This window comes from Salvia hispanica, chromosome 5 (genome assembly GCF_023119035.1).
Source record: "Salvia hispanica cultivar TCC Black 2014 chromosome 5, UniMelb_Shisp_WGS_1.0, whole genome shotgun sequence".
Lineage (NCBI taxonomy): Eukaryota > Viridiplantae > Streptophyta > Magnoliopsida > Lamiales > Lamiaceae > Salvia > Salvia hispanica.
The window spans coordinates 29,511,520-29,579,612 of NC_062969.1; the positions used below are offsets into that span (position 1 = coordinate 29,511,520).

At 37.6% G+C, this 68,093-nt stretch overlaps 6 protein-coding genes across 8 annotated transcripts; 2 read left to right on the forward strand and 4 right to left on the reverse strand.

Annotated features, from left to right (window-relative positions):
* Nucleotides 1-3,113: 3,113 nt before the first annotated feature.
* LOC125186649 (mavicyanin-like) lies at nucleotides 3,114-4,040 on the reverse strand. The gene is made up of 2 exons (XM_048083062.1): nucleotides 3,793-4,040; nucleotides 3,114-3,526 (listed from the first exon to the last, which is right to left on the reverse strand). The coding sequence occupies exons 1-2, from the start codon at nucleotides 3,986-3,988 to the stop codon at nucleotides 3,234-3,236; spliced, it is 489 nt and encodes a 162-aa protein (XP_047939019.1). The 5' UTR covers nucleotides 3,989-4,040; the 3' UTR covers nucleotides 3,114-3,233.
* An 812-nt stretch (nucleotides 4,041-4,852) lies between these two features.
* LOC125188634 (probable LRR receptor-like serine/threonine-protein kinase At1g56140) lies at nucleotides 4,853-11,580 on the reverse strand. 2 transcript variants are annotated; one of them, XM_048085601.1, is made up of 23 exons: nucleotides 11,398-11,580; nucleotides 9,977-10,160; nucleotides 9,814-9,885; nucleotides 9,634-9,705; nucleotides 9,468-9,539; nucleotides 9,313-9,384; nucleotides 9,153-9,224; nucleotides 8,963-9,034; nucleotides 8,800-8,871; nucleotides 8,592-8,669; nucleotides 8,439-8,510; nucleotides 8,289-8,360; nucleotides 8,104-8,169; nucleotides 7,961-8,026; nucleotides 7,831-7,878; nucleotides 7,681-7,745; nucleotides 7,121-7,497; nucleotides 6,838-7,036; nucleotides 6,586-6,750; nucleotides 6,371-6,489; nucleotides 5,842-6,293; nucleotides 5,619-5,769; nucleotides 4,853-5,405 (listed from the first exon to the last, which is right to left on the reverse strand). In XM_048085601.1, exons 1-23 carry the CDS (start codon nucleotides 11,510-11,512, stop codon nucleotides 5,019-5,021), a joined length of 3,120 nt encoding a protein of 1,039 aa, XP_047941558.1. In that variant the 5' UTR covers nucleotides 11,513-11,580; the 3' UTR covers nucleotides 4,853-5,018. The 2 variants fall into 2 exon arrangements, with proteins under 2 accessions (XP_047941558.1, XP_047941559.1); XM_048085602.1 differs by having other exon boundaries at nucleotides 9,634-9,679; nucleotides 11,398-11,536.
* A 13,468-nt stretch (nucleotides 11,581-25,048) lies between these two features.
* LOC125186746 (pentatricopeptide repeat-containing protein At3g56030, mitochondrial) lies at nucleotides 25,049-26,236 on the forward strand. Its single transcript, XM_048083192.1, has one exon. The coding sequence runs from the start codon at nucleotides 25,115-25,117 to the stop codon at nucleotides 26,099-26,101; it is 987 nt and encodes a 328-aa protein (XP_047939149.1). The 5' UTR covers nucleotides 25,049-25,114; the 3' UTR covers nucleotides 26,102-26,236.
* Nucleotides 26,237-27,724: 1,488 nt separating this feature from the next.
* On the forward strand, nucleotides 27,725-29,959 carry LOC125187680 (U-box domain-containing protein 1-like). Of its 2 annotated transcripts, XM_048084305.1 has the most exons (2): nucleotides 27,725-29,414; nucleotides 29,473-29,620. In XM_048084305.1, exons 1-2 carry the CDS (start codon nucleotides 27,750-27,752, stop codon nucleotides 29,491-29,493), a joined length of 1,686 nt encoding a protein of 561 aa, XP_047940262.1. In that variant the 5' UTR covers nucleotides 27,725-27,749; the 3' UTR covers nucleotides 29,494-29,620. The 2 variants fall into 2 exon arrangements, with proteins under 2 accessions (XP_047940262.1, XP_047940261.1); XM_048084304.1 differs by having other exon boundaries at nucleotides 27,725-29,959.
* A 621-nt stretch (nucleotides 29,960-30,580) lies between these two features.
* LOC125189095 (UTP--glucose-1-phosphate uridylyltransferase 3, chloroplastic) lies at nucleotides 30,581-38,770 on the reverse strand. Its single transcript, XM_048086288.1, has 17 exons — nucleotides 37,944-38,770; nucleotides 37,463-37,643; nucleotides 37,229-37,378; nucleotides 36,956-37,117; nucleotides 36,688-36,860; nucleotides 36,559-36,625; nucleotides 35,914-36,080; nucleotides 35,116-35,274; nucleotides 34,229-34,320; nucleotides 33,804-33,898; nucleotides 33,374-33,451; nucleotides 33,153-33,248; nucleotides 32,862-32,936; nucleotides 32,700-32,791; nucleotides 32,453-32,615; nucleotides 31,635-31,695; nucleotides 30,581-30,992 (listed from the first exon to the last, which is right to left on the reverse strand). Exons 1-17 carry the CDS (start codon nucleotides 38,591-38,593, stop codon nucleotides 30,880-30,882), a joined length of 2,574 nt encoding a protein of 857 aa, XP_047942245.1. The 5' UTR covers nucleotides 38,594-38,770; the 3' UTR covers nucleotides 30,581-30,879.
* Nucleotides 38,771-42,330: 3,560 nt separating this feature from the next.
* Nucleotides 42,331-45,771, reverse strand: LOC125190128 (SAM50-like protein SPAC17C9.06). The gene is made up of 4 exons (XM_048087331.1): nucleotides 45,195-45,771; nucleotides 44,313-44,807; nucleotides 43,423-43,935; nucleotides 42,331-42,714 (listed from the first exon to the last, which is right to left on the reverse strand). Exons 1-4 carry the CDS (start codon nucleotides 45,675-45,677, stop codon nucleotides 42,631-42,633), a joined length of 1,575 nt encoding a protein of 524 aa, XP_047943288.1. The 5' UTR covers nucleotides 45,678-45,771; the 3' UTR covers nucleotides 42,331-42,630.
* Between the last annotated feature and the right edge of the window lie 22,322 nt (nucleotides 45,772-68,093).

A 68,093-nucleotide genomic window follows, 5' to 3' on the forward strand; every position in this document is an offset into this window, starting at 1 on the left:
TGGTTATATGAAAGTATAATATTGCATTGACTGATAAAATAAAGTGATAGGCATAGAGACAAGATGAGTGTTATATTATGCTATATGTGATTCAAAGATGTGTCTAAAATTATTCAAAGTACGGCGATTATCTCCAAATCTATATCTTGTGTTGATTGATATATAAAGTGATAGGTTGTCAGAATAATATGTTACATTTGTACTATTGTAACATGTATTATTTTGGTTAACAGATGGCCTGTCATTATATGAAATGGTTGGTGATTTAAAAATAAAATATATTGTGGGTTGTTTGATTTTGACGAAATTATTTAAGGGTTAAACGTGCTATCTATTTGAGAATGATATATGTGCTTAAATAGTTATGATACCTCAATCTTTATACTGTGTTGGTTGATGAAATAAAATGCGAGAGTTGATAGAATAAAATGTTATACATGTGGATTGTGTTGAGTAGTTTGTGTAAATCATTGTGTGAGGTAATTATGCTCGTGTAGTAGTTGGGAAAAGGCGAAGGCGCATGACTAAGGTGAGGCATTCTACATTGTAATTATATTTTAATGTTAATGCTTTATGGGGTAGGCATTCTACATTGTATCGAGACATTTCAGGCTTATGGGGTAGGCATTCTACATTGTAATTATATTTTAATGTTAATGCTTTAAGAAAATTTCATGATTATTAACGATATTATGATTATGTGCTAATATTATTATTTGTATTATTTGGATATGGTTGTGACATGAACATATGTTAAGGTATGAGGATCAAAAGTATATGTGGTCATGAAAAAAAGTGTTATCTTTGTACTTATACGTTTATGAGAGAAAATGAAAGATGATTTACGATACATGGCGTGATGGGAGGAACTGATATACGGTACATGGTGTGACGGGAGGAACTGAGGAACTGATATATGATATATGGTGTGATGGGAAGAACTGATATACGATACATGGTGTGATGGGAAGACCTAAAATATGCTACGTGGTGTGATGGGAGGTTCTGTCAACAAATTGTTGCGTATGTTTGAAACTAGAATGGAATTGTAGTATAACTTGGATACTGGCAACGGGAATATGATGGAGATTTGTTTTCAGGCGGTGGAGGGGGATTTGGCCGCTTCTAGGAAAGACGCGTGGAGTGGGAGCTGGGATATATATTGGGCTGCAATACGCAATCAAGAAAAGATGAGTTGAGCTTCTCCATGGACTCCAAAATTTTCGAAGTGGGCTGGGATTTAACTTATAGGCCCACAAAGTACACCATTTTATTTCTTGTATTCCATTTTATAGTTTTTAGAGATGTCTACCAGTAGTTAGACTTGTAAAATAAAAAGTTCGGTTCCATTAGTGTGATCATGTGCTCACTTATGTATGACATTTCATTTATTAGAATTATAATAATTTATATTATTCTTTAGTTCTTTTGAAATTTTCCATTAAACATTCGATGTCATTTCGAGAAAAACAATGAAAAGAGTCGGGATGTTACATTCTACCCACCTTAACAAGACGATAAAAGTCGGGATGTTACATATCCACTCCGCAGAGTGTCGCTTCGTCCGCGACTCCGATGCGGTGGGGCGGGGGAGGCCGCGCGCCGGAGGTAGTTGGCGTGGGGGATGAGTGAGAATTGTAGAGAGAGAGAAAAATGAGTTGGGTTTGGGAAGATATGAGGAGATGCATACACAGTGACTGCATAATATTTGATCTACCAAAATTACCCTTTTAAAAAATAAGATATTTTGTAATTATTAATAACCATTAGATCTAATTAATGGATGGATGAGATTTGTTCTCTAGTTCGGTCTTTAAAATTAGATCGACACTGATCACAACTCCCTATTATCAAACTAAATATGATCAAATATAACAAATAATTGTTAAACATTAATAATTAAAACGATACATAATATTGAATTTTTATAATAGAAACATATAATACATAATATAAAATAGAAGACTAATAATTAAATTACAACAACTAACAAAAATTTATCTAATAATAATTCTGTAAATTTTATTATATATTTAATTTAATTTAATTTAAGTTATTGACAATGTGTCATGGTGTTAGTATGTAATTAGATAAAATATATAGGTATGATTGAAAAGTATAAAAAATTAGTGAATGGAGAATAATTTTTTGGATTTGAGTTTAGTGTAAATGGTTGGAGTAAAATCAATATTTAGTGTGATATTTACACTAAAATGAGTTTGAGTTTAGTGTAATGGTTGAAGATACTCTAACCAACCCATATAAAATATCACAAAATATATTGCTAGCTTGTATGGCTCTACAATAGTTTTTTCCATGCATGATCTTTTCTATTAATCTCGTTTATTTCCTTCTTCACGTATCATAATTAATTTAGAAAAATTTATTAATTGTCAATTTGTAAGATTCTGCTCCAAAATTTAGTAAAAGAAACTAGTTTTCTTATATTATTGAATATATTTTTATACTAAAGAGCACATTACTGAAACTGACTTTATTAATAATATATATTTATGGAATTGAATAAATATTTTCTTCTATTCTAGATTTTTTAATAACAAAAAACATATAATTGAGATTGATTCTAAATAATATTATATGAAATATTTATATATTTATGAAACTAAAATAGTAATTTAATTTTTAAATAATAAAAATAATTCTTTGTGATTACATAATAAAATTATCTATACAAAATTAATATCTATAATATAATATATAAAATAACTAGAGAAATTAACATGAAAAATTCTTTGTCATTATAAAATTAAATTATTAGCTATAAGAATAAACAATAAAATTACTAGAGAAACGAAAATTTAAAGAGGCATAAAAATTAACATGAAAAATTCTTTGTCATTATAAAATAGAATTATTAGCTATAGATTATATAAATTTACTAGAGAAATTAAAATCGAAAAAGGCATATCTGGGTGCTAGCAATTATTATGTTAAATGTTGTATACATAAACAATTATAGGTAAAATACAAATTGAACATAATGATTTGTATTTTTTTTTATTCAAGAAGTCTGACCTTCCTCTAATTTTCTTTTTTCATTTTCTTCTAGAGTACGAAGAGAAAAGAATTAACGAAAATATTCACTGATTAATAGGAATAACAAATTATAATCCAATCCCAAGAAGCAAACCATAATCAATGTGAGAAATAATCTAGAAAAAGAAGACTTGCCCTACGCCTACAGCTCTAATAAGGTGATCATTGAAGTCATACTAAAACAACAAAGACATGAAAAGTCCAAGAAGCAAAGCCGCAGGAAGGAGGGCGGCGGCGGCGCTTTCCATAGGCGGAGGCGGCGGAGAGTCCGGCTCCAAGACCTTGACTATCATCTTGAGACCCCTCTGGCAGTGGGTCGAGACGCCGCTCATGAAATAGTACAGGCCAGGCCGCTCTAGAGCGAAAGCAGTGTCACCGTTGTTGGCGAAGAAGAAGGGGTGCGACGACCGGCATTTCTCATATTCCTCCTCTGTCACCACCATCACCGAGTCCTTCTTGTAAACAAACTCTATAGTTCCGTTTCACAAAACGTCTATCAGTTTCTTAGATAAAAGGTATAATCCAAGATTAAATTATGAGATTATTTTAATAGGAAGAAATTGACTATTACTAATTATTACATGATTATCTATCAACGATGAATTGTGAAGTTCAATACCCCAATACCATGGACCTAATATAATAGGTATTGTATTTAATAATGAGATATAATTTTGCGAACCAAACAACCTAGGAGTACTAAAACATAGGAGTAGTAATTCTTATTGTACTTACTTAGGGTGTCGTTGACGTTGAACCTATTTTTGGAAGCCCAATCATTGTACAAGAGTTGATTCTTGGATGAAGGAGTGACCCATCCATCATCTCCTCCAACATTCAACTCCACACACTCAACTTTGTGCATGCACACCACCACCACCATTGAGATCACCACAACGCTCAAAGGGAATGATAAACTCATCGGAGCCATTTTAGTAGATTTTTGCTTATGCTTTTGCTTCTGCTTCTGATTTACTCATTCATCATCATATATAGAGCTGACTGCTGAGAGAGAGTGGAGAAAGTGGTCGCGCCAGTTTAGGGGCTCATACTAGACCTTCCTTTGACCAAGTCTAACTGTTTTCCGCATTTATATATCAAAATCTAACTATTTTTCAAATTTCAATAATTTTGCGAAACAGATTTTAGAACTGACTTTTGATTTTATATAATCAAATTAACAAAATTATGCCCGATTAACCTTAACTAGTGATAATTTATCTTTAACGACACAATCATTTTCTGGTGCAAAATTCTCCCTCATTTCACAATTTAAAGAAATAATAGTATATGATTAATTTTAACTTGACGCGAGTTTTAGGAAATTGTTTGAAAAAGATTAAGTAGAAAAAAGTTAGTTGGATAGATTTCATTTAGTAGGGAATATTAAATTATACATATCCTAAAATGGAAAAAATAAATCTTAAAATAGTAGACGAAGTGAGTATTAAAGAATATTGGGATTTGAAAATAAGGCCAGATGTGGATTTTAACACTACTTTTTTAATTATGTTAAGCACTTAATTTTGAAGCTGTTTGATCTATAACATATAAGTATATAGTTAAAAAAAAGAAAAAAACCATATACTATATCTTTTCATACAAAAGCACACTACCTAGTTAGCACGTAAAAAATAAGAACTATTTTCATTTCAGTTTGTTCCTTTAAATATGCACTATCTATTGTGAAACTTTTGTCAATATAATGAGATGCGATTAATTGTGTATTAAACTCATATCCCTTTAAAATATTTTATTTTTAAGGGGAGGAGAGAGTAATAATTGATCATAAAAAGAAGCAAATTGGTGTGACACTATTATTGAGCATTAGTAGAAGGTGTAGAGACTGTTTTGAATATACAGAAAAAAAGTCAGTCCAAGATCACGCAACAATTATATCCGCTCCGGCACACATGTACAAATGGAATATATAAATACAAGCAAAAATGGAGAAGCAATTACTATCTACCCTCACCAATGATCTCATTCAGCATCGGTTTACTAGGATCAACAGGTGAATAGGCTGCTACATCTGTAGTCGTAGTCGTAGCCGTCGAACCTAGATGAGCATCGACATCCGACGTCGAGCTAGCAGTGTTGGTCATGAAAGTGGTCGCATCGCTAAACGTCCAGTCAGTGAGATAGCCCGGTCGTGTAGTCACAGACGGCACCTCAATGTCCCCGGCAAGCATTGCCACCACACGCGACATCATCGGCCTTAGCCCCGGGGACGCCTGCGTGCATAGGAGGGCGATGTCGATGATTCTTTTCACTTCATCAACCTCGTATTCTTGCAACGTTGGGTCCACCAGCTCGATTTCCTTGCCGTTTTCATGAAGGTTCCAAGCCTGGAATGCAACAACTAACGGTTATTAGAAAATGTGCAAACAATATATAAGTGGAGCCGTATTTCATTAGTACGAGGCCTTTTGAGAAGTGTTAGAAAACAAAATTGTTGGGCTTAGCCCAAAGCAGACAAAATATCATACTAATGAGGAGTTCGGTGTTTTATAAACTACTCCATAATAAGAAGTTGGTGTTAAGTAGAGAAATAGCCATACCCATTCAAGAAGATACATCCTCTCATTTTCCAAACTTGTGTCGGAATTGAGCCTCCCGCTGACGATTTCAAGAGCGACGACGCCAAAGCTGAAGACGTCAGCCTTCTCGGTGAGATGGCCGCGCATGGCATATTCCGGCGCTAGATAACCACTGCATCAACACAAAATTAATCCATCATCTTACACTAACTAGGAAGTAAATAACGCAGTGAATCGAACGTACATTGTGCCTGCGACTCTAGTGCTGATATGAGTCTGTTTGTCATCGTACAATTTGGCCAATCCGAAGTCAGAGAGTTTAGGCACGAGATCAGAATCGAGCAGAATGTTGCTAGCCTTGACATCTCTGTGAACAATCCGAAGTCGAGATTCCTCGTGTAGGTAGGCCAGGCCCCTTGCTACCCCCATGCATATGTCCGAACGTGTTTTCCAGTCAAGAAACAGAGACGTACCGCTGCTTGGTCCAAATAGTATCTGGTCGAGGCTCTTGTTCTCCAGATATTCATAGACGAGGAGGCGCTTCACTCCCTCAATGCAGCATCCGTACAATTTCACAAGGTTGCGATGCTGCACGGCTGATATAGTTGCAATCTCCGCTACAAACTGACTCTTGCCTTGGTGTGATGCCACTGAGAGCTGTTTCACCGCGACTAGTCTTCCATCTGCGAGTGTTCCCTGTTTGCACATACGAAAACAATATCGATACATATCTTGTCTTGCTATTCTTGCATCTTAAGAATGATTGTGGATACCTTGTAGACAGGTCCAAATCCTCCCTCTCCGAGCTTGTTAGAAGGGTCGAAGTCGCCAGTAGCAGCTCTAAGTTCCGCGTAACTGAACGTGTAAGTTTGAGCATCGATCCCTAGAAACTCTGTAAATCACCCCACCCCAATTAACATAGATAATGTTAGTCTGATCATTAAGATTCGGAGATGTATTAAGAAAACGATGAACTTTTCATCGTTACCTTCATCATCGATGCTCGTTTGCTTTTCTCTTTTTTGAGATAAGTAACAAAATGCAAATATAAAAAGCAAAGCTGCAACTGAAACTGGAACAACAATGCCAACAATCAGACCGGTCCGGTTCTTTTTACCACCAGGAGGAGTATCCGAAACGGTTGGAACGAAATCTGATCAAGAAAATGAAAAACAATCAAGTGATGAGAAAGTAAAAGAAAATACTAGTAATAAATTTGCATGAGCAGAGAACAACATACTTGGTGTAGCACTTATTGCAGAAATTAAGGGTCCATACACAGCTTGAGCAGGTACACAGCAGGTCCCTTTTCCGCCCCAAAAGAGATGGATTTCCATATAGTTTTCGACTACCTCTGCAGTGAATTCCCGTGTCACAGCTCTTAGAGGGACCCTTCCACTCTCTCTCTGCAAATCGAAATCCTTCTCCGCCAAACTCCCCTGCGTATCATCATAATAAACTTTCCTTTTCTAGTAATGAGCATGAACGAATGCAGTTGGAGAAAGTAAATGCGAAACGCAAACCTGGACGTATATGTCAAAAACACGCCTTTGAACAGCCTGCCAAGTTCTAGCAGCGGGGTTGATCGTCTCTGCAAACTGGAGCCTTACAGTGTAGTTACCGTTTTGAAGGCCTAAGCCGTAATATCTGAGGTCACCAGCAGAGAGACGGACATTTTGGAAGAGCTCCGAATCTAGAGTATTGGTGAACTGAGATGCTGTAGAGCTTATGTATTCCGGTGCATTGTTGTCAACAGCCAAACCGGCATTGCTAACTGCCCATCTACGTGTAGAGCTTGTATAATACGTTGCTGGACCGAGAGCCTCACTGTCTGCTTCATACTCTATCCCATCATTAGATGTAATACTTCTACCACCACAGTTCACTGCAAACCTTGAATCTGCACATTCAAAACATCTCTCGTTTGTTTCATCTTCTGCTTTAAAAAAACCATCCACAACTTCATATATCAAAATATCCATTTTGCTATTGCAAAGATAAGAAATTGCCATAAAGATAATTACAAAAAGGCATATGTTATTAGTTCCTTCATTAATAACTTAACACTTATTATACTACTTACATATAGGCTGTCCTCGACTGCACGGAAAATTCCTCTGGAGACATTCTAAACCAGAAGGTAGAGCGCTGCAAGGATGAAGTAGATGAATTACGATAAACAAATGAGTTAAACACAAGAACCTGTGTAAGGACTTGAATGCCTTATAAGCACCTGGTAGTGTTAGAATCTCCAAAGGTGAAGTTGTTGGAAACCACATTACTGCACAAAATAAAAAAATTGTTGTAGAGCCAATCAAGAATCTTACAAGACATATGTATGTATGTTTGTCTTATGGACTTACAGTTGTAAGTTCTCTTCACTGATCCAAGACGGAAAACTTCCGGACAATTCGTTGTATGATAAATCTCTAGAAGCAAATAAAAATATTAGTACAGCATCAATTTTGTTTCTATTAACATAAATACTGAATTAATAGAAGCATACATGTTCCTGAGTGACGAAATCTTTTGCAACGGTAGTCCACCAGTTAACTTGTTACTACCAAGAAATCTGGAAATATGAGAACATGAGATTAATTAGTACTATTATCTTTTAACTTTCTGGAGAAAAAAGAAACTAGTTGTGTGAGATTAATAATTAATGTGTGTAATTTATAGATAGAGAGTTACATGTTAGTGAGAGAAGACTGATTGAAAAGGAACTCTGGAATTGTGCCATTCAAATTGTTGAAGCTCAAATCCCTGAAACATGGAGTGATTAGAACATTTGTTGCTGTATGCAAATCAAATCAGAGTAAGTATATATAAATATATACTTACAGAAGTGTCAAACTCCCAAATCCCTCCAGAAATGAAGGTATGCTACCAGAAATATTGTTGTTCCTCAACACTCTACCAAATAGAGCAACAACTCATCACTAACAACTCACATTACTTTTATTTGGATAATGAGAAGCTACAACGACTTCTTACAAGGTCGATAGAGAGGTCATGTTTCGGAGGAAGTTGAGGGACGAGCTACCATTGGCGTTGGATACATCACTAATCCTCCTAAAGACGTCGCATATGGCCAAGAAAGTTAGCTTCCACATAATCAAGAAAGTGAAAAAATTTACAGTTTTACACAACAAAAAAAAAATCAGATGACAGTAAAAAAAATATTGTTGTGGATAGTACTTACAAGTCATTCAACAAGCTTAAATTTGAGAAAGATGCTGGTATTGAACCTACAAATGAATTTCCTTGAAACCTCCTATAAAAAGAGAACAAATGATCATGAAGCTTGGAATAATTGTTTCAAAATAGTAGTAGGATAAATATACACAAAAAAGATTGTGACTCACAGTTGAACAAGATTTGACCAGCTTCCGATAAAGTCAGGTATTGGCCCTGTGAATTCATTGTCCGATGCCCATCTGAAACCCAAAAAATCCACATTAATCATCATTGACAATTTGTTTGTTTAGATTGATCTAAAAAACATACTACTCCACATTTTTTTCTTTTATGCATAGTACAGTATAGTGGTCTTACACTCTCTCCATGTTGCGTAGATTTGCGAATGATGGAGGTATTGGACCACTAACTCCAGCGCTATTCATGTATCTGGAAAGAAATACCAGTGCAGTGTTATGGAAAGAGAAAATTGAAGGAGTGATGAAATAAAAAATAAAAAAAAGACTGAGAAAATTACATTTGTGATAACCGTGTTAAGCTCCCGAGCTCAGATGGTAAAGGGCCAGAGAAATTGTTTGTGCCAAATGACCTACAAACGATGAAACATAACTTAACTGATAAAACGTATTTCCTTCAATCAAAATGTTTGGCGATTCTGGTAAGGAAACTCACAAGGATCTGAGGTCGGTGAGCAGCCCAAGCTCACTCGGAATCGTCCCTGATAATGCATTTATGCCAAGGGTCCTAATAGTATAGATAAATCAAGGCATTAGGCATATGCAAATATTTTTATAAAATGAGAAAATCAAACAAGAATGGAAAACAAAAGGAGGCGTACAAGTACTGCATGCGATTGAGATTTCCGATGGAAGCTGGAATCGGACCTGTCAAATAGTTTTGAGCCAAGTTTCTGAAACACACCATGCATTTGTGTGACATTTAGTATTTTTCAACGTAAAGCTCGTAAATATGGTACTAGTAAATGATAAAGAAGGAGGTAGGAATGAAAGATATATACAGATTAGTGAGATAAGTGAAGTTCCAGAGTTCATCAGGTAACGGGCCATCAACATCCAAGGCATAAACGCGCCTGCATAAAAATAATGAATTAATTAAAGTGAGCAAATATGAATATATAGCATTAGATAGGAAGGGAAAAAGACTACTAGTAGTAAAATTACAAGAGAATGATATGGCAAGTGGAATTGTTGTCGTAGGAGCAGTCACACTTGATAGAGGGATTAATGTTATTGGTTTCAACATCAGTGGCATTAGTGGCAACACCGCTGCAAACCTCTCCGCTAATGTTCCAACCATCTGTAGCCGAGATTCCCCATCGCGCAAACATGCGGTTCAGACCACTTGCTGTTACATCCAAACCATCAACAACTTTATCATGCTACATAATCACATTTAATATTTTACGCCGAAAAGAAATGTTTCACTTTATGTGGGACGGAGGAAGTATAACGACTCAACTAGTACTATCAAATTTATGTTTGGCACCTAGCAGTGGACAACTTAGTAAGACTAAGGATTACTAATTTATGATTACAAACTATAGTAAATTGCAACCTTTGCATTCTATAATCCAGTTATATTGCAAATTTAGTCATATTCGTTTGCAATTCCAATTAAGCACATGATTTTCATGAAATATGAATACCGAGAACTGGAAGAAAAAAAAAAAAGAAACTCTAGATGAGATTTTTTGTATTTTGGGATGTTATTTTGAACCAAAGCAGCCATTTTTCTCTCTTCTAACTTCTTCGAAGTAGCTAAACAAATCAGAACAAATTAGTTATAGGATCCGGACTTTGACTAAATAAAATATAGTAATATTATTGGAGGGAATCAAAACATTTAGAATCAAAGAGTGCAGACAGGATAAGATTGAAAAATTTTGTCCTCGGAGAATTATAAGATGACAACTTGATGAATTGACTAGTCACCAGTTGGGCAAGGATCACCTGCTGTGCACCGCACGTGGTGTATCTTGAAAATGCAAGTCATTTTTCTTTTATTTTCTCTCTTTTTCCATTTTTTTAGATTATTGTGTATGCATATTTTAGGACAGCCTGTTGTGCACAGCAGGAGGGGATCATTGCTCAGTCAGAAGTTACAGCATCTATTTCAAGAAGAATAAAACTTATTGACTTTTTACAGATTGATCTAATTGAGTAAGTCATTATTCTAGATCCATGTAATAAAATTTATAAAATGGTAGTAGTAGAGTAGGAGACTTGATTCTAAAGTCTTAACTCAATCCAAAAAACAAGTCTAAACTAAGAAGTCCCAATTAATCCAGTTTCGTTTGCAGAGTGAATACTGATTTTTTGTGAGATGAATCTAAATTAAGTAATTCCTAAGCTACTACTAAATCTTAATTACCAAAACAGAGAGATGTAATTATTCTTGCAATCCAACTTCACAATAAAACATAAAAAATCCAAAACAGTAAATGATATCCAAAACTGGTACAACAACATTAAAAGCCCATCTTTAATTTTCACTTTCTGATTCCAAAACTTTTTTGGGAAAGAAAAAGGAAGAAAAGGTGAAGCAACTAAGAAGAAAGAGAGAGAAAGAAAAAGGGCAGTACCTTCAGAAGGATCAGTAGTGGCGTTTGTAGTTGTAGTTTGAGCATGAATATCCACCAATTGGGTAGCGGCGAACACAGCCAACAAAAGCGCCACCCGCCACCGAACAGCCGCCATACCAAAATTATTACTACTATCTTTGAATAGAGAGGTGTGTAAGAAGATTTTGTGTATTGTGTAGTAGTAGGTTTTAAATATAGTGTGTGTGTGCAAAACAAATAAAATTAATGTAGTACTATGTGAAAACGCATAACATACATGGTGGCTGACAGAGACGCAGCTCACTTTTTAGTAGGAGTAACAAATTCAAGTTGATCAACTTGGAAACTTGTATGTACTATCATGACTTTGTTCTCGAGTGCACACGACAAAACAAGAATTAATCTTTTAAGAGCTAGGACCATTCGCTGTCTGGATTTTAAATTTAAACATATATCAAATTTTCACAATTTTTAAAAATTGTTTTCTTCCAACTAAAGGTCATTTTGTATCTTAAAGATAACATTTTATGATTTTGATCCAAAATGTTACAGTAGTTCGTAGCTTGTAATCTCTAACATTATAAATTGGTCAATTTTTTTTATCCTAAGAGTGATCATCAACGAGATTTTAATTCAATTAATAACTCAAACACTATTAATAATATAATTTTTTAATCAAAATACCTTCTATCTGTAAATTAAATCAAAATCAATAATTTTAAATAAAACCCAAATACAAAAGTGACTTGAATCCAACAACATAAACGAGAACAGGAAATAGAAACCCCCACAAGTCTTGTACCACCAAATAATCAAAGCCTGACATAGGTTTAAAAAAAGAGGCTAGAATCATTAACAAAACCTCATACATCACTACGACAAAAACAGAAGTGTGGATATCTCATCTGATCCATTCTAACAAGCGCCTTAAAATATTGAGACGCAGACTTGAAAATATAAAATGTAAGGATAGAGGTTTGGGTCCCTCAACTTGCAAGAACGTGAGTTGCACAATTTCTTTCTTTGTAGATGTGTGAGAAGTGAATCAACCGCTGAGAGCATGCTATGAATGAGGATCATGGAGTGCCTCACACGTCTAAAGCACCAAGCTATCCTGACGATAAGATAGGAACCAAAGCAGTTGCATCCAGCTCAATCCAAATATTTGTAGAGTACTCCATAGTAAGCGAGAAACTTTGAATAAAAGCTAAAAGCTTCGCCTCGAAACTCGACACTGCACTAAGGGGAGTACAAAAAGCCCTCCATCAAATCCACGAACAATGCCACAACTATCAATTAAATACTTATTCATCAAACAAATATTCATTTTGGTAGTTCATTATCCTAAACATATGCGTATTTTACAATTTTGGTACAAACAAACAATCATGTTTACTAGCTTCGAGTCCTAAACATTACAAATTGCTCATATCTGTTTTGCTGAAAATTAACAAACTGTCACGACCGCACTTTGCTGATTACAAGGTCCGAAAATCTGCAACTAGGAGAAGGGTTTAAGGAGATGTGTAATAGATTAGAGAAAAATCTAAAGATCAACCGTACACTTGAAAGATAAAGAATAATCAAATACTTTGTCACAAAGATTCAAGTAGTGAATTCAACATCAATCATTACTAAACAATCAAATTTTCAGAAATAATAATATCTTCGTCTCAATTAAGTTGAGTCAATACTTTTGAGTATAGAGATTAAGAAATTGTATTGAAAAGTAGGGGTGGGGAATAAAAGTATGAAAAATTAAGAGAGAGTGAAGTACATGATTGAATAAAGTAAGAGTTATTAGATATTTTATTTTTTGTCAAAAAAGGAAATGACTCAATTTAATTGTGACGTCCCAAAAGGAATACAACTCAACTTCATTAAGACGGAGGGAGTACAACATATTAATTTCTTCCTTAAAAAATAGAAACTTTTGAAACAATACGGGTTTAAAGCACAATTGATAAAGTAAGAGAGAATGGGAGAAAAATGGATGAAGTAAAAGAGAGGAAGAGAAAAAGTAGTGAAAATAGTGTTAGTAGACTATTGGTTCTACTTCCTAATATCGTTAGAAGGATTTTTACACTTTTTAATTTTTTATAATTTTTTTGGACAAAAATTATATTCAAGCTGCAAAAGCTATTTATTTATATCTGTTTATGAAAGCGAGAACCGTCATTTCGACTGTACTTAGTTCATTATATCTACCGTATTCTCCTATTGTTAAAGTGTGTGGCAAATAATTGGTTGTCACGACAAACCAAAAAATAGTTCTCTTCTCATGAAAACTATATTGATAACCTTTATAGCCTGGAAGATATTTTAGTCCAAAAAAATTACAAAAATCCTTCTAACAATTATTAATCCAGGGAGGTTTGGTGATATTTTCATATAATAGTTCTAAGCATTTTTACATGAAAACGTGAAAAATTGGGACACAAACCTGCTGATTACCATTAAATTTTGATTCACTTAAAAAGTCTAGCATGTAGATTCATCCTCTTATCATTAGTTATGCCAATAGAGACCTAAATTATACTTTTTTGCAAAATTAAGATTTTATTTAGAAAAGGCATGAACTGAAGATATTTTCCTTAAAATCTAGGATGATTGATACACAAAACATTGGCCGTCAATTCTTTGACATTTCTCCTTCCCTAGAGAAAAAAGGTTCTACAAACTGGAAAGTAAAATAGCAATTGATTGAGGTTTGAAAATTTGAAGTTTTAGTGAGATCGATTAATGGTATAATAAATTACTTCCACGTGCACGTGCTTATAAAATACTATTGTCATCAATATTGAAATAATAATATATAACTTCTAAAAAATAAAAATTTAATAAAGTAATTTCTTGACATCACATATTTTTTACGATCGAATTGATTTACAATATTACTATATAGAGCATAACAGTAACACAAGTTCAAAATTTTCAGCATCTCAGAAATCGGCTCAACATACATCTAAAGGGTTAATTAAGGCGTTGAATTTTCAATTCCAGGAAGACGACTTATAAATATAATGGAGACAAAGTCATTCACTTCAAAATGTTAAATGATAAAATCAATGAAGGTTCAGCACATGCGTCAACCCTATTTTCCCCATTTCATTTAATAGTAAAGAACAAGTCTAATTTTATTTTTTAATTATCAATAAATTTATTAAATTAAAATAAATAATATTATAAATAATAAAATAACTTCATTAAATTTCTTAAAAATAATTAAGTAATAAGATGAATAATATTGGAATCTATTGGTTTGTGTCCAACAATTTTCAATGATATCGACTTGGAGGAGACAATTTTCAATGATATCGACTTGGAGGAGACCATGGACTTGTTCTTCACGGATTGAAGCAACTCAACTTGCGACCACCCAAAATTCTGGAGGCGCATCTTACGCTGGTGGATCACTTGCGACATCTGAACTAAACCGGTTTGTTCACCATGACAACTTAGTCATGTTGTATCATTCGACTTCAAGTACCATATTATGCATTACAATACATGCATACATGACGTTCGAGATGCAAGATCGATGCCACAAACATATTCGGCCTTTAATTATTGCACAACGTGCTTAAGCCACTCTGAAGCCACACTCCGCGTCTTTCCTTGCCGCCTCAGGCATTTGAGCAAATAATATCCTCTTCGGATCAGGGACACGTGATCGTCTTCTCGATCATCAGCCATTGTAGATAGATCTCACCCTCCAAGTAGTATCTCATATTATCTTGGCAGTTGTTGTTAGGTCAACCTGATAACGACCCACTTCGATAATACCTTACTCGAGCACATCTTGTTAAAAAAAACTTTCAATCTGAATACTCCAACATGCTATTTTCAAACAAGGACATGACCTGAACATGACAAGAAACCATTAACGACATGATACAATTTGGGCTGACAAGACACAATAATGACACAAATTTGATATTACACGATTGCCACTTGATATTATTTGATTCTAATCTAACTTTTAAATATACTATACAAAAATTTAACCTGATATATATATATATGAACTAGGGATGTGTTAAAATGACAACCCCTCTTAAAATAACATCATACCACCATTCCTAGCCAATCATTTGTACACGTGGACGAATAATCAGCTGCCATGTGGCAGTCATAAAAAAATCGCAAGGGTAAATTTACGCGGACTGCAACATCCAATACTCTAGATTGCAATATCCAATACTCTAGATCTTGCAGTGGTAGCGCGGATCGCAATATCAATACGCTAGATCGCAATCTATAGATTGTTGTAGATTGCTTGTCTAAGCGTTTATACTATTGCATTCTAGCATATATAATATTGCAGTCTAGCGTGGTGTCACAGTGTCATTTTAAGAGTGTTGTTATTTTAACGCACCCCCAATGAACCTAACAAATAAATTAAATTAACTTTTTAAAATAATCATTTCCAATAATTAAAATAATAATAATATTATTTTTTTATGAGTTATTTGAATTCAATCCGAAATTATTAGATCAACTTACTGACGGACCTAATAAAATTTAACGTAAACATTATTAATTTTGTACATGTTTGTTTTAGATTTTTGTATCTTGTCGACTGTATAATTTCAAATACTATATGGCTATGAAGGATATCATAAATATCTGGCTTTGAACGTCGCAAACCGTGGCATCAAGTGAAGGGCAAGGCAAGTTAAAATATGGGCCATGTCCATGTGCAAATTTTTAACCTAGACACTTGGTTAATGCTTTATAAATTTAATACTACTACTAGTTTTCAACTTACTCTTGGTCAATGCTTTATTAAGTTTTTATTGGTTTAACTTTAAAAAGGTTTGAATTTGATCTGGTTTTAAGTCAAAAGCATCATCCTCATAAGTCATAACCACACAAATAAAATGCAATCGCCTCTACAACTGTACTAACTCAATCGAGCAACTTTTTATATAGTTGAAAGTGACAGAGATTTATAAACATTATATGTGGATCCAACTCTTTATATGTTGATGTTACAGTCCATAGAAGTGGTCTATGGCTATTTCATTGCGACACAAGTTGCACTTTATTAATGTAATCATCATTAATGTCGAGTGAAAAAACAACTTAATTCCATATTGGCTGGATGTAAAACCCAAGCAGCTAGATAGAAAACTAATTTTCGTGTCAATCCACATATCAATAAATTTAAAAACCTTTTCTCTGTACTAAAATAGGAGTGGTCTATGGCAAATTTTTTGAAGTAGTCGTATTTGGAAAATCGTGTCCTTAAATGGGGCAAATTTTTTTAATCCTGAAAAGAGCGTAACAATTTAATTATGCATTCTCAGAATGCGTAACTAAGTATAGTGTATGATTTTTTTTTTTTAACTAAGTAGAGTGTATAAAAAAATAACCGTGATTTTTCCCTTTCATTTCTAATATATTGCTGTTTGGAGGATATATTTAACAAGACAAAAGAATAGACTATATAAAAAAGATTTAGGAGATTTGGAATAAGAATATTAGTTTGTAGGAAATATCTAAAACGAAATATAAGAGATTTGATATTTAAAAGATATTTGAAGAAAATTTAGTTGATTTGATTAAGATTGGAGCGTGAGATTAAATAATACTAGTATAAACTATCAAAAAAAACAAAGTCTAATATTACGGATATAAATACCATCAAATCAAATTTTAATATTATATGGTATTCAAGAATAAAAAAAAAATTGAATTTCACACTCCAGTATAAATAAACGTCCTAAACCTTTTTCATAGTACTATATTTTTAAAAATATATCCTACAAATAATACTTATATTTCGACGAATTACAAAAAATCACAGTTATATTCAAATCAATCATTCAAATTGATTGCTTAACAAAAACTTTGCCTTATTCAATGATATTGAAAATCATACCATCAAGCACAAATCATATCATAAATAGTCGAGGTGACAGAGGTCACATGAAGGGAATTAATACAAATTTCCTTAAAAATTAATTATATCAATTTTAATTTATTATAAATTTAAATTCAAAACTAGGGAGATAAAATCATAAAAATAGAACACATAAATGTATTCTAATTAGTTTCTTTAGCAAATAAGGCATCTATTGTTTAGACCATCCGCAATAGCGGATTAGAGCACGGACTAACGGTTAGGGCATGGGGACGTCAACTATTACGTTAGGCTAACGCAACGGACGTCCCGAAGTAGGACGAGCTCTCATCCGCGGACTTAAACCGCTAGCCGATCGCTAGTTCGCTATAGCGCGGACACCGATTGACTAGCCAATTTTTTTTTATTTTTTATTTTTAATTTTTTAATTTATTTTATTTATATTCTATATTTACAACTCATTGCACTTCATTGCACCAACAATTAAAATGAATAAATCGTATTTGTCAATTTATTAGCTTGGTTGCGGCTAGTCCTAGTGAGGCTATTGTTGGGTTGTGGTTAGTCCTGATGATGTGTCAGGTTGTGGGATGTCCTAGTTGTTGGCAATTGAAACTAAAAAAATAACATATAACTATCTCACATTGGTATCAAGAGAAAACTAGTACATAAATCTCATGGACCATTCCTCTTATCACCAATTGGTTTAGGATGGAACCCATGGATTTTTATCATGGTATTAGAGCGGGTTGCCGATTGTGGGCTAAAATAAACTGACTCAGCAGTATATCTGGACTGAAACTGAAAAAATTGACTGGCCCAGCAGTATATATGGGCTTAATATTTGGGCCAATTGTCCAACTGATAAGAAAAAAGTCCAACCCCTCCAAGCTTCACCTTGAAGGGTTTGAGGAAGGGTATTGGCAATTGAAATTAAAAAAATAACATATAACTGTCTCACATCGGTGTCAAGAAAAAATTGAAACTAGTACATAAATCTCATGGGCCACTTCTTCTATCACTAAAGCTATGCTTGGTATGATGGAATGGAATGGAAGAATGGAACGACATTCCTACCTCCATTCACACAAACACACACACACACACACAACAACTCACACAACACACACACGCAGCAACTCACACACAACACGCACATAGCAAAACACACACACACACACACACACAACAACACATACACACAGCACACACAACAACACACACGCAGCAACACACACAACAACAAATACTCACACACCACCACATACACACACACACATCAACACATACATACACCACATATGCACACACTCATTTACATGTATCGTACAAATTTATATGATCCAAAATATTGACAAAAATATTTTTAAATAAATATTTTTTTTTATAGAATCAACATATTAATTATTCATATTTCATTCCATTCCATTCATATATTATTTTGTAGTTACCAAGCATAGGAATGAAATCAATCAAGGAATAACAATTCCATTCCATTCGTAAACCTTACATTCACCAAGCACAAGAATGGAATGGAATTCATTCCATGCCCACCTTCATTCCATTCCCATCTCTATTCCATTCCCTCCTCATTCCATTCCCATCTCTATTCCATTCCCACCTTCATTCCATTCCCATCTCTATTCCATTCCCTCCTCATTCCATTCCCATCTCTATTCCATTCCCTCCTCATTCCATTCCATCATACCAAGCATGGCCTAAGGGGCTACTTGGTATGATGGAATGGAATGGTGGAATGGAATGTGATTCCTACTTCCATTCTATTCATTTGCTTGGTGTGATGGAATGAATGAGTGAATGGATGAAAATGCAAAGGAAATCCAAGGAAATTGATATTTCATTCCTATCTTCATTCCATTCCAACCTCCATTCCATTCCATCATACCAATCATGGCCTAATTGGTTTTAGGATGGAACCCATGGATTTCTATTACTAGTGATGTGACAAGATGTGTTTTTGATTAGTCATAGTGCTAGGCTATTGGTTAGTCCGTCCTACTGTGGATGCTCTTGACAAGATAAAGAGAAATAGGATTCCGGATCCGATTACAACAAAGATGTGAACTCCCTCAATGCATATGCCTACCTATGATCACCTCTAGCTTATTAGGGAATCACTTAATTAGACTAGGCCCCCTCCTGAATGCACTCAATTCGTATACTCCCTCCGTCCTTTATTAGGAGTCAAGTTTGATCGGGCACGAGTTTTAAGAAATGTAAAGAAAAGTTGGTTGAAAAAGTTAGTGGAATGTGGGACCCATTTTTTTATATTGGTTTTATAATAAAATGTGAGTGAATTGAATTAATGGAATGTGGGACCTACTTACTATTTATGGTAAAAATGAAGTGTGACTCTTAATTAGGGACGGACCGAAATGGAAAAGTGTGACGCTTAATGGGGACGGAGGGAGTATTAGTTTTGATTACCGGAGTATCCTCCTAATATACCTAAGCTAACTCCAAAACCCCTAAGTGTTACACCCTCTCATAACCATAACTTCTCTCGAATATGAACTGATCACTAGTTGTTGGTTAAATCATCTCTCTCGATTACAATGAACAAACAAAAAAAACTCATATGTCAGCTAGATAATTGGATTGTAAAAACATAATTGAACCAATAAAATATGACACAGAGGTAGGCAGACATCAAAACATAGAATCAATTCATCGACCCATTGTGATCATCACCAAAATCCTACAAAAATGTTTAGATACACATCATTCCATCAACAAACAAGGTCAAATCCATGAAATTGAGGATAGCGTGATAAAAACTAGACTAAAGTACTCCCAAGGATGAATTGGATGGTGGAGAGTCTTCCTCTTCAAGAACATAGATGATTGGGACTCCTTAGCACTTCAAGACTTCTAAAAATCAGCCAACTGTAGGAACAAAAGCAACTGCCCCGTCGGGCGATGTGTAATGTGGAATAAACCAAGGTGTTCTCACCCTAACTCGTAATTTTGGACTGATTTCCCAACTGGGAGTGATACGAATCCGGGTAGCGCTAAACCAAGGAAAGTGAAGAGAAGAGGTGACAAAGAGCCAAGCCGCAACTGGGGTCAGATTTGAGCAAAGATTCGCCTATCCATATGATGTCCAAATGCTTGTCAAAGACCGCCATTGTCTTCGCCATCGAAAGAGCTTCGCGTGAGTACCTTGCACGCCTCAATCGGAGCTAGGATGAGGAAGTTATGGTCGTTTTACAAAAGTCGCGCAGTCCAACAAGCAAAACGCCCGACGACAGTGAAAACGCCCGGGCAATGCCCCAAAACGCCCGGCCGGGCGTTTTGCCTCCGAGAAGATTTCAAAAAGGCGGGATTTTGAATTATTTTGAGTGACTTTTCATATTCCAACCCTAGTTTGAGTGACTTTTTATCTCCCAATCTCCCACATCTATAAATAGGGCCTTTTGTATCTTTTGTAATAGATTAGAGATTAGATTGAGTTTAGAAAAAGAGTGTCTCCTTTGTGAGAGTCCCTCCCCAAGTTGGGTGAGATGAATGTTTGGAAAAATCCATGGCCGGGCTATGGTTACTTTGTGGTTAGCCCGGGGTTAGCCACTTGGTAAATTCACAACTAGCACCATGTAGCTAGTGGCGGAGCTTGAGTGAGAGTATACCCTAGGGGCGGAGCTCAAAAGAGTATACCTCTAGTGGCGGAGCTCGAACAAAAGTATACCCTAGTGTCGTGTAGCTAGCGAGTGAGTCGATATAAATGGTTACTTGGATGAAAGTTCCCAAGGGTTGCCATCATCTTTTTGGTGGAGGTCCTTCGGTCTCTAAGAGGTCATTTGTTCACTCCTCAATTTCTTCCATTTCGATCCCCCTCGCCCTTTCTATTTTTGTTCTATCTTTTTGTGGGATGGAACACCTATCCTTTTTAATGTACTTTTTATTTAAGTTTCAATGTAATGTGTTTTTATGTTATTGTTGTAGTATTTTTAGTTTGTACCAGTTTTTAATTGTGTTGTTGCTTTTACAAGAACAAGTCTTGGGCTAATTTTGGAGATTCTCATCAGGGAGTTTTCCCTTTAAGCAACGCCCAGCTCAGGCAAAGCTCCTGTCTCGGCTTCTTGAACTTCGTTAAAGCCCATTTTCATCTGTTTTAACTTCAAAATTTAGACAAGCTCATTAAATCACCTAAAATAGTGCATAAAAAGGATGAAAACCTATACATTAAACCACAAAGCAATCAATATCCCATATTAAACACCCACTGAAACATCCTAAACCATTAGTTTATCATTTAGATGTAATATGTGTAATTAAATACTTTATTCACACACTACTAAGTAGTCAAAGAGCTTGCCATAAATCTCAATGCAAAATTAATAAAAAAAAAAAATGGTTGAAATGTTGATAAAAAAACAGTCCAATATTATTAAAGAAAGAAATTTATTAAAAATAGATAGTGATTAATATTTTTAGAAAAGTAAAAAAAAAATAAGAAATTTATTAAAAATAGACAGTGATTAATATTTTTTAGAAAAGTCAAAATAAAAAAATATAACTATTAATTATGAACTAATAGAGGATACTTTAAACAAATTTATAAACTAAGTATTTGAAAAAAATGAAGCAGGGATGAATGAGAGGTGCTAATGGGTCAGCAACAGATATAAACTGATTTGTGATTTGTTGTTACAGAAAAAAATGCATTTAATTTGGAAGCTATGGACTATAAAATAAATAAACAAATTCATGGCTAGTACTCTTTCGGTTACTTCGTAGTTGATATTTTTTGGTACAGAGTTTAAAAATTTGATGTTTAATATTTCCTCCGTCCTAATAAATACTAAGAAATACTTGGTTTTCAATAGGCCTGTCAAAATGGATATCGGGTATTGGATATCCGATATCCAAATCCGAAAAAGCCGGATAATTGGATACCCGAAACTCGATTTTTCGGGTATCGGATCGGGATCGGGTAGTGAGAATTTTGGATTATCGGGTATCGGATAAATTACTTTTTTTCTTATTTATCTGATTTTTTTCTAAAATTAATAAATTACTTTTTATTATAATTAAATGTAATTTAATTTCTTAACTACAATTTAATTAATACTTAATAGTTAGTGTATAACATATGTAATTTAATTTTTTAATTATATTTTAATTTCATTGACTTGTGATATTTTGAATTTTTGATTATATTATTGTTAGATCTTGATTCTTATGAATTACTTATTAAATTGTGAATTTACAAAGGATGAATGTTTGAACTTATGAATTTTGATGGTTATTGACTTATTGTGGATGGATAAAAGATGTTAATATGTATAAATGAATTTTGTAATTTTCAAAGTTTATAGTTATTTTCTTTTAAATTCGAACTATTACAAGAATTTTGTATTCCTATAAATTTGTAGTTATTTTCTCTTAAATTCGAGCTACTATAAAAATTTTATATTTCTAAAAGTTTGTAGTTATTTTTACTTGAATACCAGTACTTCAACTTTGTATTGAATTTGAATTAAATAATATTAAATAAATTCTAAAACTTTGTAGCTAATTTTCAAAAAAAAAAAAAAAAAATCAAAATCACAATTGGGACTGGATACCCGATTTTTCGGGACTGGATACCCGAGTCGGGTATTTGGGTACCCGAAATCAAATTCGGGTCGGGTATCGGGTATTGGATTTTGGGAATTTCGGGATCTGGTACCCGAAAATTTCGGATCGGGTATCCGCGGGTATCCAATTTGACAGGCCTAGTTTTCAATATGAGATTTTATACAGTGTTATTTTATGAGTTAATGAAGAGAGAGTAAAGTAAGAGAGAGGTACAAGTAGAGAAGGTGTTATTTCCATTTAAGGAAACGTTTCAATTTTAGTAGGACAGCCCAAGAAGAGAAACGTTTCATTTCTAATGGGATAGAATAAGTCTGTTATTAAAGTGATAGAAAAAAGTAGAAAAATGAGTATATTAGAAAGAATAAAATAGGAAAGAAAAAATGTAGAATAATTATTACTCCCTCATCCTACAAAAGATGTTACGCTTGTGGGAATGGGATGATATGGTACTTTAGAAGGTTTTGTTTTGTGTGTCACGTGGAGAGAAAAAAATGTACTCCCTTCATCTCACTAAAGATAACCCATTTTCCTTGGAACGGAATAAGTAATTTTAATATTAATGTGAGAGAGATTTTTTTTTTTCAAAATTGAAAACGTGATATATTTAGTTGGACAAACTAAAAAGAAAAGTGTGACATTTTATTTGGAATGGAGTGAGTACCATATATGGAATGACTCAATATAAGGAAACTTTTCAAAATGAAAAAAATGAATCAACTATGAAGAAACAGAGCGAATACTACTTTCGTTATACTCCCTCTGTCCCATGTTACTCGCACTTTTCATTTTAGGCCGTAAATTTGGGATTGATTTTTTAGTGTAATAAAATTAGAATTTTAAATGTAATGAGACATCACTTAATAAAGAAGCTCTTGACTTAATCTAACATATTAATTAAATACATTAATTCTAACTTAAAATATAAATAGTGTAAGGAGTTTGTGACGAGCCGAAAAGCAACAGTGCAAGTAACATGGGACGGAGGGAGCATTTAAAATGTCCATTTTCTTGAATGACACATTACTTTAGGTAAAGTTTTAACTAGAGAGAAAAAAATAATTGAATATTTCTTTTGGTTTGACCACAGGTTTTCCGACCCCACCTTCGGCGGAATTAGATTAATCATACTCGACCAAGCTTGCAGTCTGCGGATTAAGGCCGATAGTCTTCCAACGGGTGGTGAGGTTTGAACTCGTGACCTCAAAGTCACCACAGCTCCGCACTGCCAACTGCGCTATATCCCGTTGGTAAATTACTGAATATTTTAATGATGACAAAAAAAGAAGATAATTTATCCCAAAAGTAGTAATTTTGATTAGGATCAATCAAAAATAAAATATAATCACTTTAAATAGGATGGAAGGAGTATTTTATACTTTTTGAAAAAATGACTAGTTAATAAAGCCAAAATTATATACTCCATGAACATTTAGTTTGACACGAGTTTTAATACATAACTGGAAAAGTAAGAGTGAGATAGAAACAAATTTTTTTTATATATTATTAGTGGAGAAATGAGTCTCACTTCATTAGATAGAAAAGACTTTCGAAAATTAGAAAGTTCATTACATTTCAGTGACGGATAAGAAATGAAATAGTTCTTACTTTTTGGAGATGGACTAAAAAAAATAGTTCATACTTTTCAGGCACGAAGGGAGTATTAAAGTAGTAATTTTTATTTTATATAGCCTTATTCCACCCTCTATCAGTTAGTACTCCCTCTATTCTATGGTAAGTGTATTCTATGACAAGTGAGATGCCTTTGATGAAGTACTGGTAAGTGTATTCTATGACAAGTGAGACGCCTTTTATGAAGTACTGGTAAGTGTATTCTATGACAAGTGAGACGCCTTTTATGAAGTACTAGAGTCTTAAAAAGTTATAATATTCCTTCTTATCTCATAATAGGAGTCATATTTAAGGTGAACATAAAATTTAAGAAAGGTAAAGAATAGTGAGTTAAAAAAATTAGTAGAAGATGAAGTTCACTTTTTTATATTAATTTTATAATAGAGTATAAGTAAGTGAGTTAATGGAACGTGATACTTATTACTATTTATGATAAAAATGAAATGCAACTCTCGTGGAATAGTGAGAGTATTAATATTTAAAATTAATATTTAACATGAGGCGAGAGTATGTATGAAATATAATAAAAGAGTCGATAAGCCCATACAAAACTAATTACTAGTATATCACTAAACCACTTGGGCCAACAAATTTTGTAGCCAGCCCATTAAGACGTACCTACGCCTCCAGCATAATGAAATGGTCGTCTTCAAATGTCAAACCCTAATTCAAATGATTACTCTTCGCAGGCTTCGTAAACCTTCTAAAACGGTAACACTGATCTACGATGCTACCGCCGCTCAATTCAGCACTCAAACTTCTAATTCAGCTCCAACGTCGGCCAAGTTCGACGGCCTAATCAATTCCGCCGGCCGCCGGGGAGATTTCGCCGCCGTGCGCGACCTCCTCTCGCAGCGCCTGACCTTCGGCTGCCTCAACACCGCCAACACATTCAAGTTCATCGCGAGCGGCACCGCCTCGATCGACGATCTCCTCTGCAACCTCGCCGCCCTGGACGACTGGTTCACCAGGAAGCACGCGCACGACGCGCTGGTCGCACAGCTCGCGCGGCTGCACCGCACCGATGAGGCGCTGCGCGTGGCGGTGGCGATGGCGCAGCGGAGCTTCGGCGCCACGCCGGTGACGTTCGATCCGATCGTGAACGTGCTCGCGAAGAGGAAGGAGATGGACGCCTGTTGGCGCGCAATCGACGCGATGCGAGCGTGCGGCGTCCGGCCGAGTCCGACGGCGTACCACTACGTCCTGTCGGGGTACTGCTTCGTCGGCGACGTGGCGTCCGCGGCCGACACGGTGGAGAAGATGGAGGCGGAGGGGATGGAGATCGTGGCGGAGACGTACGACGCGCTGGTGCTTGGCGCGTGCAGGACGGGGAGGGTGGAGGTGGCTGTGGCGGTGGTGCGGAGGGCGGTGGAGAGTGGAGTGCGGGCGTTGTACTCGACGTATACTCACATCATAGGGGAGATGTTGCGCCGCGAGTATTACGAGCAGGCGGCGGAGTTCGTGAGGATTTTGGCCGGAAGGAATGAGAAATTGGATGCGGAGATTTACGGGTATCTGGTGCGGCGGTTGAAGTATAAGAGAAGAATAGAAGAGGCTAAATCGGTGGCGGAGGAGATGGATCAAAGGGGATTGCCGGTTGCCGATTTGAAATTAGAAGAGGATTGAATAGTGTACTTGAGCCATGAGTCATTAATTAACATTAATCAAGAGTTAATTTCAATTAGTAATCCCCACATATGTATAAATCATTTTCTTGAAAAAATAGCAATTTGTCTCACAATTGAGATATGGTCAATTGGATATTCAGGAATTTGTTTCACACACAAACCAAATAGTATATAAAAGTTTAATCAATTTCCAGGCAACTGCATCGAGTTGAATTTCTTTATAATGGAAAAGAGAGAAATAGCCCACATAAGATTTGGGCATGCATTACAAATAGCTAAAATCCAAGTTTTGAAGTCAGCAATCAACAATTAAGACTAATTCAATAAACTATGCAACAAACGCATCTACTTAATTTCATACATTCATATGGTCATATCAAACATGTCATTATTTAAGCTATAGTCAATCGTCCAAACATATATTGAAAATATGACTTTATCCTTTAACATTTGTTTTTTTTCTCAATTAAGACTCCTACCACCATTGTTTTTTCTTTATTCTTTTAGCACTTTTAATACTAGCAATATAATTTTCAATTTACCCTGTGTCTATGTGATTGTAACCATCAATCTATTGGCGGAAAAAGGAGAGTTCCATTATATCTAAGGGAAATTGGTCTCTAAAACCATAAACTTTGCCCAAAATTTGGTATTTTCCATTAACTTTGAAATTGGTATATAATATCACGAACTTTGTATTTTGTTTGGTATTTCCCACGGCATGTTTATTACTATATTTGGCTAACTTACGAGGCTTTTATCATACTTGACACAATTAAATCAACGTGGTTTTCAACGTGACTTTTTATGCTACATGTTATGAACTTAAAAAGTGGTTTCAAATATTATAAAACATATCACGATTGCCTATATTAAATAAGATTTTGATGAAAATATCTTATTTGAGTGAGTTTGGGAAATACCAAACAAAATGCAAAGTTCGTGATATTATATATCAATTTCAAAGTTCATGGGAAATACCAAATTTTGGGCAAAGTTCATGGTTTTAGAGACCAATTTCCCTATATCTAATATACATCATTGTTGTTAACAATTCTACTCTACCAAGCAGAAAAACAATTTTTTCTACCAAGCAGAAAAACAATTTTCAATTCTTGGGGTGCCAATACAAACAAAGTCGATTATTAATATCCAATCCTCTTAACTTAACTATTACAAAATCTTTTCTCAATCGAGCATTGATCGTTAAGAATTTCGATGTCAAATCGATGTTTGTTTGAGAAACAGGTTAAATGATCTTGTAGCTCAAGTGAAGATGATTCCAGTCATGATTTCGATTTCAATGACCAATCATTGGATCAATTGGAATGAGTCCCCAAGAAAACAGAGTTGACTTTTGTACTAATAGGATAGAATTATTGTTAAGAGTTAGGGATTGCCAAATATTAATATATAAAGTATATGCATATAAAATTAAGATGAGCCTGCAGGCCGGTATGCCCTCCAAATGGCAGCCCTCCAAGAATTCCAATGTCCCTCTCACATAATCCATCTTCAGTCAGTCCAAGCAGAAAAGATCAAGAGCCTGTCCTAATATTTTATTTCATTTGGATAAATAAAGATTTAGTTGAGTTACAATATTGTTCCAAACAAAGCAAAAGTCATGCAAAAGGAAACGTATACCGATGGACGCAACAGCCATGGAAGGTGCTCAACCTCCTCTGATGGTCTCCTCAGGGTTTCTTCCGGCCGCAACGCTGCTGGAGTCGCTGATCCTCGTCTCAGATGACGTGGCATCGATCGAGAAGGCTCCTTTCCTGCAGAGAAAGAACATCTCTGCGATGATGAGAAGGATAAGTCTACTGTCCTCGTTGTTTGAGGAGATCCAAGAACAAGTGCAGAAGCAGCCACTCCCACCCTCTTCAGTGCTGTGCCTCACCGAGCTCTACTCCGTTATTCGGAGAGCCAAGATTCTGATTGAGAGCTCAGTACAGGGCAGCCTCTTGTGGAATCTCATGCAAACTGAGAGCATCTCCAATCAGTTCTATACCTTGGTGAAGGAGATGGCGAGGGCGCTTGATATCCTGCCTCTCAGCTTGCTCGATTTGAGCGCGGATACCAAGGAGCAGGTTGAGCTTCTCCACAAGCAGGCAACGAGAGCCCAGCTGTATGTGGACCATGTGGAGGCTGAAACAAGGGATCACCTCATCCGAGCTGCAGTCGCAAACAACGAGGGGAGCCGGAAGAGCAAGGGATTCGTTGATCTAGTCAGAGTCAGAGACAGTTTGCGCAGCATGGGTGTGAATAGCCCAGAACAGATTGCACAAGAGGTGTCAAAACTAGAGGCAGAAGCAGAGAAGCAAGCAGGGACAGGTGGGCTTGTAGTGGTTTCTAATATCAACAGTCTCATCTCCTTGATATCAATGTCGAAAACTAGTGTGGAAGAGAACTCGAGAGCTCACGTGGATTTGAAGAAGCGTAAGGTGCCCACAAGCAATCGCCAAGACCAGTCGTTTTCTAGTTTTATGGCAGTGAGCGTACCTGATGAGTTCCGCTGCCCGATCTCGCTTGACTTGATGAATGATCCTGTGATCGTGGCATCGGGGCATACTTATGACCGGAGTTCGATTGCACAGTGGATCAATTCCGGTCACCACACGTGCCCAAAGAGCGGGCAGAGGCTGATCCACATGGCTCTGATACCGAACTACGCATTGAGAAGCTTGATCCAGCAATGGTGCCAAGAGAACATGATCCCAACTGCTGCATCAGAGGTGGAAAGAAGTAGTAGCAAGAGAAGGTCTAGTGAGACTGCTGTTGATCATATCTCTGTAACTAAAGCTGCTGCAGATGCTGTAAAGATGACGGCTGAGTTTCTAGTAGGGAAACTAGCAACGGGATCGCGGGATATCCAAAGGCAGGCAGCGTACGAGCTCCGGTTGCTTGCTAAAACTGGAATGGACAACCGCAGTATAATTGCTGAGGCAGGAGCTATTCCATTTCTGGTCACTCTTCTAGGTTCACCTGATTCGAGAATCCAGGAAAATGCGGTGACTGCATTGCTCAACCTCTCCATACACGAGAACAACAAAATGCTCATCATGGCTGCTGGAGCGATTGACAGCATAGTGGAAGTTCTGCAATCAGGAAACACAATGGAAGCGAAAGAGAATGCAGCAGCAACAATTTTCAGTCTGTCAATAATAGGTGAGCATAAAGCAATAATTGGTGCTCACCCACGAGTTATTCCAGCATTGGTGCGGCTCCTAGGGGAAGGAACAGCTGCAGGAAAACGCGATGCTGCAACAGCGCTCTTCAACCTTGCACTCTTCAATGCTAACAGAGGCAAGGTAATAATTTCGGGCGCAGTTCCGTTGCTTATTGAGCTGCTGACAGATGATAAGGCAGGTATCACAGATGATGCTCTAGCAGTGCTTTCCCTTCTCTTGGGATGTGCTCAAGGACTGGAAGAGATACGGAGGAGCCGTGATCTTGTGCCCCTTCTTATCGATCTTTTGAGGTTCGGGTCTTCCAGGGGGAAGGAGAATGCAATCACCCTTCTACTTGGACTCTGTAAAGATGGGGGAGAGGAAGTTGCACCAAGACTGTTGATGAATCCATACAGCATTCCTTCTCTTCAGAGACTAACAGCAGATGGCTCATTGAAAGCTCGACGAAAAGCTGATGCACTGCTTAGAATACTCAACAGATGCTGCTTTTAAATCCCACTTCATGTTGGATGTTAAATAGTCTTCAATTTATTCTTCAACTTCTTGTCCCTAAACCCTGTTATACCCCATTGATCAATATCTTCTGTAAATCTGTACACAGCACCGACATACAGATTATTTCTATTACATAAGCAATACCTTACTTTGTATTTTGCATCCAAATATCTGAAACAAATGTGATAAAGTGTTAGCAATAAAACAAAAATTGAAAAACGAAAACTGAACTCAACGAATTGTTTACCCAGTTCATCACAATGTGGCTACATTCAGACAAGTCAAGTATTTTCCACTGGAGAATTTCTACTGATATATTGCGACTTACAGTACAATGAGTTGAGCTATATATAAGTAGGACTAAACTCTTACAAGTTGAAACCTAACATCACAACCCAACATGAAGATCACACCAATTTCAGTGCAAGAAATGAGCTGCAAACCCAACAACACACCTACCTGTCATTGTCAAAGTTTCAAGCGCAACTAATCTGCATACTTAAAAAATGAATAACCATATTAGATTAATGAGTCGCAAGGTAAAGAGCTTGAATCAGTTAAAACCAGAATTAGAAAAGTAATGGAATAGGTACAAATAGGAGCAGCAGGAAGAAGTACATTAATTTTGTGTAGCTATCTTGTTTATTTAAGAAATGAAGCTGGGAGTCTTGTTGATGGTTAAACAAGAATTGCATTCAGGAGGTGATGGTCATTTCTCCTTTCCTAATAGTATAAGCAAATCAAATCTTAAAATAGAAAATTATCTAGTAACAACACTGAACAATCACAAATTAGCAAACAAACCATATAAGCAAGGATCTAGAATACATTTCTTCTGAGGGAGATCAGGAAGAAACGAAAACAACTATACCAGTTGAACGTTCTTTACAAGATATACATATAAATTACATCAGGAGCTATCACCCTAATAATCATACAAATGCTCAGTCAATACAATATTACAAAAGGACAGGATCTCAAACAGGTTCAACTTGTGTTCAACCAAGCAGCAAGGTGGAGCAGCCACAGGAAACCATTGCATTTATCAGTGAACAATAATTCACATGTTGCAAGATGTGGAAGGATTATCTTATAACTCTATCAATTCCAGTTCAATGCGTCTCCCCCTTGTTTTGTAGTTCCAAAACCAAGTTCCACTCTCCATCAACTCTGCCTCAATAGGCTTCAACTGAATATCTAAACCTGAATTGGGATTTCAAATGATATACTACAATTAGTAACGTGTTTAACATGCAAAACATTTCACTAGATAAGTCATGCAAAACATGTTCGGCATACACAGACATCCATATTAATCTACACACTCAATATATGATAAAATATACGTACGTGTCTTGTGTACTGAATGAATTCCCTTAAAACAGTCTATTCTTTCTGACTTAACTTAGTCTATCATTGCTGTACCATTCCAACACAAGCATATGCCTTGCCATTTTAGAAGTACTGCATATACCATAGAGTTCCACGCATGAATCCCATCTCATACTAGACTTAAGGACAAACTTAAGAATCTCTACCATGCTTGATAAAGACACGTAACCAGAGACCAAGCAACATTGGGAGAAAAGAGTTTGATATGCAGATTTCGCACTGACAGTAAGGCTTCTACTGAAACCTAATGTCATACTATGTTAGTTCCAATTGATTTCAGATAGTAATGAACTAAAGATGATATCAGAAGTTGTACTTTGAGTAGTATTGTGGATGAGAATCAGAAGCAAGTGGTTTTTGCACAAATAGTTGAAAAATGGATGCCAAACCATTGATTTATGAAGGCTTCAAAAAAAAAAGAAATCGTGTACAGCAGCTATATCCAACATTAACCTGAAACTCCTTGGGAAATCTCCAATTTGTGGCCATCTGGGACATCAAAAGTATAATTTCCCTGCATAGGAGATAAGAAAAGTTGAGATTCTATGGATCTATTCGCTAAGCATTTTCTGGAGGGAATACACAAAGACTTAGTCATGGTAATATGCTATAAACCCTGCCTTGGCTGATCTTTGGGATCAGAAGTGAAAAGCACAAAAAGTTAGAAGCCCACTAATTTTAATTAAATTATTTGAGATATAACATTATGCAGAGAATAAGACCACTTAGAGTCTTATATGATATCTACAATAGAGAAGAATTCAAGAAGCTCTTCTTCTTTTACCGTGTTGCTTCTTATTACAACAAGGGCATTTATATTTCTCATCCTCACTAAAGCTTTCAGTGTAGTAACTAGTGAGGGTTGACTATCTTTGTTACTAGCTACGTATGATTAATATCAATGCTCCAGATTGAGTTGAGGGGAAGTGTTTGTGTATATATAGATGCTTCTTTGAAAGTTTTCCCCAACATCAATGTTTCTACCGTTGATTTAACAGTCCCAAAATAGACTATGTGTCGGTCCATTTCATATTCGAATCGTACAGCTCTCATGAGTGCCAAATACCACCAACGACATGAAACCTTAATGATCCTTTATTTTCCATTACTCAAAAAACATTCCATATATACCTAAGATTCTTTTCTTCTAGCGATGATATTGCTTTAGGATCTAGAATGTCAAATGCATTTATGTAATGCATGTAAAATTGCTTCTAAGAGAAGGATAAGGTACCTATGTCAAATATTAGAAATGGAACTGCCAAACTCACCTGTATTACAACATCCTTTGCTTCGAATTCAGCATTTCCATGCAGTATTACTTTTAAAGCCTCAAACCGCTGCAAATCATGCTTCCAGTATGAGTTATCTCCTGAATTCCAATTTATTCCATCATTCAGGACTTTTACATTCTCTAGCTTGCACCTAGCACACCTGGATTAATGAAACTTCATTTTAGTAAAATCTAGAACCTTTCGTATTCATCTCCGTAGTTCATTAAAATTGGGCATATAATACCTCCTTCCATATTGTAATAGAGCTTCACCTATTTCATTGGTTTTAGTTGAGCCCACAATATTTTCAGCTAAAACGACCAAACTTCCATCAAGCTGCATTAAGTGAGAGACATCAGTAAAAGGGTAAACTAATGAAGAAACTATATGCTAGCAAGTTTAGAACCTGAACATTTCTCCATAGAAACTCAGCAACCTCAATTTGCAACTCAGAACCCTTGGCTATTGAACCACCCACAAACTGGCAAAAAGAAAGCAGACAGAACAGTGGTTCACTTTTCTGATTCCAAATATGCTCAAGATGAAAAAATAAATAAATACATGCATAAATACAATAGTTTTATCAGAAAAGGGGCCCATGATCAGGGTTGATTTAGATTGAAAAGGAGCCCAGATTAATATTAATTTAGCAGGATGAAGAGAGATAGTCCTAATAGCATTATCATGAATTTAGAACCTTTTGACTGATGATTTCCCAAAGGGGCCCAAGAGCAGGATGAAGAAGGATAAGATATGGTGGTCCACAATTAACATACATTTCATTATCTTCTACCTGCAAAACAGGAAATATTATATAAATAGAATGAAGCTCAAGTATACAAAATAACGTGGAAGAAATGATGGTTCGATAAAATTGATCAGATATATCATTAATGTTGAAAGAAATATCAAATTTACCTCAGGAATTGTTACCCCACACCGAGAAAGTAAATCATAAGCATTTCGCATCATGTCCAATAGTGCACCATCTGGAGTCTGATATAACAAGTTGGTGTAAGAGTGCTTTAAGCTTATAGTGAAATATAAATAAATAAATTTATCATGACCACTCAATAAGCAGTTTTTTTTTTTGACAAACGAGCTCATTGCATGCTGATTTGAATTTATAGCAGAGACAAAAGTGCACAAATATGACTGCTATACAAAACACACATATTACATTTAAGAAGACATAGTAAGCCAGGATCATGGAAAACTATTAAGAGAAAGTTTTCGTATTGGCATTTTTAATAAACAATAAAAGCAAGCATGACCTCGTTTGTGAAAAAAATCATAAAAAAAATCTATCATCAAAAGGATAAGTACTAAAAAGTTCATCAATTTGGACCTGGTGCAGAGACTTATCAGTATGGCGCCTTTTCTTCTTAGCAGAAGATGTGACCTTTCTTCTTTCATTGTATACAATGAAGGTATCAAGATCATCTGAAAATAATAATTTTCATGGTCAGCACAAAATTCATACTCCCTCCGTCCCAAGGTATTAGACCAACTTTCCTCTTTGGGATGTCCCAACATATTAGACTCATTACCTTTTTTAGCAAAAAGCATCTATCTTATTTTATTCCCCACCTACTTTTTTCTCTCTTCTCTCCCCTACTTTTTCCCTCTCTCATACTTTACTCTCTCCACTTTAACTATTTAAATATCAATTCCTTAAATCATGTGCCCAAAAGAAGTGAGTCTAATACTCCGGGACGGAGGGAGTACAAAAATTCCTAAAGAACTTGCAATGCACTGTACATACGACCAGACCTTCAACACCTTTATAACATCGAGAAGAATATCTGTTGGTGAAATGATCAGCAATATTTTGCATTGTACATTCCAGACGGCCTCCGGGGACACTACCACATATCAAAACATGAAGAACACTTCAGTGAATTATCACTATGCATATCAAAAGACATGATAAAATAACACAGATCATATGTTATATGAAGCTATGGCCTATAACAACTCCCCAGAATACTTCATTATTACTGGCTGTTTCAATTGTTAAAATCTTATTTTCAGACAAGTGAAATCGTGATCCACAGACACAGTCAACTTTAATTAATAAGAGATTACATGAGAAAAGGTTATTAAAATGAAAACCTAGTTGATAGCTGATTTCATTGTTATAATGCATATATTGTGTACATCTTCCAGCAGCTTTTAGCCTGGACTAAACCAAAATGTTTCAATCCAGTTTCAAGTTCTACCAGTATTTATGACCTGACTGTGATGAACTTCATGATTTCTTTTTCTCTACTTAAAACTTCTCATATATATGACATTTTTCAATGTTTTCATTTAGAGTTCATGGACACATATTAAAATTTCTGAATAAACTTTAAGCAGATCTTCTACTTACACGAAGAGGGGTATCATATATTTTTAAGGACCTATATAAAGCATAAGAAAATAGTCCATCTTTTAATGTCAAAATATTAGGGAACGAAATCACTGTAGCACCCCATTCATCTTCAGAATTTTCTCCGTGATATTCAGTGTTTTATTAATATATATCCCAGGTAGAATCATAAACATCAGCGGAAAGTATTGAGACAATATTATAACAAATGTTGAATTGACAGCCATGTCATGGTGTAGATTAAATCATAAGTAGCTTAACTTGAGTGAAGATTCCTAGGCTTTACCAGTGTTTGATTCCAAATTGATCCATATATGTGATTGATTTTTTAATATTAAGCACCATCCCCGGCAAACTTCTCTCGTCTGTACTTGATCCAATAAGCTCTGCAGAAGCTAAATCCACATAAAGTATATTTGTGTTGGCAGGGAACTCTGCCTGTAAACTTCACACAAGGAAGACAATGCAAATTAGAATTCTGTTCAAGAAAAATATGGAAGTTTTGACATTTAAAAAAAAAGCGAGCATGAGAGATCATGGCTAGTGAGTGAGAGTATTTCTTGGGTTCGCTATTGCAAAAATGAGTTCCAGGCAGAGTAACTAGGTAATTAACAAGCAGCAAAGCATTTCCTTAAGGAAAAGAAATATACTTAGGAATTGGATTGAAGGAGAACTTTTGGTATATAAAATATAATCCACAGAAGGCCTGACGGTCAATCAGCTTTTGAAACTATATAGTTCACAGGTAATATTCCGAGGACGCCATCATGATCCATGACAAGCAATATAGGCTAATGGATGTGGATGTGCATATCCATGGCCTTTTATCCTACTGACGGTGCATACAAATTCACAATAATTACATTCTGCAGTCCTAAATTACACAGTGCAATCATAGATAGGATGCTAATTACATTCTACAGATCATCTGAAATGGTCAATCAGTGGCTTTAAAGTCATACAAATTACGTCCAAAGGCAAAATTGATAAAAACTTGCAGCTTTAATTGTTGATCATGACAAAAGATAAGGCGGTTCGTGGTTGAAATAACAGAAAATGAAATAGCATGAAGAAGAGAAAGTACCTTCCGGAAGAATGGGGATCGACACTGATTCCAAATTTTTCGAACTCCGTGTATTCAATACATGAGAAACCATAAGCCCATTTATCATCTAAGTTCTTCTTCTCAATTAGGACATTGATGCCTTCTGTTGCCCCAGGATTTCGTTTACACGAGGCAAATCCCAATTTCTGAAAAGACAGAAATTCATCTAAAATACTGAGCTGTAAAGGGTATCCGGCTTCTTCCTAGCTTTGCTATTGACAAATTTGATCACATATACGCACAAAGAGAAGACCAAAGATTCATGCAGCATATGTTGTGCAACAAGAACCCAGCCCTAAAAGTGTACCCCGTCATTCAACGGCGGATGATGAAGATCACAGCCACCATTTTTGTTATATACTGGTAGTGATTAATAAGCAACTCATCATACAGCTATGTATGAAAGACAAATAGAGTCCATAGAAATATAATAAGATGAATATAATCCATAATTTAGTTGCATATTTTATGATTTATTCTGTCTAAGGAACTAAGTAAAGGTACATGGCACTCTTTTATGTTTCACTCACTCACCAAACCCACTGTTAGCGACAAACCTTAACATAATTCAACTACATTTAAGGGACTCATGAAGTAGACCACGGTTAGAATTCATGTTCTTGCCTTTCCATGGTGCAAACCAATTCCAGCCAAAGCCAATAGAGTTATATCCGTAGCAGCTACAACATTACTGTAAAACCCCAATATTAGTACATTCTCCAATAAAAAGAAAATAAATAAGAATGAACTGACCTGATTTGTCTAACAGTAACTCCTTTCCTTGCATGACTCCGAAACCATTTAAAAACCCCTTTATAGTGGGCCAATTTCCATATCACACCATGACCTCCAGGTTTACATACGGGCTCAAGAGGTCTTTTGACAATCCAATGACCATCTTCAGCAGCAATAGTGGGAACAAGTGGCTACAATGAACAACAAATAACATAACATTTCTACTAATAAAGAAATTTATTTAATAAGTATGAATATCAGAAACATTTTAGCGCCAAATTAAAACCTGTTCAAAGAGTTGAAAATTCGAGCTTCCCCGTCCAAACCATCCATGCCTTTCACAAAGATTAGTAATGTGTTCATGGTTGTTTTTTGCAGAGCTTGTCATAATTGCAACAGGAGTGATGCATTGTTTCTTATACAACTTGAAGTACAAGAACTCTCTAGCCTTGCAGAATAGAAATTTCCAATTAAACACAATCGATGTATTTTTCATCCCTTTGGACCATTGTGATTCACAAATAGAATTATATGTGGTTGATATATTGAGCCAGCATACCTGAAGATCTCTTATAAGGCCTTCCAACAAAGTTCTCCCACAGTAAGGAAGCATTGCAGCAGGAAGACATTCACCAGTTTCAGGGTCCACCAGGCCAAGCCTATCTGCCGACCCTCCTAGAGGATAAATTTCTCCCAAGTCAGGCAAACCCTGGAAATGGGTTAAAAATGTAAAACCAAAGAAACAAAATCCAGAAATTTATCCCCCTTGAAAAGAAAAATATAATGATCTGACCTCAATCCCCCAAAAAGCAGCTTGAGATGCATATTCAGTGTTTTCAGAAAGATCAAGAACAGAGGGCGGATGAATTTCCACAAATTGACGTCTCAACGACATAGCTGTTTGGCCATTCCAATGGGTGGTATGCCCTTCCTGAGTAGATTGAGCAAGCAGCTCTAACACTGAAATCTGATATCTAAAATGGGAACATGTGCTTAGGAGTAACATCTACATTGGTAAATTTGATATGAAATGGAATTTCTTTAAAACATCAAAATGAAAAGTTGGTAGGCACAATTTTACAAACTAGAAACATAACTATATTCCTTGTTTGACCCTAAGGATTTAATTGCCACAATAAAACAGTGGAGAAACCAAAGCTATAATCCTCTTTTTTATTTACCATATTTGTTGATCCGAGCGATTGCAGAGTTGAAAGAAACATAGATTGCATTATCAAAGCTTCCAAATAAAACTAATGATCACAAGTACTAACCCGATTATTCCACCAATACAATCATAGAACTGCTCGACTTCACCAAGCATCTTCAGCAGAGACCTCAACGCCGCTCTCTTTTCTTGGCCCACACGTTGACTTCCAACCCCGCCGTTCCCATTCCCATCCCAATTCTCAATCATCTCCGCCAATCCATAAAGCGCGCTTTTGAGAGAAGTCATCCCCATTTGAATCTCTCCGCTCTCAAACTCAGCCAACACATGCTCCTGCCCCGCCGCCGCCACACATTTAAGCAGAAACAATTCACGATCACTCAAATTCACCCCTGCAAAGTGAATCCTCCACGATTGGAGAAAGGACTTGACCCTAGAATCCGAGTCGATCACCCTGAGCTTGTCGGTGAAGGTGCGGCAGCCAGATAAGGACTCCCTGAGCCTCTTCAACCTCGCGATTTCCTGGTGGAAACTAAGGTCCGGCGGAGGCGCGTGCTCTACCGGCGCGGTGGAAACGCGCGGGATAGGGGCGGATGATGAGTGTGTGAGTAAATGCAAGTGATTCGAAGAAGAAAGGAAATAGTTGGAGTGGAGAGAAGTATACTTGTTGGAGAAGAAGAAGGAGTTAGAAGGCCTTGAATTGAAGGTGCAGAGTGGATTATTGTTTGGCAGAACTGAATAATTGGTTCGTGCCATTGCAGAGAGAGAGAGAAAGAGGGAGAATTGGTATTGGATTGTGTGTGAGTGAGTGTGTTTTTGAAGGGGAAAACGATGATTGTTTAGCTCGGATAAGACGAAGATGCGGGAAGCATATACTAATATTGAATTCGAATAAACTCGCGCAGAGTGAAGAAGGAAAGGGAATTGTGACGAGAAATCCTGATATCATGTTCATGGTTCTCATTGGCTGCCCGTATTCTCACCATTTGACGCTTTTCTTTTTACTTTTCATTTATTGTTTTCCCAACAGAAGATAGTAGTAGTTAAATTTCCAAACACCGATCAAAATCACTTAATTTTAAATACTTGCATTATTTATGGTACTATTATGGAGTATTATTTCCGATTTCAATTAAAAATGGAATTATGAAAATTATAAAAAAGAAAATTACTCTACATATTTATAAAAAAAATTACTGCTTCAGCAATTGGACGGTGAGTGATGTTAAAAAAAATTCTAATGTTGCTTGATCTGCTCCTGTTGAAGTCGGCCAAGTCTTAGACGATATGTTAAGAGCATCTCCAATGCAAATAGACCAGCCATAGGTCAGCCACTCTCTCTCCCTCAGCAGTACTAAAAATCCACCTGCCACATCGATTTAGGCCAGCCATAGGCCAACCGCATTAAAAATAATTCAAAATATACTACATTTATGGAATTAAAATTACGATTAAATTACGTGAATTAAATTTACGAGACATATACGGGAAAATTCATTAATTGCATTAAAAAAAGGTACATAGATATAAAAAAAAAAAAAATTACATAATAAAGAAAAAAACTATCGCCGTGCATTCCAAAGTCCTCCGTGACCACAACTCTTCAATTATATCCTTTTCGGAGTTGAATATGAGCTTCCACTTTGCGCACGTCGGCATATTCCTTGAGGCGGCCGACTCCATAGAGAGGTACCCCACGTCGTACGCTTAGGGGTGGCCGTTCCGCTGGCTTGGACCGGCTTCATCGCCATTGGCCCAACTAGTGAAGCTTGTATGCTTTTGTCTTCGATTTATCATGTTTGGTATGATAATGCAGGGCGTACATTATTTGGAAAACGCATCTAACATCCCACAAACGCGTTGGACCCTTAATTGCCGCCCATCGAGACCGGAGCACACCAAATGCCCTCCACGTCCTGCGCGCCGACTCCTGCCTCTTCCGCAAAGTAGGCCTTCCTTTCATCACTTGCGTGTCTAATCGTCTTCACAAAGACAGGCCACCTAGTAAATATCCCATCCAAGTAGGAGCCCATATCATGCCGGTTGCCGTTGGCCACAAATGAGACGGGCGGGACCGATGCCCCGACACTTCTCGTTGAAGAGGGCGACGGGTTCAGGTCGTTGTTCGACCCGACTACCCCAAAATATGCATGCCAGATCCACAACCGTTCGGCTACGGCCTCGAGGATCATCAGATTCTTGACTTGTAGCCGGTCGTGTAGCCCTTCCCGTGCGGGCAGTTCAGTTCTTCCACTCCCAATGCATACAATCTTATCTTGCCAACATCAGGGAACCATGCTGCCTTGCATCTCGCATCAAATGTTGACAATTTTGGGGAGAGGGCTTAATCGGCCCGAAAATGTTATCACCCTGGAATATTTGACATTGGTCTCGACTCACCCGGCATTGGAGATGCTCTAATGCAATTGTTACGTAATTGTTATAGGCATTTAAAACTTGACTATATGTATAATTTTATTATATTTATATCTAATCACATCTACTAATAATATTAATATATCATCTCCAACCTTTATACAAACTTAAACTCATTTTAGTATGATTTTACTCCTCCATTTATACTAAACTCAAACTCGAAAGACTTCCCATTCACTTACTTTTTATTCTTTTCAATTATACTTTTATATTTTTATCTAAATTACACACTAATCCAATAACACTCCCAATAATTTAACTTAAATTAAATAATATAATAATATTAATTAATTAATATAACTATATATCTATTATTGTATTAAATAAAAAATTACATAATTTAAAATTTTTTAAAATAAACATTTCTTAATATTGAATTATGTACCTATAGTATTAATTTAACTAATGTCGTCCACAGGTTTATATTCACAAATCAAAACAAAACTGAATTCTCTATTTAAGAAAATAACAAAACAGTTAACGTCTATTTTTAATTAAACAATACTCCTAGATTAACTTTTTCTAATTATAATATTAACTTGTAATATATACTAATATGGGCTAGCATATTGGCTAGTCCATTAATTAATAACTAATCAAATATTAAATTTTATAATGAGGTACTATTGGAGATATTATTCGTACTGCATATTAAATTTTATAATATTCCTGGAGATAGGTCTAATCTTTTGAAAATCGATTATGCATGCGTTATAGCAATATATTGATTCATTAAGTGGTGTTGGTAATGATATATTATTTCATTAAGTGGAGTACTTTTCTTTTCTACCTACGCGATGATATCATTTGTGGTTACACATGGTTTAAAAAATAGAGTACTAGTATATGCCCTCAGTCGATGTCATATTTGGACGATGACATGGAATTTTAAGAGATACTCCCTCTATCCACAATTAAGATTCTCATTTTATCATTTTGATACATTTGGGAATAGGAGACTTGGTTCATTAGTATTTTATTAATGTTAATGAGGCTTCACATTCCACTCGTATATAATTTAAAACTGATACTACATCTCCCAAAAAATAGAAACTCTTTCATTTTTTGGTTCAACTTTAAAAACATAAACTTTCTATTTTAAGAAATTTCTCTCTCTAATAAGGAGAGGCCCATTTTTCACTAGCACACTTTTATTTCTATTTCTCTCTTACTTTACTAACTTTGCATTAAAACTCATGCTCTTTTAAAAGTTCCTATTTTTAGGAGACGGATAGAGTATAAAAAAGTGTGACTCATATTCAACTCACTTTCTTTCGAACCACTTTTCTTAACACTTCTTAAAACCCGTGTCTGAAAGAAATGAAAAATGAAACTCATATTCACAGGAGGAGAGAGTATTGTTTTATATGTTAAGTATAGAGATAAAATAATAAGAGTATATTTATATTAATATAGGTGAGAACCTTTTTTCTAAAAAAAGGAAATATGACATTTTATATATAAAAAAAAAAAAGTGGCATATCTCGATATGGGCGGAGGGAGTATATGTTATCCTCCATGGCTCCATGCATCACACGAGGTGTGCTAATTGTTGAATTACCTAACCCTAGCGATGTGTAGTGTACTAATAGTTGTTGTAATTCCTAATCCAACTACATTGTTGACTCAAAACGGAGAGAGGGACCATTGCTAGAGCATGGATAATGAAGGTAAAAACGAAATACAAAAATCAACAACCATTGAGTTGCAAATATCGGGCATTTTTATTATTTTAATTTAGTTGTAAATTTACAATATATATTGCGTGTTGGGTAAATATATTTTCAGCATCAACTCCAACTTTTTGCGTCGGCAATATAAATACACTGCCGTCCACATCAAAATGCATAAATACTCCTTTGGCTGCGGCTCCAGAAAAAAATTTCTGTCAACTTTATGGGCAGAGTGCAGAGGCAGCGGAGCGGTGTTGGATAGGACAATGTCATGAGTGATCAAGCAATGTGGCGAGGAAACTTGGTCCCGATGCAGAGGATTGAAAAACAAGGGAAGAAAAGAAGATATGTATGTGTTCTTTTACATACACAAATTAGCTCCAATTTCGGAGGAAAAAACTTAAAGGATGTATTAACAAGGCAACAAACTTATTTTAACATGTCTGCCATGAGAAATACAGCTGATTCTCTAAATAGAATGATGTCAGTCTATGAAAATTTTGTCATCATCATCAACATCAAGTTAGCAAAGTAACAGGAAAGCCATACCATGCTACTTAGAGTTATCGATACCTTTTTGTGTGTGTTTGTGAGACAGCAACTATTCAGATCTCACATAAACATCTTCAGAGGTCCATAAAATGCTTCCAGGTATTAAGAGGAGAACAAGCATTACCACAGAAGTTATTGCAGACGTGAGAAGCTAATCTGTAAACCCATCTTTGAACGATCATGTTCATGTTGTTTCAAAATGTGGCAGTAGTTGACCTGATAATAATGACAGAAATATCATTTAGAAAGCACATTGAGGCAACCTAAAAGTAAGGAACATTGAAGATTACAGAAGACGGTTGGTCCATGGTTGCAGCCGTATATGCATAAAAGAAAAAAATTTATTTCTTAGTCGGTTTTACTTTCCCTGCCCTGATTAGCACTTCACATCAACCATCCAAGACAAAGGAGGAACTCCTTTTGTGGTCCATGTATCAATACGAGAGACTAGTGTTATGAACACAGGAAAACATTTGCCAATTGCCACAAATATTTCTTTTATGTAATAGATGTAATTTTGAAATGCAAACACTAAATGACTAGATATCAAATCAAACTAATTGGCATCTAAACCACCAACACATATCAAACAAGATCAGATATATTATTCTCTGCACACCACAGCCTGGACCATTTTTCTCAGTTTTGGCTTCAACATTTTAATAAGCAGACAAAGAGTTAGCCCCCCTCTAGAGATTTTACTAAGAGAAGATTATATTAAACCAAGCCACATCCACGTATAAGCTAGGCAACCCTAACTTAACACAAAACCATGATCAAAGGTAAAAGATTGACTACCACTTATATGTCATTCCACACTTTCATGTGGAACCGATGTGAGATTTGTATAATCCAATGCCAGCTAGTCTTTATTTCCGAAAGTGTGAATGCAAGAGGAATTTCTTTTAAAGTAAAATAGCTCACCTCCATACGAAATAGCTTGGTCGGTATGATGATTCCAAATCCCGCCCAGCTACGAAAAGAGTCTCGGAATTTCTGGAAAGAAAACCCTTTGTATGCATTCTCAGAAAACCTATTCAGGCTACCAGTGCAAGCAAATATGTGCCCATGGATACCAACTTCCTGGAGAACTCTAAAAGGTAGATTGAAAGAAAAGTCAGCAAAAGCAGTCACAGCAAGGTCTCCACTTATATGATCTTTTTCAGAAATTTTAGATTCTCCATCGCTAGAATAATTGCTGACAACTCTTCTATGCTCAGCAGGGCCTAGCCCTGTACCCTTGAAACCTAAAACAGCTGTTGGGCCTCTCAAGGACAAAACTGGAGAAGAATTATAACCCAGGTAGAACCTCTCAGGCAAATATGAGGATGCATTCAAGGATGCATTTCCCCATGGGAATATCATACCACCTGAAACTCCGAAATTGAATGCAGCCCCATAGATTCCCAAAGGGATAGCATAACGAAGGTCAAATTCCTGTACAGAACAAGAGAAGGGGGGATTTTCTTAAACAGATAAAAATAAAACCTTATCATATATTAACAAACTGAACATTAGTGCGTTGGTGGAAAAGCATTCCCTGGCATGATCGATAAACAATTAAATCATAATTATAAGAAAATTTATTCAAGAAAATAGCATAAATTTAAATGCCAAAGGAGACATTTACTTGTCATGATGCATGAAATCTGAGGTACATATACAGGATCTCATAAAAAGTACTACTAAATAGATTGAGGCATGATGCTGGTACCTTTTATCAAAAATCAATGGTTTCAAATTTAAAGGTTCAGATCATAACTAAAAAAAGGAAACAGCAGATGCACAACAGAAACAGTAGTAGACGTGAAAACCTGGCGAATGAGACTTAAGCTCCGTATATCAGGGAAAAGACCACCAATTTGAGAAGTGGAAACAAAAGCATGCCCTCGAGTTGGCCTCGTAGCTGAATCCCTTTGATCAATTTTAAAAGCATACTTCAAAGCCGAGAATAAACTATGTCCAAGCTTCCTGCTCAAGGTCTCATAAGACATTTGTGAGTCCTCCGATGGATCATCTAAACTTCGCCAAGAGAGATTGTAAGACACGTCATGATTGCCAATTGATAATAGGCAAAGTGAGAGACCTAGTACTTGTTGTCTACGCGAAGAGAACTTAAGCCCATCTAGGGAAAGCAGGGATATTCTAGCCGATAAGGGTGCAGCCAACCCAGTACATTTGGGAAGAGAAAACCCTATACTAACCTCTGACACTTGATCCAAGCCATAAGCCACCGAACCATCCCATAGGTCTCCAAGACCAAACAAGTTTTTCAGTTTCAATGACCCTTGTACAGAATTGTATCGAGCCTACAAAAGCACCGTAAAACATGAATAGCTTAAAAAAGAGGTATAATCATAAGGAAAGAGTGGATAAAGTGATGCACTTATTCTGCAAATACAAATGTAGAAAGTCGTCCATAACACATCACACATGCAAATTCCCAAGCATAGTTGAATAAGCATTTTACTAACTTCAGTTGTTATCTTCTCTCTGAATCTCAGGTGCAATCAGAACCATGGCCTTCTATTTCCCAATATTAACCTGACTTAATTAATACTCAATCTATCTTTTACCATAAACAAGATAAAGTTTATTAGTACAATTAAGAACAATTAAAGAAGCGAACATCTCATAAACCAGAACAATTAATTAATCAAAGAATGAATACACATATGTTAATTCGATAATGCTACCTCAGGTTCAAAATAAACCCCCAAATCTCCGGTGAGCTGGTTCCTCGCCTCAGAGACCTCAACGACAACGTTAACGGCGGTCGGGAGTCCCGGCGGGCCGGCATCGAGAGTTACGGTAACCGAATCAAACAAACCGAGACGCCGCAGCCTTGCGTTGACGGCTGTAGCGGCGCGCAGCAGCTCTAGGAAGGTAGTGGCCTCCCTGAAGATCGGCTCCACCTCCGCCGCGATCAGGAAGTAATAGGTCCTGGTGTTGCCCTTTATGATAACGTCATTCACCCGAACTACCACCCTCTCCTCCGCCGCTAGCCGCCTAACCAGAGACTCAATCTTAGCGCCATCTGTTGGCATCTGAATCGAGGATTCAGAGTCTTCTCGTCCTTCCTCTTCCAAGTCATCATCGTCTTCGTAATCATCGAAGTAATCGTCCAATTCTTCGAGATCTTCGGTGTGGGAAATCGGTGTTTCCGGCTGAGCTACCATCGGGGAAGAGATGATCGGCAGCGGTTACTGAATAGTGAGAAGATGACTCGCTGCTGATCAACACCGTCAATTTTAGATGTTAGATCAGGAGTTGAGGACTGATTAACTAAAATTAAATAAATAAAATTTTTAATAAAATAGAGAAGAAAATTAAGAAAAAATGTTAAAAAAAGAAATACTCTATTTATTTTTAAGAGTGAACTACATCAAAAGTCCCTTACGTTTTCAGTTGTGACACTGCAAGTCCCTCAGAAAAAAAATATCCACGGATGTATAACCTTAAAATTAATCACGTATCATGTTTTTTGTGACTAAAAGACCCTTCGGCCCTTAAAGGGCATTTTGGACAAAGCATGCACATAATCTGAGAATGTGCAGTGGCGGCCTGCTGCATGCTGCACATCGGTCACTGTTGATCTGATGCGATTTGACATGTAGCAGCGGTTGTTGGTATTTCTCCTCTCTCTCTACTCCTTCTCTCTCTCTGTCTCTCTCTCTTGATTCAAATATATAGATTGAGTGTGTGTTTATGTATTAAAAATTTTAGACTCAATTCAAAAATATCACACCATCATTCATTTTTCCCTCACCCGCCGAAACACACTCTGCAAACCCTCTTCTCTTGCATGAATGACGCCAAAGTGGAAGCGCACTGGAACCTCCGGCGCCGGCGAGTCATCTTCGCGGAAGTCATCTCGTCGTAAAAAGAAACCCTCACCACCGCCCCCGCCACGAAGACATGCACCTGAGATCATAGATGTGGAGGGAGAATTCTTTGATCATAGTATGAATGAGCAGAGAGATGTTGTAGATGCTGTTGATGTTGGTGTTGGATTGAATGATGAGGTAGATGTTGCAGATGTTCTTAATGAGCCAACAACATTATCTGAGATTGAGCCAGAACCCGATCTCTGTGATGGTGATGGTTCTTCTGATGATGGTGATGGTTCTTCTGATGATGAGATAATACCTTGTAAACCTGTTGTACAAGGTGAACAACCACTTCCAGAATACAACACTAGGGGGTTGAAATTCTTTCGCAAATTACCAAGTCGTCCTTCTGGAGTATCTGATGATGTTGTTGATAATGAACACAGTAATTTGTATTGGGATGAGAAAGAGCCGCATCGGATTGTGTTGGGAACAAAATTTGATTCGAAGCTTCATGTGAAGACTGCTATAACTATGTGGAGTTTGTGGCAGGAAAAACAGTTTAAGGTCGTCGAGAGCAAATTAAGAAGGTGGCATGCCGTATGCAAATTTCCTGCAGGAACGACAGCAACAGGTATTGGCATCATCAGCACCACCGACGCTGAAAAAGCAAGGGAATGTAAGTGGGAGGTTTCAGTTACTCAAAGGGCGCATGACGATATGTGGGAAGTTAGAAAGTGGGTGGGGCGACATACTTGTGTAGGCCATCGTGCTAACAGAGATCATGCTAACTTCTTATCGGCAATGATTGCTCTGTGTATTCGACATCATGTGCGACAATGTGCCGATTTCAAGGTCTTCTCAATAATAGCTGATATTCAAGACAGATTTGGTGTGTCAATCACTTATAAGAAGGCATGGTATGCAAAGAGAAAGGCTATAGAGTTTGTATATGGTGGATGGGAGGAATCATTCAGGCAGTTGCCAAGCTACATGTTTGAACTCCAGTCACAGAATCCGGGCACAATTGTTGAATGGAAGCACAACGAGCTGTTGAGTCAGAGATGTACAAATGTGTTCAACTATGTTTTCTGGGCATTTGGGCCTGCAATACATGCTTTCCAGAAGGCCGCACCGGTGTTAACAATAGATGGGACTCACCTCCGAGGAAGATTTAAAGGTAAGTTGCTTGTTGCTTGTGGTTTTGATGCTAACAAGACATGCTTGCCTATTGCATATGCTGTGGTGGATGAAGAAACCAATGACAGTTGGTCGTGGTTTTTGGATCATGTAAGAACTCATGTGGTGAAATACGAGAGGAAGGTGTGCATTACACGAGAAGGAGGTGTGCATTATATTCGCCGGAAAATGCTGAAAATCGACCGAAATCATCGAAAAACGGCGGAAATCGCCAACACCCGTGACCCCTTGCTTCTGCTTCTGTTCTGTTTTGCGCCTTCTGCCCTTTAAAACCCGACTGAAAGATGCATAACGTATATGCGTCATTAAAGAAAGACGCACAACGTATATGCGTCACCACGTAAAGACGCATAAGCGTTATGCGTCGTTGTAAAATGCAATATTTTATGCGTTTCCACTTTAACGACGCATCATCGTTATGCGTCTTTCGGTAAAGATGCATCTCCTTTATGCGTTTCATTAAGAGTGACGCATAATGCTTATGCATCACTCCCTGACTGGGAACAATTCTATTCTTCTTCATTAAGATGGAATGCAATGACAAGCCTAGAACAAAAGAAGAATTCTCCCTAGATGTGGATAAAGAAACATGGGATATCCGAAATCATGCGCTGGATTTTTTCCACCCGGAAGAGGAATATAGTAAGTTCTATTTTTAATTTCAATTGTATATATACTGACTTTTGACGTGTGATTTAGGGCTCCAAATTTGAATTTTTTGTGAATTTATTTTGGTTATTTTGGTTTTATTGTTGTTTTGCTTGTTTTGGTTTGATTTTTTGTTTTTTTTGTACGATTATTTTGGGAATTTAGGGTTTTAATTTTCTGATTTTCATCGGTCTTTTTGTGCATTGACAGAGGAACATCTTGGATGGTTTTCCATTGCTTTCCATCATGGTGGTTCTTTCTTCTTTACCAAGGAGGAAAAAAAGTATGTTGGAGGGTATTTGACCTTCTTCGACTTCTGTACCATAGACCAATTCGACCTCGTAGACCTCTCGAGCATGATCTTAAAGTTGAAGTATGATATGAAGATGATATGTGAGTTCTATTACTGTGATCTAAAGTACAGTCATGACTGCAACAGGGTTTTAATAGGCAGCCCTTTGATGCCCATTATTGAGGAGCCACATCTATAGGATTTCCTCAAAGTGGCGTCTACTTCGACAAAGCTAGTTCACATGTATGTTGTTGAGCTAACCCGAGCGGCGGCCTTACTTAAAAAAAATGAAAGATGAAGCCGAGGAGCTTCTCAGATTCAGAGCGTCGAAAATCCCACGAGTCATCATTGAAGAAATTGAAGAAAGCGAACCGATTGTGCCAAAGCGTCAACCGAGAAGGAAGAAGAGGCAGGACGATCATGTGCAAGGGGACCAAAGTAAGCCTTTGATAATTGGCTGGTATGATAGGGATATTGAGTTCGAAGAACCAATAACAGGAGTTGGAGGAGATGTTGGAGATGTTGGAGGAGGAGATTTCCATGGACACGTACAAGAGGTAATGAGTTGTGATTTTTATAATTGACTTAGTACTCTATTTGTGATTTTGATTTCGTATACATTTTTTTTATTATAGGATGCCCGCACACCGTCATGTGTTGAACATTCCACACCGATTGGTCCAAGTGACGTAGTTGACGAGCATCCTACTGAATTTGAAGCTGTAGTGGATCAACCTGATGGGGACAGGGCCGGATCATTTGTCCATGAAGAAGATGTGTACCAACCCGTCATGGATGGTGAACCACAGTCAGACATTAGGGCCGACGATGAATTCTTTCCGATTCTTGAGGACATTATTGATGAACTGCTCATGTCCGAGGTTGACCCCCATGTGCAAGGACCAGCCCTAACTGAAGCTGCGAGAGAAATAGTTGATGGAGCTCCCCAACAGTTTTTTCAAGATGATTTATACCGTCATGCTTTCGAGTATGCTCTGGATGGATGTCATCTTCATAATGAGGGATATACGAACGAAGATGAAGATGATGAGGTCGGCCATTTTTTATCGTTGGCCAACATGTGTCGAGATGAACAGTTGTTCACCTCATTTTATGAGTCATTATGTCAGCCACAACAACCGGCACAGAAGCATCAGGGTGATGAGCTGGAGACCGGACGACAGGTTCCTTGGGAACAGAATGGTGAAGACAGTGGAGGCAGTGGAGGGTCAGGGTCCAACAAACGGCGAAAGCACTCAGCTGTTGTGGACAAAATAACTTTTCTTCCGAACCAAACCCACTGTGTGAGCAAGAAACAGTGGATGAGCTTCAAGATCTACAAGATCTAGAGGATTTGGAGGGGTTGAGGAGGCGGGTGGTAATGTACACACCTTTCAAGCTGACGAAGGAGCTTCCAGTTTGGAAGCCTGGTGATCACTTTAAGGATCCAGATTTCTTCTACGAGGTCATGCGGCAGTACGCGATTATGACCAGTGCATGTGAGACAAAATGATGGAAAGAGAATTCGTGCCATCTGTAAAGGCAAGGCATGTGAGTGGTATGTGTATGCAAGAAAAATCGAAACCCACAACAACACTGATTATGTGGTTGTGAATATGCAAAGGGTGTTAGAGTTTGTATACTAGAAATCACCTTTCGAGTGATTGAATACTGTTAAAACTCTTATTTTATTTTCCAAATGAATAAACAAATTATTTTTGTCATAATGTTGTTATGTTTTACATTTAATGGATGTTTATTGCATATTTAAATGTATAAGTAACTTAACAAAGTCTAAGTCTTTGTTTTAGTAGACCGGTTGTGGGCGTCGTTCACTTTAAGGTAACACGGTCAGTTCTAAACAAAGAAAAAGAATAATTTCACAACCTAAATAGGCTTAGACTACCTATCGTGAAAGGTTGCAATGTCAGTCCGATTATTTCTAAGCCTTACTGAAATAAGATGACGTTGGTGTGGTATAGCACTGAATGGATCTAACAGCGAGACAGTCTTTATGCTATCTACTGAAAGACGAGGTCTCGTAAATTATTTCTCAATCAATGTACGTTAGCATTGAGCATACGGTATTGATTATGCACTACTTTGACTTACCAAATGGTGCGGATTTTTCGCAACCCAATAAGCCTGGTATATTGGGTAGTGGTGATTAATATTTAGCGGTGCTAGGATTGCTATTATGTTGAATCGTGCGCGAGGTGAGTCTCGTTTGATAACATCCTCAAGAGAAGCTTGAAATAAGGTTTTATTATTCGGAACCTAGCTAGTTGGAGTTTAATTACTCTATGAATAGTAAATAAGATTTTCTCGCTGAGTCCTCTCTTGGAATAAATAAGATATTAATTAATTAAGTCCATAGCAGACAATAATTAATTAATGGATGTTTTCTATCTTAAGCGCGAGAAATAAATATAAAGTATTGGAAACCCGAAGTACTTATAATTTCGGATTTGGATGGGGAGTGCAGTATTACTTCTGTAGTGGCTGCTCGTAATATTCCAATTTTAAGCTTATATTAAATTGGGTTTAATTTAATTAGTAAAAAGCTAATTGGAGGAGCCCATATCCAAAGCCTTCCATAGATCCCTGACTGGACCCAATATGTGACTTATTATAAATAGGAGAATAAAGGAGATAGAAAACACACTTGTTTTTCTCTCAAAATTTCCGGCCCCCCTACTCCTAGTAGAGGTCGAATTTTTCTCCTCCGTGGGAAAGGATTTCTGTCTTCTCTATTTAAGTCCTAGTGCGCTGGTGAGATCAGCCCACCCTGATATCAGTTCACAGGCCGGGAACCAGTCAGAAGATCCGTGGTTTTGTACTAAAGTTCTTCACGTAGAGAAGGCGCTAGCTATCTTTGATTCTTTGGAGAATCATCAAGGTATAATGGCTAAACCTTAGAAAAGCATGTTTTAGGTTTCAATTAATTTAAAACATGTTATTATTTGAGTTATGAGCATGATACATGTGATAATTACGCGAATAGAATTTGTCTAAATAATCCGCTAAATAGATCTGAATTATTATGTAATTGATTTATGTGAGCGCTTCCGCTGCCAACCCCTACAATTGGTATCAGAGCCAGTCTTTGGCTCTGATTATTTGGATTTAAATTTCGCGAAATTCATGTATGCATGCGTTTTTGTTTTCAAAGCATGTTCTTGCTTTAGTTGTTATATTTTTATGCATGATGAACTCAAGAACTATCAAAACAAAGAACTCAAATATTTGGAACGAACGAGACGTGCGATTCATCGGCGCTTGCGCCGAGATGAATCGCGCGACATGCGATCCAATTAGGATTGTCGAGCGAGTGGGAGCGAGGGAGACGATCACCCGGCGACACGCAGACGAGGAAGGACTCGTGCGCGCCGCCGGTGAGACCGCCGGTCCCGGATTGCTTCGGTAATCGCACCCGATTGAGTGGGAGTAAGGAAGCGATCACCGGGCGACGTGAACACGAACATGGGCTCGTCCACGTCGCCGGCAAGACCGCTTCCGATCTTCTCCAGAATTCTCGACGAACGATGGTGCCGGCCGTCGACGGAAGCCGCTGCTCGTCCGAGAGCAGCGGCGGTTCTACCGATCCGGAAACCCTAACCCTAGCCTAAACCCGAACCCTAGTCGAACCCTAGCTGCATGACGCCGGACCGGTGCTGCGCCGCCTTGAGCGGATGCGGCTGGTTCGAGCAAGGTCGACGGTGGCGGAAGGGATCGGCCGGAGGATCGCGGGTCTAGCCGCGTTCTGGTCGGACACGATGAAGGGTGTAGTCGGCGTTCTTCACGCGACGGAGAGGGAGAAGGAAGCAGCCGCGCGGTCGCGCGAGCTGCCGGTGCGAGCTGGACGGCGAACTCGCCGTTCCGGCGAGAATCTCCCGACTGATTTTTCATTGTTCGTTGTACGTGCCATCCTCGTACGACGAGATAATGATGAAATATTAATTTTAATGATTATTTGATTTCTAAATTAAAAGATATCATTAAAATATTATTATTTAATTGAAATAAAATATTTGGGAAGATTTCCCTAGATTTTAGGAATATTTAGATTATTGACCATATCTAGGGATATCTTTTAATCCTAGATGATGTGGACAAGAATAATTTAATAGTTTCCTAATTATATTATATATCTAGAATCCTAATTAGGATAGATATGTAGGATTTCATTAAATAATAAAATATATTATTCTCTTCTCAATCTTAATAAGGAATTAATTTAAGTTTATTTATTCATGTCCGTAAAAGATATAAATAATTAATTATTTTAGATAAATCTTATAGAAGACATGAATATGGATTAAACTTTAGAAATTAATATATTATCCTTTAATAAGATATTTAAAAGATTATAAAAGATTTAATTATCCAGTCAATTAAATACCAACAAAATTTAATTAAGCCTTTAATCTGCACTAAGGCTAAGGATAATTAATGAAAAACCATAACTTAAATATCTAAGCGATAATTACGAACTAAGTTTGTATATGGTCTCCATCGATTGGTCCACAACTTATGAAGCTAATTTCTAATATTATCGCCACCCATGCTGTGGGGACAATAATCCTAAGAAATAGCGAGTTCATATAGGTGGACTTCTCAATTGTAAATAGTATGGACTAGAAAGTAGTTTCCAATATTATCGCCACCCATGCTGTGGGGACAATAATCCTAAGAAATTACAAGTTTTAGAAGTTCAAACAGAATTTACGAGATAGCTTGGTCTTGTTATCAACGCATGAGCATTGTTATGGGAGTGTGTTGTAGAAACGAGATTCTGTAATGCTAAATCTGATGGTCGTGCTTAGGCAACATTAGGCGGCCATGCCGTGCTGCGGTCTCTGGACTATTCGTCGGTGTTGTGACCAGTAAAAATGTTAAAATTTTAATGCGTATTGACCTCTGCTTGAGGGTACAAAATTTTAATTTTACAGTTGTGAGAATTTGAAAAGTTTTATGGTTTAATCTACTCAATTTCTTCACATAAGTTTATGACAAATAGTAAATATTCTGTTTTGCAGTGCAAACTAAATCGTCAACATGTCACTCAATCCTCTTTCTGCAATTCTTAAAGAAAACAAACTCGAGGGCCAAAATTACATAGAATGGAAACAAAATTTGGACATCGTTCTCACGGCTGATGAGTACAAGTTTGTGCTCACTACTCCACGGCCCCCAGTGTCGGCGGCTAATGCCGCGCAGGCAGCGCGAGATGCCCATAGACGGTGGCACAAGGCGAATGAGATGGCTAAGTGTTATATGTTGGCCTCCATGTCAACAGTGCTTAGACATCAGCATGCCGCCATGGCAACTGCCACCGAGATTATGGAAAATCTCACAAATCTTTTTGGTACTCAGAATCGAACGGCTAAGTCTCAAGCCTTTCGGAGTATCATGTGCAAGTCTATGAAGGAAGGCTCGTCTGTGAGGAACCATGTCCTCGAGATGATGAGCCACCTCAATCAAATTGAGGTTTTGGGAGGCGTCATTGATGCCGAGTCCCAAGTTACTATTATCCTTCAGAGTTTGCCTCCTAGCTTCCAGCAGTTCAAGCTCAACTTTGAGATGAACAAAAGGAATTACACCTTGGCTGAGTTGTTGACTGAACTTCAGTCGGCAGAGGATCTCATGAACCAAGCTAAGGCTGCGATGGTTAGTTCGTCACATCGTTCCTCTGGCCCTAGGCCTGGCGCAGGAAAGAAGAAAGTGACGAACCAGGTCGCACCTAAGGAAGCTAAGGGAAAGAGAAAGAGGAGGTCGGGAAAGAAGCAAACCGGAAAGTGTTTCAAGTGTGGAGAGAAGGGGCATTGGAAGCCAGATTGCCCTAAAAGGAGCAAGGCTACAGGTATGCACCAAGCTCTAATTGTTGAGTCATGTTTGGCTTCGACTTCTTCTCATACTTGGGTTATTGACACTGGAGCTACTGATCATATTTGTTTTGATCCTGACTTAATGCAGGTGACAAGACGGCTATATGATGGAGAGATCGAAGTCCAGCTGGGCGACGCTACTAAAGTGGCGGCCGTAGCAGTGGGAGACGTTTATTTGCGTTTTAGTAGTGATAGATTTTTGGTTATGAAGAATGTTTTGTTGATACCTTCTTTTAGAAGAAATTTAATTTCAGTTTCTAAATTGGTTTTTGATGGATATTCAATGTTTTTTTAATGACAGTTGTGTTATTAAGAAAGATGGTTCTTATATCTGTCGTGGTATCATGGAAAACAATCTGTACACAATCATGATTAGAACTCAATAATGCATCGAAAATTTCAAATAAAAGAAAAGAACCTTCAAGTTCAATGAACGAAACGTACTTATGGCACCTTAGACTTGGTCATGCCAACCATAAGAGGATTCAAACTCTCGTGGATCAAGACCTTCTTAAAGGCCTAGATACCGAATCATTTTCCACGTGTGAATCCTGTTTGGAAGGCAAGATGACTAAGAGACCTTTTAGGGTGAAAGGTAATAGGGCCAAGGAAGCACTAGAACTCGTTCATACTGATGTGTGTGGACCAATGTCAACCGAGGCAAGAGGCGGCTTTCGTTATTTCATCACTTTTATTGATGATTACTCGAAAGTTGGATATGTTTATTTGATGCGCTTTAAGTCTGAAGCTTTTGACAAGTTCAAGGAGTTTAAGGCTTATGCGGAGATGCATCATGGAAAACGTATCAAGAGCCTGCGATCTGATCGCGGAGGCGAGTACCTTAGTGCCGAGTTTTTGGACTATTTATTAATAGAGGGAATTGAATCCCAAGCGACTGCGCCGGGCACACCCCAAGTAGAATGGCGTAGCTGAAAGAAGGAATAGGACCTTGTTGAACATGGTCCGATCGATGATGAGTTATGCACGACTGCCCATTTCGTTTTGGGGACATGCCTTGCTTTCCGCGAGTCATATTTTAGACAATTTACCGTCAAAATCTGTTCCTGCTACTCCATATGAGTTGTGGACTGGGCGTAAGACCAATCTAGAACATCTCAAGATATGGGGGTGTCCAGCTCATGTTTTGGAAAAGGATCCAACTAAGCTGGGCTCAAGGACAGAGGTATGTTTGTTTATAGGGTACCCCAAAGGTTCGAAAGCTTATGAATTCTATAGTCTCCGAGACAAGAAAGTCATTGTGAGTACTCACGCGACATTCTTAGAGGAAGATTTTTTTATGAATCATAAACCCAAGCAGTGAGGTAGCTCTTGAAGAGCTCACTTCAGTCGCAAGTTCCATTAACCAAGAACAAGTACCTATAGTACAACCAATTCCCGAACCTTCAACTTCTACACCTAATATTGTAGTGCCGCGCCGCAGTGGGAGGGTCTCTCATGAGCCCGAAAGGTACATTGGTTTTGGGAGAATCTATGGATCACTCCTCGGACAGCAATGTACTAGATCCCTAGAATTTTGCAGAGGCGCGGGCGGATGTCGATCATTGCGAATGGGTGAAAACAATGGATTCGGAACTACAATCTATGATAGACAAAGACGTCTACGATTTGTCCGTCCTACCCGAAGGCTGTACTGCCATTGGGAGTAAGTGGATATACAAACGTAAATGTGGACCCGATGGACGAGTTAAAGTCTTTAAGGCAAGACTAGTGGCTAAGGGGTATACCCAAAAGGAAGGTGTCGACTACGACGAGACCTTCTCCCCGGTAGCCATGCTCAAATCGATCTGGATACTGTTGTCTATAACAGCTTATATGGATTGGGATGTATGGTAGATGGACGTTAAGACTGCGTTCTTGAACGGTAGTCTTGAGGAGACCATCTACATGGAACAGCCCGAGGGTTATGCCATGAAGGGCAAAGAACACATGGTTTGGAAGCTTAAGAAGGCCATTTATGGCCTCAAGCAAGCATCTAGATCATGGAATCGGTGCTTCGATCAAACTGTTCATAAGTTTGGATTCGAAAAATGCCCTAACGAGAGCTGCGTGTACAAGAAGGTAGAAAAAAGGGAATGTGGTGTTCTTAGTTTTATATGTAGATGACATTCTTCTAATTGGAAACAATAAAAAGATATTGTCATCGGTTCGAACTTGGTTGTCAAACCGGTTCGAGATGAAGGATATGGGAGATGCGGGACACATCCTAGGTATCAAGGTCCTTAGGGATCGTGAGAAAAGGATGTTGTGCTTATCCCAAGAACCCTACATCGACATTGTACTTAGTCGTTTTAGCATGCAAGATGCCAAGAAAGGTTTCTTACCTTTTAGACATGGCATCCATTTATCTCAAGAGATGTGTCCTAAGACAACATCTGAGATAGCAGAGATGAGAAGGATACCATACGCTCGGAGGCTGCAAAGGAGGCTGTACGGCTCAAGAACTTTCTTATGGACTTAGGTGTGGTTACGAATCTTCCCAAGTATTGTGACAATTCTGGTGCTGTGGCTAATTCGAAGGAACCAAGAGCTCACAAAGCGAGCAAACACATTGAAAGGAAGTATCATATCATCAGAGATATAGTGCAGAGAGGAGACATACAAGTGGTCAAGATTGCGTCACAGAACAACCTGGCAGATCCTTTTACTAAGGTATTGGCGGTCAAACCGTTCGAGCGCCATGTAGAAGGAATGAGAGTTCGACTCGCTCGAGACCTCAACTCGCTTTCAGTATAAGTGGGAGAATTAGACGTAGAGCATTTTTTGTATACTCGAAAGCTGTTTTGAGTATAAGTGGGAGATTGTAGAGTTTGTATACAAGAAATCACCTTTCAAGTGATTGAATACTCGTTAAAACTCTTATTTTATTTCAAATGAATAAACAGATATTTTTGTCATAATGTTGTTATGTTTAACATTTAATGGATGTTTATTGCATATTTAAATGCACAACCTAAATAGACCGTTGTGGGCGTCGTTCACTTTAAGGCAACACGGTCAGTTCTAAACAAAGAAAAAGAATAATTTCACAACCTAAATAGGCTTAGACTACCTATCGTGAAAGGTTGCAATGTCAGTCCGATTATTTCTAAGCCTTACTGAAATAAGATGACGTTGGTGTGGTATAGCACTGAACGGATCTAACAAATGAGACAAATTAGCCTTTTATGCTATCTACTGAAAGACGAGGTCTCGTAATTATTTCTCAATCAATGTACGTTAGCATTGAGCATACGATATTGATTATGCACTACTTTGACTTACCAAATGGTGCGGGTTTTCGCAACCCAATAAGCCTGGTATATTGGGTAGTGGTGATTAATATCTAGCGGTGCTAGGATTGCTATTATGTTGAATCGTGCGCGAGGTGAGTCTCGTTTGATAACATCCTCAAGAGAAGCTTGAAATAAGGTTTTATTATTCGGAACCTAGCTAGTTGGAGTTTAATTACTCTATGAATAGTAAATAAATTTTCTCGCTGAGTCCTCTCTTGGAATAAATAAGATATTAATTAATTAAGTCCATAGCAGATAATAATTAATTAATGGATGTTTCTATCTTAAGCGCGGGAAATAAATATAAAGTATTGGAAACCCGAAGTACTTATAATTTCGGATTTGGATGGGGAGTGCAATATTACTTCTGTAGTGGCTGCTCGTAATATTCCAATTTTAAGCTTATATTAAATTGGGTTTAATTTAATTAGTAAAAAGCTAATTGGAGGAGCACATATCCAAAGCCTTCCATAGATCCCTGACTGGGCCCAATATGTGACTTATTATAAATAGGAGAATAAAGGAGACAGAAAACACACTTGTTTTTCTCTCAAAATTTTCTGCCCCCCTACTCCTAGTAGGTCGAATTTTTCTCCTCCGTGGGAAAGGATTTCCGTCTTCTCTATTTAAGTCCTAGTGCGCTGGTGAGATCAGCCCACCCTGATATCAGTTCACAGTCCGGGAACCAGTCAGAAGATCCGTGGTTTTGTACTAAAGTTCTTCACGTGGAGAAGGCGCTAGCTATCTTTTATTCTTTGGAGAATCATCAAGGTATAATGGCTAAACCTTAGAAAAGCATGTTTTAGGTTTCAATTAATTTAAAGCATGTTATTATTTGAGTTATGAGCATGATACATGTGATAATTACGCGAATAGAATTTGTCTAAATAATCCGCTAAATAGATCTGAATTATTATGTAATTGATTTATGTGAGCGCTTCCGCTGCCAACCCCTACAAAGGGATCATGCTCACACATGCTCGCATGTGACATCCATGACCCAAAATATATATTTTTACATATTTACGTATTTTTATTTTCATTAATTGCATGATATTATATTGAGTGGATATCATATAATATAATATTTAATTGTTTATGATAAGGAAAAATAGTTATGTGTAGTATACATATGTACGAAAAATATGTATAGTTATTTAGCACTCATTAGATACATACATATATTACATATATTTTAATAACTTGATATTATTGTGATGTTATGTAAAATTGTTTCTTTATAAATATGCAAAGTTAGTATTATTGATTATTTGTTACAATGTAGTGCAACATATATTTGTGTTATAAACGATAAATATATGGACTATTTAACTATATAATTGTTGTTATGCGTGTGCATGGATTGGTGTGAAATTATTTACTTATACTTATCCTAATAGTTTGTAAAAAAATACTAGTAAAATTCTTACGAAGGGCACGTGTGATGAGTATAGGAAAAGCTCTTATTTTAGCTTAGTCATAGACTAAATCGGTAATTGTCGTATATATGGCAGCCGAAACAAAAGTTCTTAGAAAGAAATAGGGGGAGAACGAGAGCTATGCGTGGAAATAGATTAAAGATGCGGAGGGTAGATTAGTAGATGGAATCAAGAGCTCAGTTAGATAACCTATCGTATCCATGTGTGTATAAATCACACTTTTAATTTTACATGTTTTATGTGTTTCTTTGCTAGGTGTTAAATAAAGTGAATAATTTGATTATATGTGACTCTGATATAGTTATGTGTTATTTGATATTAATCGTGGAATATTGAATATGTGAGTGGTGCTATGGATATATTTTTATATAGCATTAGAATTATTTGCATCATTGGATTAAAGAGGATATGTGACAGTCTTGCCCTGGGTTCTACGGGTCATATTCAATGATAATGGACCTACGGGTCAAAGAAAAATGTGCAAAGAGGGGCCTTTGTGGAAAGGTCAAATCAAAGAGGGGCCTTCGTGGAAAGGTCAAATAATTAAAAGGGACCTTCGGGTCGTATATAATGGAAATCCAAGGCAGATACCAGGCTTGATCTATCACAGAATAATAAAAAGAACGAAGAGACATATGCATATGAATATTAAATTGTTTATGATATTTATTACTTCCGGTGATATATGTGGTGAAAGAATGTTTTTGGTATTTGTATACACTGAGTTGTGGCTCATATAAACCACTAATATTTTTTAGGAATAAGATATTAATGATGTGTGGGTTGATATGAGTTATAGTTATTATAAGGGTCGGCGGCTGACGCATTTTTGGCAACCTTCTCCTCCTCATCATTTTTGCATATAGATAAATATATAGTATATAGAGTTATGAGAGGGTCCCACTACAGTTTAGAATTTTTGAAATATGTACTCGATAAATGTTGTTGGTTTTTGGAATTATATAATATGTGTGTTTTATTTACTTGACAACGCGGATTACTTTTTTTTGAAATTTTGAATTTATTTATTATAAGTAGTTATGTCAGAGGGGGTTGGGTGTGACATCGCAAGTGTTGGAACAAAGATGGCTCACAGCGAAGTGGCTGGCTGATCGTTACTTAGAGAAAATCAAAGCCAATCCTCACATTCCATTGTCTGCAATACGGCAGTGTGTGGATGAGGAGTTCGGCCTTAAAGTTGGTAGGATGAAGGCATATCGGGCAAGAGACACCGTATTAGAAGGCATTTTTGGGAAGGAGGGACTCCAATACCGGAAGTTGTTCTACTACAAATCCGAGTTGGAGCGGACACACCCTGATTCAAGTGTGCACCTACACTATTAGAATTTCAGGGATCCTGACACTGTAGGCCCCAGATTCCTTAGGTTTTATTGTTGCTTAGGTCCTTTAAAAAGGGTCGGATGCATTTTTGCCGTCCAATTATCTTCCTAGATGCTTGCTTTTTGCGAGGTATGTATAGGGGCCAACTGATGACGGCTACTGGAATTGATCCCAACAACGATTGGTGGCATATTGCGTGGGCGGTGACTGAGGCAAAGAGCTACGCTAAGTGGAGATGGTTTCTCTCCTACCTAGCCGAGGACCTACAATTGCATGAAAATGCACCTAGATACGTCTTCATGTCTGACCAGCAAAAGGTATGTGTTATGTGCTTTCATTATAACGTTTATACTTCAAATGTGATTTTTTATTTACTTATACTTTGTATGTGATTTAACCTATACATTAATACTTCAAATGTGGTTTTTGAATTACTTTATACATTGTCTGTGATGTAACCTGTACATTAATACTTCGATTGTGATTATAAAGTGTAGAGTTTTTTTACACATGTGTTGGTGTTAACTAAGTATTGGCTTGTGTGTGTTCCATTTGTAGGGCCTCACAAAAGCCATTCTTCAGGAGTTCCCACAGAGCGAGCATCGGTTTTGTGTTCAACACATATACAACAATTCAAGAAGCGATTCATTGGGGAAAGTTTTAAAGAGATGTTGTGGGAGCTTGCGTCCAGTACAACCAACGAGCAATATGAGGATCAAATGGATGAGTTTCGGAGTACATATCCCCAAGCACATGAATACCTACTCCATGTTGCTCCGAAAGAAAAATGGGTGAATGCATATTTCTCCACGCATGTCTGCTGTGATATTATCCTCAATAACATATGTGAGACCTTCAATTCAAAAATAGCAATTGCTCGAGAGTTGGCAATTATCACCATGTTGGAGGAGATTCGGACCAATCAGATGGAGAGGATTCAAATTAGTGGTCAGTGGGTCAAGACCTACGATCACCCATTGCCGCCCGTTATCAAAGAGATCGTGGATAAGTTTTACACGAGGACTTCTTCTTGGAGATAAACATGGAACGGAGAGGATTCGTACCAAGTGTCGGGACCGTCTGACCAGTATGTAGTCAACATGCGGGAATTTACATGCTCCTGCAGATTATGACAGTTGACTGGGATCCCCTACACTCATGCAATCGCAACAATCAACAAGAATGGGTAGGATGTATCAGACTACGTCTCCCGTTATAATTTAAGGTCCACAATGTCGATGCTGTACGAGAATGTCCTCTACCCAATCAATGGGATGGATAATTGGCCGAAGACTTCTGCTGTTGGATTTGAATTGGCACCTCCAAGGATGAAGCGACAACGTGGACGGCCGAAGAAACTCAGGCGCGAGGAGCCCCAGGTTCGACATCACGAGAATGGAGCAGAGTCACTAAGGCGAACCTATGTACTGAGATGTCGTCGGTGCGGAACAGAGGGTCATAACAGGAGAACTTGCACCGAGAATCAATCCAATTCGACCGAAGCAGTGCACGAAGCTGCAGCCAGTCGCAGTTGCTGTTCATGAAGAAACCATTCTTCTATAATACGTTATTTCGAGGAAGCTTACTCTTTACATACCGATGTAGACTTTGTCCTTAGATCGATGCTACTTTCAAAAACTTCTTTATAAACAATATTATCAGTAGAATCACTTGTTACTCGACAAACTAAAATCTTCAAACCTTCACGACTTGTGACTCTAAATATAGCAACATACTGTTGTCCCTACTGACAACGACTCCATATGAAAGTTTTACCAATATCTCCATAACCATAAAAAAATATTCCTCCCTCTGTTGAATCCACAGATGACATTATCGTATCATGAACATGAAGTTGCTCATCGGTGAACTTTGAAAGAAAGTCTAAGTGTCTCTTGCTAAAGCTTCACGATTATCCTATAATCACATCTTAGTTGATTTTTTATTTCTTATGTTTAATTCATTGACCATAGCATAACTTGATATGTATGGCCAAAAACTAAATATATTTTTAATATAGAATAAAAGATAAATTTCTTATTATAAATTTCTTTTATCATGTCATATACTTTAAAAAGTAAATAGAAAAAAAAGTTTATACTCTATTATCTAAATCTAAATTTCTCCATTAAATCCAATCCCAGATGTACACAAATTAATATTCCGCGCCTCCATATCACCCCTGTGGATCCATCTCTTTTTCTCCCTCACTCTTCGTCCCTTTCTCTCTCACCCCTGCGGATATCATCTCTCCGCCTTGCTGTCTCGCCTTGCCGCCCCTCAACGCCTGCCTCGCCGCTCCACCGCCCTGCTTCAACGGCGTCGTGGGGTACTTCGTGCATCCGAACGGGCACCTACACAACCATGATGACGGCACCGGCAATGAGGAGGACGAAGATGACAGTTTCAACCGTGATGACCACTTAATACTCCCGCATTGCTGAATCTAATTCTATTTCATGGTAAGCACCATTTTCCTCACTTCTGGATCTGCATAATCGAATTGCATATGTTGCAGGTTTTTTTATCTATTCATGAGTGTCTTAAACTTCTTGGAGAAGTCATTTTTGCTGCATTTCATTGGACCAATATTTATTTTAATAATTTCTGCCTTTTTGTTTCCCCAGTAGATTATTTTCCTGCCTATATGCATCATAGTGGCAGTTTGGTGAATATCTCTACAACTGCCACTTTAGATAGTTATAGATTCTTCTCGTTCCTCGCCACAGCCATGGTCACCTGAAGTCCAGACGTCCACCGGAGAATCATCATCCACCGTTCCAGCCAGTTTGTTTTGTAGCAGTAGTAGTTTCATCGCCCGGAGCGGCATAAACAATCTTTAATTGCTTTCCTAGTTTAATTTCTACTAGCTTTCTTCGTTGGATCTGTTGCAAACTTAAATCTTGTTGCCTTTTGAAGTATTTCGTTAGAATCCAAACGTTTTAATTATGAAGTTTTTTTTTTCGCATCTCTCTTTGGTTTGAATCTGCTTCATTCTACCTAGGAAAGTTAGATCTAGTTATCTCTTTCATTTTCTAAGTGTTTGTGCATGTTTCCGCTTGAGTAGGTTAAATCTGGAGTTGTTAATCGAAATTTCAAGTTTCATGTTTCAGTTTAAGTTTTCGTGCATGAGTTTCTTATTTCGCATTGTCATTGCCACCTTGCATGTTAGCCAGTAGGAATAATCTGCAGTTTTAGCCGTTAATCTTTAAGTTTGAGCTTTTAATCGATGGATCTTGTGTTTGAAGTTGAGAATTTGTGTTCATCCATGGAATTTGTGTTCATGTAATTTCTGTTGATACTTGTTGAGGAAGAAAACATCACAATCCACTTTTGCTTTGGACCACTTTTCCTTTTTAGTTACTTTTACTTTTGTCCTTTACTTTAAGTTTGTACCCTCTAGACCTGTCAGAGTTGTCACCCAGTCACCAAATATACCCTGATGTTCTATATTTCCTCATTTAGTAACTGTCTACTTTCCACATGTCTCTGAGATATCTTGTCCCCTATTTTCACGTACACAGCCACATGCCAGTCACTTTCACGCCCACTAGTCAGTAGAGTACCATCTTTAATTTTCATCTAGGTAGAATCTCAACCCAAAAGCATGGTAGCTAACCAAAACCTCCCAGATTATCACCGCAATTATCCGAACGTGTCCATCTCTGTGGGATTCGACCATTACCTCCACTATACTAGCCAGTAGAAGTGGGTTGAGGAATTTATTTGATACCGGGTTCCGGTCGTCGTGTCAACGACTCAGCTAGGTTGGGTTTTTTATCCTGATCAGTTGGACGTACCCTTAATTTAACAAACACAACACCGAAAACCTGAGACTATCAAAATGGCGCCGTTGCTGGGGATGGATGTCGTTTATATCTGCTATTGTGTGTGATATTTTGGTGTATATATTGTCCATAATTTTTCCTTTTCTTTTTTATTTTAGTTTATGAGAAGTAACTCGGCTCCTGGCCAGTGGAGACCAAGGATACTTCCTCGAGGAACGACACTCGTAACCACTCGTTCTGGCCTGTCGACAGCATTGTCTGACCTAGGCACGAGTAGCGACGAGGAGAAAGAAGACGTAGAATACCAACTCTCGTAGCTTCCACCCCAAACCCTCCCCAGGTTGGTCCCCCAAAAACCCCAAAACCAAAAGGATGTTAAACCCAATGTTATTGAAAATTTTCCCAAAAACCGGGAAAAGAGACGGGGGACCCACGAGTTCCTTAATGATTTCCCCAAAAACCCAGAAGGCGCAGGGGAACCAAACAGAAAAGGGAAATGAATAAAATTAAAAAGTTTTTACCGTTTTTCCCCAAAGGGGGAGGGCAACCCCTTTTCCAATGCGCCTACCAACCGACTCCATCAACACGGGGCCGTTTTTGTCGGTTTTCCTACGGGGAATTTTTTCCCTTCTTCAAAGATAACCCGCCCCGAAGAGAAATATATCATAAAAGGCAAGAGTGGGGAATGAGATCTGGGAAAAGGGAGGAAATACATGAGTCTTCCGGAGTCGCCCGAACCATGGGGAGAAGGAAATAGAGGGCACCCCCCTTTTAATAAAAATGAACAAGGAGCCCGGGATTTGGCAAATTTAAAATCCGGGGGGGATTTACACAACAACACAAAAAAAGGGTTTTGGGCGAAACCGGGGGAAAAAAGAAGAACGACCACACAAGGGACGCATTTGGATAAAAGTAGCAAGTGCTTAAAGCCATCGGGGAAGAGGGGATGGTTTCTAAAAAAAAAAGGAAAGAAAAAGGGGGAGTTCCCGAGCGAAACCCGGGGTTAATTACCCACCCCCCTTCCCCGGGGTGGCAATCAAGCCCGTAGTCCCCTACGATCAAAAAAAACCGATCACCCAATGGGAGCAAGCCAACGCCCCGATTCACAATTTAAAAAGGGGAATTTTGTTTCCCGGAACCCAAGGAGACAACCATGGGGACCACCCGAATTTTCGAGGGGGAAGGGGGAATCAACCGAACCCAAAAAGGCCAAGGTCGAATCAAACCAACCCTCACCCGAACCAAAAATTTCCCCCAAATTGGGCCCAAACCAAACCCCGAACCCCCGCCTAACGGGAAGGAACCAAACAACCCTCAAACCCAAAAACCCAAAAACCAAAAACCCGAACCGGGTCCCACCCCATCAAAAAAATAAAAACTAAAAAACCCCAAAAACCAAAACCCCAAAACCCAAAACCAAAACCCATTTAAAACCAACCCTAACCAAAAAACCAAGACCGACAACCCCCCCCGCCCGATAACCAATACCCACCGAACCAAAACCAACCAAATTTCCTAAACTAAAAAAGCAAAAAACCCCCCCTCCACAACCAACGCCAAGGGTCCAATCCCTTTACTACCCCAACAGGGCAAGGAGGTCTATGGAAGATATGATGGGGAAATGCTCGTGCACAAAGTATCAAGAGTGATTTGGTCCAATAATGAAGAGTTTAGGGGGTGCAAAAGGGGCCCCGGGGGGCATTTGAAAAAAAGGATATTTATTTAAAAGGGGGTAGCCCAAACCCCAAAACCGGGGGTGAAATGAAATGGGAAATGTGGAAACTCCTATCTACCCATGTACCCGAAAAGGCAAACGTGAGTAAAAACACATTGAATTTAACCGCTTTTTGATGGACCTCAACTCAAGAAACCAATTGGGATTTTGGGGGACGGGGGAAAAGGAAAAAATACCATCTCAAAAAACTCAAAGGCCTCCCGATGGAGGGAACCGTTTTTTCCTTTGATAAAGAGCCCCAAAGAGGAAGGAAAAACAAAGAAGAACCGGGAAACCTTTTTCCCCAAAAAATAAAACCCACGGAAATCAAACCCGGAGGAAAAACAAGAAGAATCCGAAAAAAGGGGCAAAAAGTTTTAGGAAAACCCTTTCCCCATCTTTTTTTACAAAAAGGAAGAAAGGAAAAAACCCCCGGGGTTTCCTATCGATCTTTGGGAAGCTAGATGTTACCATCCCATTCCTCCAAGCCGGAGACTACCCCGTGGGGTTTTATCATGAATTCAAGGGAAAGGGCCCCGAAATGGAAAAAAATGGTTAAAATGGATAAGGGCCCACCGGCAGTGGAGGAAAATACCACCCAAGAGAGCCAACCTTTTATGTTCACTTTACCCATAACAATTGGGGATGTCAAAATCGAGCAGCAAGGGGGATAATGGGGAAAACTATCAATGTTAGCCTTTATCCATTTATAACGGCCCTGGGGGAAAATTGCAAACACTAAGGTGTTGATCTAATCCAAAAATTATTTTATAAATCCCGAGGGTGTGTTAGAAAATGTGTTGGAAGGGTGCATGATTTTACTTACCTTGCTGATTTCTATGTGATTAAGATGAGTGAACCCGAATCTAGGGAGTCTAGAGGGATCTTTAGGGAGACCATGTTTGAGAACGCCCAAAGACAATCGTGGATATGGTGAGGGGACAATATGCATTGACTTTAATGGTGACAAATTTGTTTTTGATATCAATGAAGCCATAAAAAAGCGATAGTTTCCCGAAAATCTATGCTATGTTGATATTATGATTCTAGTCCAAGATTGTTTTCGACGAGTTATTGCAGGAGAAACTCCAAGCTTTAGATGTGTATGCATAGGCTGATGTGGAAGCAGCTGCATGGTGTGATATAATCAGTAACCGAGGATTAACTAACGAGGAGATCGAAGGAGCAATTAAGGATTTCTGTCAGAAGTCGAAAATCACGGGAGCCGCAGGGACTTTACTACCAGCCAGTATAGAGGAGATCTCAGATGGTGAGCTAGAGCAAGAGGGGGATTCTGAATAAAAACCCTCTACCGACAGACACACTACCCCCACAAGTCGAGTTAAAGAAGTTACCAGCAAACCTTAAGTACGCCTCCCTCAGGGAGGAAGACTCATTCACTGTGATCATCAATAGCGGGCTGACTGAAGAACAAGAGGCGAGGCTACTGACTGTGCTGAGTAAAAACAAAAAGCCGATTGGATGGAGCCTTCCGGATCTGGTGGGGATAAGTCCAGATGTCTGCATGCACCATATTAGGTTGGAGGAAGGAGCCAAGGCACATCAAGATTAGAAAAGTGAACCCCAACATGCGAGAGGAGATACTAAAGGAGATCTTGAAGTTGCTCTCGCTAGGAATTATATATTCGGTACCAGATAGCGAATGGGTCAGTCCGATCCATATGGTTCCCAAGAAATCAAGGATCCAGGTGGTTAAGAATGAGAGGAATGAGCTAGTGCCCACTAGATTGGTCACTGGTTGGCGAATGTGTATAGACTACCGCAAACTCAACATCGCAACCAGAAAGGACCACTTTGTTGGAACATATATACTAAAAAGCATTTTTCTAGTTTATTTTGAATTTGATAAATTGCTTGTATATTGTAAACACTTTTCATTTAATGAGAATAATAAATTTTTTCTTCATACTGTGTATTTTACTTTAATGAGTATTGATCGTATTTAATTATATATAAATTATATAATTAAAGCGTCGAAAAGGGAAATCGCAAGTCTTTACATAAGGTTGGTCGTGGAACAGTCATCACAGAGGTGGCCCAACCGTACCTTGTAGTAAAAATTTTTCACAACCTAGATAGGGTTTCCTATCGTGAAAGGTTCGTGTCCATCCAAAGTGCTTTTTTTGAGAAGACTAAACCCA

Bases quoted from the DNA above. Each gene is read 5' to 3' on its own strand.
- LOC125186649 (XM_048083062.1), bottom strand. From the start codon at position 3,988: ATGGCTCCGATGAGTTTATCATTCCCTTTGAGCGTTGTGGTGATCTCA. The intron at 3,527-3,792 runs GTAAGTACAATA...ACGGAACTATAG, and splicing joins CAACGTCAACGACACCCTAA to AGTTTGTTTACAAGAAGGAC.
- LOC125190128 (XM_048087331.1), bottom strand. From the start codon at position 45,677: ATGGTAGCTCAGCCGGAAACACCGATTTCCCACACCGAAGATCTCGAA. The intron at 43,936-44,312 runs GTTTTCACGTCT...TGTTCTGTACAG, and splicing joins GCTTAAGTCTCATTCGCCAG to GAATTTGACCTTCGTTATGC. The intron at 42,715-43,422 runs GTGAGCTATTTT...CATTATTATCAG, and splicing joins CCAAGCTATTTCGTATGGAG to GTCAACTACTGCCACATTTT.
- LOC125187680 (XM_048084304.1), top strand. From the start codon at position 27,750: ATGGACGCAACAGCCATGGAAGGTGCTCAACCTCCTCTGATGGTCTCC.
- LOC125189095 (XM_048086288.1), bottom strand. From the start codon at position 38,593: ATGGCACGAACCAATTATTCAGTTCTGCCAAACAATAATCCACTCTGC. The intron at 32,616-32,699 runs GTATTATATGCC...TCATTAATCCAG, and splicing joins CTATTACAATATGGAAGGAG to GTGTGCTAGGTGCAAGCTAG. The intron at 31,696-32,452 runs GTGAGTTTGGCA...TCTCCTATGCAG, and splicing joins CAAAGGATGTTGTAATACAG to GGAAATTATACTTTTGATGT.
- LOC125186746 (XM_048083192.1), top strand. From the start codon at position 25,115: ATGGTCGTCTTCAAATGTCAAACCCTAATTCAAATGATTACTCTTCGC.
- LOC125188634 (XM_048085601.1), bottom strand. From the start codon at position 11,512: ATGGCGGCTGTTCGGTGGCGGGTGGCGCTTTTGTTGGCTGTGTTCGCC. The intron at 8,511-8,591 runs GTAAGAAGTCGT...TCTATTTGGTAG, and splicing joins ATGACCTCTCTATCGACCTT to AGTGTTGAGGAACAACAATA. The intron at 7,879-7,960 runs GTAAGTCCATAA...TATTTTGTGCAG, and splicing joins AGTGAAGAGAACTTACAACT to TAATGTGGTTTCCAACAACT.